We start from the raw sequence: 72,089 nt of genomic DNA on the forward strand, positions 1-72,089 counted from the left end.
TGTGGTTTTTTTTTTTTTTTTTGTTTGTTTTGTTTTTTTGGGTTTTTTGTTTTTTTTTTTTTTTTTTTGCCATATCTAAATCTTACATGCAAGCACTATTTTTTTTTCAACGTGAGGCACAGGCATCAGCTCTAATTGACAAAGCAAATGAAAATTCTCAATTAAAAACTTTCCATAGTATTGATTTCCAGAAGATGGAGAGTACACTTTGTAAAGGGCCATTTGTTATGTTGAATATTTTTTGTGCATTTCCCAGGAGAATTGACAACCAGCAACTCTTACAGATATGAGGCTATTAAAGGTAGCTTGAAACTGGTACTTAGCAGTCTTCTCCCACTCAAAAAATAATCAATCTTTTTAATGAACTGCAATGTTAATTGGCTGAACCTTCAGCTGAAATAGCATTTGTAAAACATACTGTGACTTTATACCAAATGAAAAGTTAGCTTTTTGACTTATTTATATTTCATCATCAAATTCAAAATGTCCCAAAATCACTGTTTATTTAACTCCACTTGAATCTCATAGTAAAAAAGCAACTTGCAGTGGCACTGTCCCACATGTCATCCTTCTCTGTAGGGAGACATGGATTTGAAGAATGGACCTCTCAGTGGATAAGGAACTGACTGGATGATCACACTCAAAGAGTTGCAGTCAATGGCTTGATGTCCAAGTGAAGGCCAGTGAGGAGTGGTGTTCCTTGGACTGCCACTTTTCAACACCTTTGTTGGTGACATGGACAGTGCACCCTCAGCAAGTTTGCTGACAACACTCAGCTGTATGGTGCAGTCGAAACACACCAGCCAATACCTAAAGGGTACAAGAAATGCAGAGAGGTACTTTTTACAAAGCACGTAGTGATAGGACAAGGAGAGATGGTTTTAAACCAAAAGAGGATAGGTTTAGATAAGGTATCAGGAGGAAACTCTTTACTGTGAGGGAGGTAAGAAGCAGGTTTTCTGGAGAAGCAGGAGATGCCCCATCCCTTGAAGTGTCCCTGGCCAGGTTGGATGGGGCTTTGAGACACCTCAAAAGCGAAAGCTGTTCCTGCCCAATGCAGTGGGGGTTGAAACTAGATGATCCGTAAAGTCCCTGCCAACCCAAAGTATTCTATGACTGTATGATTTCTGTGAGATGAAAACATGGGAAAACTGATCAAGAAAGAGTTGCAAAGTGATTGGGACCGACAACTGAACTTGATTTGAACAGCACCAGTGCTCTACCTGTATAGCTGCCTGCAATTTAGACATTGCTATTTTGTACAGGAAGGCAAATGATGGTTGCTAATATGTTTTTTCCTCTGCTCAGTGGATGCTTGCAGATCAATGTGGTCTGACAGATTTTTCTTCTCACACTGGTATTTTAGTTTAGACCCCACCACCATCAAAATGAAGTTACCATCAAACCTCCAGATTCCTGCAATCAGATACTTTGTGCTCTAAAAGTATCCAGCCACCATATCTTTTCCCCATAGGAAGAGATTGGTCAATGTATTTTGACTGCATCTTTCATTAACAGTTACTGCTCTGTCTATTCCATTTCAAAACCTACACATAATGTTTAGATTCTGTTCCTGGTACCCTACTTATTTGACAAAAACTCAGAAAAGTAATGAAGTCTTTTTAGACTAAGCTCCAGGTATCAACAGTTCACTTTTCAGTTTTCTATCTTGGGCCTGGAAGCAGTCACTTGTACTCTCCAGCAGAAGTTTTTCCTCATTTTAATGTGTCATAATAAGGGACACATTTCAGCAGCTTCTATACAATGCTATTTTCATCTGATTAAATTTGTATTTAAGCAAAAAATTACAGCTGTTCCATATGTAATTACAGTTTCTTCTATTAGATTTTCCAGTATTAAGGTTCAGGCCCATTAGCCAAAGAAGTAAAGTGAATTACAATACTTTTAAATAGTAGCAAACACTGAAATCTTTTGGTCATTCATACTACCTAAACAAAACAGAGGTCCTCATGCCCAGACATTCAGATAGCAGGTTTACTGAGCAATCAGCCAGGCAATTATCTGTACTAATTCATGTGAAGCTACATCAAGGTCTGCAGGTCATCATCAACATAAATACTTTAGGCTGAAATAAATATTTACAGGCAGTTCCAGGTAGAAGTGGCCTAAAAGCATGAACTAGCAAGACAGACCAGGGAGTGCCTGGAAACTCATTAATTCATACTGAGCTATAATTTCTGGCCAGATAATAGCTTCTTAACAAATTGCCATATCCCACACCACCAGCAGTTGGTTTACCATCACTCACTCCCAATGCACTAGTAAGATATTGAGGGCATCTTTCAGAGTGTAACAATAACTTGTGTATAGATAAGCAACATTCAACATCTGAATGCAGAGCATGACACTTCACACAGCTCATGGTGCTGGTTTTCTGGAGTTGCTGACAGCTACCTTTCATTCGTGTAGTGGAATAGACCCATGACAAGGAGCCAGCTGGTGACTGACATGCTGTCATTGCTTGTGTCCACTCCCCCATAGCTGTGCATAAGCCCCTGCTGTCTCCTTACCCAGCTGCCTCTTGAGAACATAGCTTCTGCAGCATTTCTTTTATCAGTTTCAAATCAGCTATGTTTTATCCATGGCTAAAGGAAGGATTATGCAGAGAGAAAAATTAATTAGTTTATGGCCTTAATCTACCTCTCTCCAGAGAGTCATCACAGACAGTCAAATTTGTATCCCCATATATATCATGTGAGCTAGTTTATCAGATTACACATTCTTTTATATCTAAATACCATGAAACAATATTTATGGTCAATTTTTAGTAGAAGGAAGTCCTTCTAGTGCAGCACCTCTGTGTTTGGAGCAGCATACGTTTCAGTTTGAAATAAGACGATATGTCTTAAGTAGCAGAGAAAGCTAGAACATACTGGAGAAGACCTGAAAGAATAAATATTAGCATTTCTTCAATGTTATGCTCAATAAAGACACAGAGCCTCAACTGTGATATAAAAAAAAAAAAAAACAAAACAAACAAACAAAAAAAAAAAAAACAAAAAAAAACACCAAGAAAATCTGAACTGACTATGATGTTGTTGCTATGCATTAATCAAACATGTCCTAAATTGTTGCAATTCCAAACATGTAAAGAATGTAGAAGTCCCTTAATGTGTCCTGTTACTCCCTACTTTACTTACAAGTTTATTAGAGAATGAAAATTAATGCTCCATCATTGTCATATGATTCCTGGGGCTGCAGTCCCCAAAGTAGTGTGGATCTTTCATAAAACTGGGGAAACTGTCAGTATACTGGGGAAAAGAATCAGTCTGATGTGAAGGAGGTGGGGGTTGTCATGTCGCCCATGGCTGGTTGCCCAAGGAAAAGAGCAGGACGTTTTGTTACAATAAAGAAAACCAGAGATTTTTCTTCATCAAGCCCCAAATTTCTGCTAACAGATACACCTACTAACCCCTACCAGAACCGCTGTGTGTCACTGAGCACACTGAACATGCCAGCCTGCCTGAATTCAGCTGTCAGATGATTCTACTTATTTTCCTTCTGCATTTTCTTCTTGCAGCCTTTGTCATCCACATGATACTAGTGTAAACCTGCTCTTGACAGATTATTTTCCCCTTCAGTTAAATCTGAAAAGAAAGTGGGAATTATATGACCCCAACACAGTTATTAAACCAGGATGAGAGAGAGGAGCAACATCAATCTTCAAAAGAAGTTTTGATAGGGAATACAGGACTGCTGCATAAGAATAATTCCTGCTGATAAAAGACCTAGAGAGTTTGTGCATAGCCAAAAGCTGTTTGTAGCTGCTTTTTAAGCACATCTAGAGCCAATATTTAGCAGGACATATGCTCATGGCAATCATAATAGCCCACATTAAGTCCATCAACCAGCCTGACTAGCATTGGGCATGAGAGGGAGAGACGATTGCTCTTCAGAAATGCAGGGGTCTCCCTTGTGGTAGCAGCTCTGCAGCAAAGCACAGAGAGCAACTGTTACTTTCATAATGGTTGCAAATTCTTCCCAAGACTTATTATGCCTTTAGGCAAGTCCAAATCCAAAAATACATTCAGCCCAGAACAAAATACATATGACAAAAATGACAGGTATGTTTCTAACACTCAGTCAAGTTTATAACATTTTAAATGTGCCCTGATTGTTTGGTATTTGTAAAAAAGATGAAATTAAAGTCTTCATTAACCTGTGTTTACAAGCTTCATATAGGCTTGTAAACAGGCTGCTTGATATAAATATAAAAAGTCAATTTGAACATTTCATTTTCCTGGTTTTATATCCTGTGAATGACTTCTATTCTTGGTCACTGATATTTTAACATTTTTATGGTACTTGATTCAAAATGGCATTATATTATCTTTCTCTACAAACTTATAAGGAAACAGATAAAATGAAATAATTTTTTATATTTAAATCATATTCTGCATATATTTTTTTTTTTTTTAGCTCAGAGTAATAATTCTATAAGTGGATCTTGGAAAAATTTATAGAGAAATTAATTACTATTTTTTAATAAAGATGTTGCAAAGTTTGAAACTTGTCTCAACAGAGATGATAATAATACTATCTGTCCTCTGGTTTGTGAGAGACAATAAAAAGCTAATTTTTTAAAGTTGGACCACAGATTTATACAGCAGAAGTAATTTCAGAAGGAATTAGACCTAGCAGGTTCCTCTTTTCAGGGGAAAACATTAATTTCATCAGAAAATATCACTTTATGAAAACAGTTCTTGTAACGAGAAAAAACCCATTGCATACTTTTCACATCAATATTTTGACAGGGCTTCATCTTTCTAAACCATCTGTTTTGTATTTCAACTCAAAGTATTTTATTTAAATGTAAACTAATTATGCTTTATTAATATTTAATTGTAGTGGAAATCTTTAAAAGCAAAAATCAAAATAATGGTTTAAAATTGCCTGAAAAAAAATATTTTAATATAATTTCTCTTTAATTTTGTTTTGACCTAGAATCATTTTTATTATGAAGAGATAAAAGATAAATGTTGTATCCAATGAACTATCATAAGCTTTTGGAGAACACTCTCCAAAAAATAATGAATGTTCTGCTATATTAAAATGGATGATTACATAAGGAATCAGAATGAAATACTAACTGCTTTCTTCTTTGTTAATAAAAGTGTACCTTCATGACATTAATTTCTTATTGTCAAATGAAGATGCCTATGTGAAGTATAAAATAAAAATGTCTGTTTAAATGTTATTTCTCTTTGCTGAGAATCCAGGGCAACTGCACATAAAATGATTTACTGGGTAAAGACAAAATTGAGGAAAATCAGAGTATGCCTTAGATAATTTTTAATAATCTTCAGTAGACATCATAAAGGCAACTCAGTAATCTACTTACTCCTTAGCATCTCTGATTTAATTTCCCTCTGAAGCAAGGTTCTGGGCAGTGAAGACTAAAGACCAGCTGCATGATTCTGTGGAACTGAGGATACCTTTCCCAATAAATCTATTTAAAACATTATGAAAAATAAAATTCTCTTTAAAATTTCTCTCTAATGTCTTTGGAAGGTAGATGTGAAAGGTGTGCATAGAGTGTGAGATATTACTGAAATTAATTTCTCAAAGGGCTTACAAAAGGGTTAATATAATGTTAGATTCTTTCTTATTTACTGTCAGTGTAAAAGGCAGCAGAAGAGAACTGCTGCCAGTATTTACCTTTAGAAAAGGCCTCATGTAAGTGCCTAGAAGGACATCTGTCTTAGAAATCAACTCATCTTTATCTTGAACAAAGTTGAATATTCACCAGCACACTCTTTGACCAACAATTCTGTGACTCCATCCTATTCTCATAGGATCCTGTTCAAAGGAAACCTTGAAGCAAATTACTTGAGAAGGGTTAAGAGAGGAAGCCCTTCAGTTTGTAGTTGGGCAAACAAAACAAGAGCTCTTCCATGGTACCATGGGTATGTGTGTTTCAGTGTATGTGCACACACCCACACACACCCCCCCCCCCCCCATATATATATATATATATATATATATATATATATATATATATATGTGCACACAGAGAAAAGACACTTTTGAAACCTGCTCATATACTTTTCTCCAACTCAAGACCATTAGAAAATCATACACCACAGAACATTTCTAAGAATAATAATTGTGTAGCTCAGCCTTTCAGGAAATTAAGTTCTTCAAGAGGCTGCAGAATGGGACTTGGAAACATTCTCCTAATTTCTAACTATATGGTATGTTACTAAGGGAACTATGTTAGAAGCTTACTGGTGTAAGCTCCAGTTTGCCTCCAGATAATTCTCCCCTGTTTCTAATCCTCCATTTGTATCTATAATGTATCCAAAACCTAAATCTCACTCTCATATCTGATATTCCTTATGTATTTTGTGAGAAAATAACTTCCAGCAGTAGACTGCATGAGTAGGTTTACTCTCTGGCACAGATATCCATAGGATTGCTTGAAAATTCTTGAAAACAAGGTTTTTCTTTTCAAGAAACATTGAAAATTCTGAGTTTCTGGTCTGTATCTGCTCTGAACCACATGCAATTCACTGTTTATTGTACAGAAGGAAAATGCAAAGCATTTAGCATCTTCAGAAAAAAAGTAGAAAATAATACTATTAGTATAATTCATAGCCTTCCATCTCAACTGACCTCCACTGAATTAAAATTCTTGTTTTGGCTGCTTTTATCCCAGTCATTTTTTTTTTCTCTCCCATTTACTGTGTCCTTGAGTTACTTTCCTGTCTGTGACATATTGGGCTAAATGAGTTGTTCTGCGCAAAAAAAAAAAAAAATAGATTTTCTTGCAGCAAGTGCTGCTGTGACTTACAGTGCATAGTAAAGAATAAAGCAGGCAGAAAATTTTTATTGAAGAGGAATCTAGTTTTATCACAGTAAATTAATTTTTTGTGTTTCACTGATTACTCAAAAATAAAAGAGATGGGAAAATGTCTGAATTATACAATGACATCACTTAAAATAATGAACACAACTGAAAAATACCCTTCTTTTTTCCATTCATATATGGTAAATGCAAAAAATGAGAGGCTCAACTTTTGTCTGAACTCTTAGAAATATCACCACATTCATAGGAATTGTTAAATTGAGCTTCATGATCACCTTGGATTCACTCTGGATGTATAAATTACTGCCCTCATACAGAGTGACTCCTGATTTCATCACACATATCACTTTTCTTAATTCAAAAGCTGTCACTGCAGAAGTACTCACTGTGATTTTTGCATTTTATCTGGCTTTATAATACAGACTGAAAGCCTTTCCTGAAGTAATTTCTAGCTGATTGCTAGACGAGTAATTATTAAAGGAAGAATATTGTCATTATTGATATGTAGCCAAGAGGAGCCTTACCTTATGAAGGAAAACAGCATATGAGAGATGTCACCTTTCTTGTAAAGGTGTTTCAACAGATAAATAGTATTTTAAGTTCTAAATGTATTTTTGGCAGCTTCTGTCATCAGAGATTATTTAAAAAATCAAGATACTGTAGGAGAACATCATAATTTTGGTGGAGTCATAATTTATGAAATGATGGGAAGGAACATCATAAAGGTCAAGTTTATCAATAAAAAGATGTTAGAAGAACTTTAAAGAGATCTATGTTTTTCAATGCATATGTAGCGGATTAAAAGAATGTAGATAGAGAAAGAAATATTTGAGAATATTACAGATAAATCTGTCTTTGAAGAAGAGAAGATCCTGCTGAGTAAGCTGACTCTGGAATTATATAAACCATCAAGTACACTAGAAAATACTGTAAATGAGAAAAATCAGTCCTAACTGAACATTAAACACTAATAGCACTAAAATAATTGTTCTACTAAGGAAGGGCTGGTCAAGGCAGGTAGTTAAGTAACAATGTCAAAAGAACCCTGAGTTAATGCTAAAGAAAAAGTAGAAAAAGTAATTATTAGAAACTAGTTAACACTTTCCACAGCAGAAAGCTTTGCTTCCTACTAGTCTTCAATCTTACACTTTCTACAGCATCTGTTTTGCTGTTGACAATAATGAGATACAGCCTATGACTGACTTCTTGTTTGGGGCAGGAGTTTTTCTACTCCTGAATGTTCTCATCAAAGGCAACAAAAATTGAAATCAGAAAAGTGGCCCAGCAGAAAAGGACCTGGGGGCGCTGGTCAACAGCAGCTGAGCATGAGCCAGCTGTGCCCAGGTGGCCAAGAAGGCCAGGGGCATCCTGGCCTGGATCAGCAACAGTGTGGCCAGCAGGAGCAGGGCAGGGATTGTCCCCCTGTACCTGGCACTCTTGAGGCCACACCCCAAGTGCTGTCTCCAGTTTTGGGCCCCTCACTCCAAGAATGACATTGAGGTGCTGGAACAAGTCCAGAGAAGGGCAACAGAGCTGGTGAAGGTTTTAGAGAGTAAGTCCTGTGGGAAGCAGCCAAGGGAGTTGGAGTTGCTTGGCCTGGAGAAAAGGAGGCTCACGGGAGACCTTATCACTCTCTACAACAACCTGGAAGGAGGTTGTAGCCAGGTGGGGCTCAGCCTCTTTTCCCAGGCAACAAGTGACAGAACAAGAGGAAATAGCCTCAAGCTGTGCTAGGAGAGGTTCAGCCTAGACATCAGAAGTAATTTCTTCACTAAAAGGGTTTTCAGACATTAGATTAAGATGTGCAGGAGGATGGTAAAGTCACCATCCCTGGAAGTGTTCAAGAAAAAACTGGATGTAACACTTAGTGCCATGCTCAAGGTTCAACTCAAAGGATGATCCCAGAAGTCTTTTCCAAACTAAATGATTCTGTGATTCTGTATTATTATGGGATGTGTCTTAGCCAGTAAAGTTTTCCTAGTTAAACAGTCTCAGAAATAGAATTGTAAAGCTCACTCTCCATTAATTAGCACATAGTTTAAGAAATTATTTAATATTTAAATTCCATCATCTGACCTTCACTGTCCTTATCTTAGCATGACTTGTCTTCAATGTCGTATACTAAAGACAAATTTTTGCAAGAACAGAATATCTACCCAGATAGTTTGTAATACAATAAAAAATATATATTACAACGTGACCCAAAGATCTGGGCTCACTAACTAGGAAGCTGCTCAGGGTTGGCTGACAAGAACTGATACTTTTACTAACTTACTGCTTAGTAGAGCAAGTATCATAATAGGCAATTGAACAATCATCTAGGGGAAGTATTCAGAAGCCAGAAAATAATAGATTTTAGAATATCCTGTCAACAGTAGTTGAAAAACACTGGAATTTCCCATAGTACCAGGAATAAATTTGGACTGGTACATTGAAAGTCAGACTGCTCTGCATTTAGGACTCAATCAGTTTGTTAAATCACATTTTAGATACAGGTCTCCATATGCCAGTCAGTTGTCACTAATAATTTGGCCAGCATGAAACATCTTGATTGTATTGCAGAAGGGAGACTGGAAACTAATTGAAGTGGAAAAAGATATTCCTTTCACTGGGGAAATAAAGAAGAAAGGAAATATTACATTTTGTGATGTCATTCTCTGGGCTTCCTATTCCAATAAAACAGATGGTTTATAAACAATCAGATTTGAAATGTAGCTCAAAGACTAGACTTCTGCCATGTTCTCAAAAAATTAAGGTTAAAAACAATGTTAAATTAGCCACACTCTGAAACCTTACCATAAACCAGAAATATATTATATTATGGAAAGTAGTAAAGTAGAAGTAAAATAAATTAGAGAAGTAAGAACTGATACTTCTCATGTGGAAAAACTATTTTTGAGAAGCAGTTCCTAACATCCTATGAAACTCACTGTCCTTAAAAATAACAATAAAGATTCAGCTTTATATGTGCATAAGGCATCAGCCTGTAATTTTCTGCTGGATGCCTGAGAGCATGTGTGCTATTCCAGAAGCACAGAAGATTTCTGCCAAAATGTCAAGGTTTGAGCTCAGCATGCTTTAAGGTGTGCCATTATAGCAGGGAAATGACACTGGTTCCCAAGAGAGCAGGGGCTGGACTTGGCGGCAGAAGCCACTAAAAACTGCTACAGAAGTGCTGCCACAAGGAAAAAAGGCCTTCCAGCTTTTAGACAACTTTGAAAGAAAGTTTGGGCTGACATGCATTGACCCGTAACTTAATAGGATTTAAAGGCTGAGGTAGAATAAAATTGATCTACTGTGCAAAGTCCTAAACCCCACTGAAATCACTGCCTTGTGCAATTGATGTGAGCATGTATTACACTCAAAATATTGTTTATGGGCAAAGTAGAAATACACATGTGTATACACAAAGTCTATAATGTACTTCTACTATAGTAACCCAACCGCAATGGAAATCTTTAGAATCTAGTAAATATTAGTCCAGATTCTGAATAGTAGAGAAAAAAACTCAATAATAATACAGCTACAATTTTTATACACACTCAGGTTGCCAGCAACCGGAGTCATTTTCTGGGAGGAATGTAATGTTCATTTTGTTAGTTTCTTTACTTTTCTGATATTTTACTTTTACTTTTCTTTAATCTTCCTTGATTCATCTTTATGTGTTTAAGTGTTTACTACCACACTTTTAAGCCTTTTTTTCTTTCTTGTTTGACCTGCTCTCTATGTTATAGCTGAATGGTCTATATATGATGCATTATATACATGCTAGATACTACTTATTTTTTATCTTTGTGACATTTGAAACTAGTTTTGTACAACTCTATCTTTTTTTTTTTTAACAGATTATAGGTGATATATTTATAACTATGGGATTTCCATTACCAAGCATGTCTCCCGTGTCTGTGCCACATCCTGTAGCTTCACTACTCAATAATCCTGCTGTGTCAGACATATATTTCTCTACATCATTATGTCAGAGTCATAAAGATCTCATTCTACTTACTGCTACCTATGTAAAACTGTGATTGTGACACACAAAGATGATAAAACCAAAATAAATTAGACATATACATGATGTTTATTACAGAAATTATTGTCACGGCTAGAACAAGTATGACAAAGCTGCAACAGGTGAAGAAAAGTTTGAACTGAGCACGGCTCTCAAGCCTTAGTCCTGAGACCTTGGAAATTCATTACAAAGCTTGTGGCCAGTTACTGGTAATGGCAGTATCCTGTTACAGGGCTGCATGGTTTCACAGGGCTGAGATACAACCCACTTCGTAGAAATCACAGTCTAAGCAGAGTGAGATTTGTTTGCATGCAACTTTAGTGGGAGCTGGCATTTGATATGGTTTTATTTCATGGTTTAATTAGCTATATAAACTACTGCATAGAGAAGAGGTTTTGCATACAAATTAAATTTCTCTTTGGGAACTGTAAGAGCTCTGCAGGACTCAACAGGTAGCAGACTTTGTGCAGCATTAGTACAGAGGGAATAAAGGAATGGACAGGTCTCTTTCAATGCTATCACTTGCATATGACCAGTGAGAGAGCCTAAACTCTGCAATGGCAAGCCCTGATGATAAAGCATTTGCCCTTAATCTGTAGCACCGTGGAGTTAGCACTGGTTATCACTGCGTTATCACATCAGGCACAAAGAAAGAGTTGTCAACCTCAGTCTGAAATGAGCCAAATTAATTTACTCTGTCAGTGCTCAGACCATATCTTGATCAATTTAACAGGAAGACTTGTATTAGCTTCAGGTGAATTGGGACAACTCCCTATTTGACAATTGTAGAGATTTGGCAGCAATATTTACAATATTTACATTTTGCACTAGCACAAAGAAAAAATATTAACAGTTATTAATTTTCCACAGTTGTAAAACTAAATCACAGAATAAGTAGATATTAAAGGATTTTTAGGAGTAAGTGGTGTGTGGAACAAGCCTGAAATATTTTTTAACATTGAAAATAAAAATCTGACTGAAAAAAAGGACTTACTTATAAGCCCACAAGATCCTAAGATACTGGCAGAGATTTAGGAAGAAGTATTTTTATTTTAACAAAAAAGAAATAATAAAGGACCACACCACCACCTGCTTCATGTCTTTATTGCTCAGTTAATGCCAAGAAGTAACATGACTCAAGAGATGTTCTAAAAGTACAAGTACCAAAGAAACCTTATATACAAATATTCTATATTATTCCCTGATTATTTCTATTCCTTTATAAGTAGTCTGAAAATTCCTTTCTATCATAGTAAATGTTCAAATATTTTTTTTTAATTTCATACTTTCATCTTAAAAAACTTCTCTTTTTCCTGTGGATCAGAATTCCTATGCAACTATAAATCATAATTACAATATGATGCAGTAAACAAAATCAGTCCAGCAGGGGGTTCCAGTTCTAACTCTTTCAGATATACAGCAAATTTATCTTTGATTGTCTTTTATCACTTCATTGACATTGAGATGATATTTATTATTTTCTGAGTTGTTTCCTAGTATGTATTCTATTCGTTGCTGGATGAAAGTTTGGTGAAGTTAGTAGAAATACAAACCTCATTCCTGCTCTCTGACTAACACTGACATGAGTGATGAAAGTTGCTTATGGAATTAATATGGCTGAAATAGTAATGCATCCAAGCAGAACTACACCTATACATAAGATTGTGCCATGTTTACATTAGTTTCTACCAGAAGAATTATGTGAAGGAAGCCCTGGAGTTTAAAACTTTCCCTGTTGAAGTGGGAGTAGAAAATAACTGGAGTTTCTGATCTGCTGGGTGTCCTGGTTCCAGCCAGGGCAGGGTCAATTTTTACAGCAGCCAGGATGATCTTGGCCAGGCCCTGGAGCTTATTCTATACCAGCTCAGGTCATTGTCAAGGGCAGAAGGAAGGGACTCTTCTCCAGGGAGAATGGAATACTTCCATTCATGGTTGGGTAATGTGGGTTCTGAGCAATCACAAGTGAATTGTTTGCCTATCTTGTACATTTGGAATTGATATTGTAGCTGTTACTGTTCATTTTCTGATATCATTGCTCTTTCCAGTAAATGGTGCTTATCTCAACCTGTGATCTTTACCTTTTGCACCTCCAATTCTCTTCTTCATCCAGCTGCTGGGTGGGAATGAAGAGAGAGCAAGCAAGCAGTGCATTGTTTCAGTGGGAACGCTAAATAGAGGAATACCATTCCTAAACCATAACACTGGGGTATGTGGTTGTCCTGCCTCTCTCAGATGTTGCCTAGAAATCTTTGAATTGCAGAGATACCTGAGGCTCCTTGGCTGCTGTATTTCTGTCAGAGAAGTATTTTGAACCTTACCAAGGAAAGACTTGAGGTACCTTCAGACAACAACCTATTTTTTTTTTTTTTCTCTTGAAGTTATCTCTTCAATGACAGATGGGACCAAGTGGCAAGGATGATGAAAATAGGAAGCCCTGGGAGACTGAAGATACAGAAATGCTCAGCACAGCAGACATTCAATCTCTGAACAGTTACACAGAGCAGCACAGTTTGGGTTTAAAGTACACAGGACCTACTTCTGGCAGAAAAACAAATCACATTGGCCAGAAGCAAGATCATTCTTCATTTTGTGGAAGAATGGTGATATTAATTTTTGAAAGAGACAAAGGGAACTAGCTGTCCTGTCAGCAATGGTATGGAACCAAAACCCAGCTAAGATAATCTTCTCAGCATGTCTCATAAACTAAGCACTCATAAATAAAGCACTAACTTTTGAGTACTCAAAAAATTAAAGAAAGAAAATTTAATTTGGTCTTTTTGCCCTTTGCTTCAGGAATCTGACCATTTGCTCTGAGAGCAGATGGATTGTTGAGATGCCTCTGTATACCAGTCTCCACTGTCTGTTTAAGAGAGATGTGAACCTGAGATGAGATTATGTGGTACACTTTTATTCACATCTCTGAGTTTGACATGCTCTTAACCTCTGGTCCCTCAAATTTTAATCTATCTTCAGAAGACATTTCTCATTCCTTGCCACTTACATTAGGAAAAAAAAAATCTACCTGAAATGCAAGAAAAAGTGCTTTAGAGTATTTTAAGCATTTTCCCAAACATTTCAAATTGACTAAAAACCAGCCTAATCAAAGCCTATCCTGCCAGGAAAAGTAGTCCAATCAATTCACTATGTTTTCCAGCTAGGTTTTAGGTCTCAAAACAGTGATATGAAAAACGATTTTTAAATCATGGGTTTCTCTTTTCAGAGTCACTTGAAGCTGTGGCACAAAGCAATTCAAAAGTGCACAGCCCATTATTAAAAAAAAAAAAAAAAAAAAAAAAAGCACCAAAGTGCTGTGCCCCAAATGGAAATTATTTGGCCATTTTTAAAGCTCTACTTTTAGTGCAAGGAATGGAACAAGGGGTTGGGTTTGCTTCATATGCCACAAACTATTCTGTTTGATTATAAGTCCTGACTAATTTCTCCTATTTTTTTCCAAAAGAGGAAGGATGTAGAAGTTAAATCCCAGATTAACCCCACCAGTGCAAAAATCTTCAATACCATCCTGCAGCCCTTTGTTTCTAAAAATAAGTTATGTTGCTGGAAAAGAACAGGAAGCTTCACTTTTAGGCTGACACTTTTAAATCTTACCCTTTGGGATGCAACTATATTCTGTCTAGAATAAGGAAGAATCTTATTTTCTCCTGTATATATGTGGTCTGTGGCACTTGTAGTGACTTTTAGTCCATGTCTTTCTAAACTGATAGAGTGAGACTAACTGGCCAGGGCTTTGATGTGAATCTGCCTCTTCTACCATGGTTTCTAGAGAAAGTCTAAAGGCCTTCATCTACAAATAGCCAAATTATATTACCTGAGCAACAGTACACTTTTCACATAGCAAAACCTCAAAGTAAGGAAGGTAAAATTAAAATTAAAGTTTTTAAACTTCATGCCATGGAAAATACTGTTAAACACCTCCATCCCAGAACACAGTGCATGTCCTTGCCTCCAGGGAGTTACACATAAGCTCCCACATGGCAGAAAACTTCTACCTAGAGAATTTCTTTCACACTGTCATCCTTTCCAGTCCCTGAGATTGAGCTTACATAGACATATCAAACAACTCTTGGAAATATTCCTGACCCCTGTAAGTCACCGATTAGCATAGCCAAACTTCCAGAAAAGTCACTGACTCTGCTTGGTGTCAATTAAGGCCATCCCTGAAAAACCCTGCGTGTACTTCCAGAGCCAACACAACTGAAGACCTTTCCCAAAAGATGACTGGACCCAGTCACCACATTTCAGAAGGTCAGAGGGTCTCATAGTGCAGACAAGGGCTGCTTCATGCCAGCTGAATGCAGTGCCAGAGAATGGTATGGCAAACATCAGCAAAGGCTTAATCTCTCCAGAGACTGAAGTCTCTACAGAGTCTCTAAGCCTTAGCCACCACACAGTTGCTGATGGATCTGCCCATCACACTTTGTGGCTCCCTCCCCTAATAAGCAGCATCCAGGGCAATCTCTATCTCCAGTCACAGTGCTTCCAGCACAATCAGTATTATTTTTGAATTGACCTGTCAAAGTAGTGAACAAAAATAAGCAATTGCTGTTTTTTTTTCATTTATATACAAAATCAAAGTGGATAATGAGTAGTGTGGGTCAATTCTGTAACAGAGAATCTCTGTGATGCATAGTTCACTTACCCAGACTAAAACTGTATGTTGATTATGCATTAATGAGCATTTTCTCTCAGGTTTGGTAAGCATTTTGTGAAGAAGGAGAAAAGGAAGAAACATTGCTGTGCCAGACATGATTTGCCTACTGGGATCATCTCTCCATAACAATGAAGAAGCCTAAGGCATTCATTGTGTTTAGGTCTGCCATTACCTCTATCTTCAGCAATTTGAGAACTGAGATATCTGGCTTAAATAAATCTTTAGATATTATGAAATATTTGTGTGAAACTTACTGACCTGTGGTGTATAGAAGGTCAGACTAGATGATATGATGTTCTCATCTGTCTCTTCTTTCAGCAAAGCTGACATTTCCAATAATGCATTGTTCGAAATATGTTAGAAGCACTGGTAAAATTCCTTGTGATGTAACTTTTAAAGGAACTCTCCAGGACAACCCACAGTTATATGATTGTCATAAATCAAGCATCTACTTCTAAAAAATATTCAGTTATGTGAGAGCCACAAACAAACGAAAACACCAATCTACCTCACTTCTCAAATCAGCTACCCACTGAGAAAGTGAGACAACTCTTTTTCAGGGCTCTGGAAATCTAAATAAGTTAAAAGAGAGAAAACCCCATAATAAAGAATTCAGTATAAGAGATGGAATCTTAACATGACTTTATAACCTATGTATAGGTATTTTATATTAATTTGTTTCTTCCTTTTCCTTTTTTACTGAATCTGCTCTGATTCTGTTCAATGAACATGAACAAGTTTTCATCAAAAAGGAACATTTAGAAAAAATGAAACCTTTTAACAAAAAATTTAAAAATGGGAAATTGTGCGGCCACTATAGCAGAGCATGGGTATACACTGCACTTTAAAGAAGAGGGATTATGTAGCTATAAGGAGAAAACAAGATCAAATGCTGACAGAACTGACTAGAAAGAAATCTCTTTCAAAGGCGATGTATCCATTCTTCATAGCAATGGATATCAATCCTATTTTGAAGTGGTCTCACTTCTTTCTTTTGCCTGTACTCTTGTTCCAGGTTAATGGTTCTCTCTTGCTCAACAAAGTACAGCCTGTTTTCTTGCATTTAGTCTAGGTTAGAGAGGAAGATAAGAAATTCATTAGTGACATGAAAGAATAAATTTTTCAGGTCTTTGGTATACTGAAACTGCAGAATTTGAAACAATGAATATATTTTCTTCACCTACATCAAATCTTGAAACCTTGAAACCAGCTGAAAAACATATGAAAAACATTTGGACAGGTCTGCAAATAGGGCTAGAGAAGTCATATGAATTCTGATTGAGGGACTAGGTTGCAAGTGAGAACATGTTTTACAGGAGTTATTTTTTAAAGCTTTTGAAAAGGAAAAAGAATGATTGTGAAAAAAAATAGCAAGCTTTAAAGCCCTTGGTAAAGAAGATCCTGTGTTTTGGAGAGAAGCCAGAACAAACTTTCGGAAAGGTAAAAATTGGTGAGAGAAAGAAATACCCACACCAAATGTGGGAGCTGCACAACAGGAGCAGATATCTGTAGCATCCTCTCTGCTGCTTCTGCTTACAGCATGTCTGGAGAGGGAATAGCAATAGTGGGGAGTGGGATACATGGCTCATGTATCCACATGATAAATGCTCATATGTCCTGACCAATGGTGCTAGGAAAGGAGGAACTGTGCCGTAAGGAAGATTTTCAGGTCTGCTCTAGGAAGGCTGCAGGCAAATTATCAGTCAATTCTTTTTGTGCTCCTGCCTGGAAAAGGGCCTTGCAGGAGCACTAAGGTGAAAGAAGCCTCTTTGAACAGAAACACTGAGCTTTTTGGGAGAATAAAATAAAGAGGGAAATTAACTAGGTGACAGGAAGAGTAGGCTGAGTCATATAGTACTTAGAGACTTATATGCACACAGTTATCCATACACCCACTGAGGCTGGCTTGATAAAACTCCTACAACTCTTGACTAGTTTTATAATCACCAGGGATCAAATCTTCCCTGACTTTAAGTGTCTTCCCTTAAATGAATTCTAGGGGGTTTCTTTTGTTATGAATTTCTCATTAGGAACTCTGTGAGGTACTTAATCTTTGATACTTCAGAATGGAGGAAAAAACCCAAGAAAACAACAAGATTTTATTGCAACACAGAAGAGAAGACATAACCTTTGTACTACCTAAATATAAGGAATAATTTCAGAGTTTGTGGAATAAGATGCAGAGAAAAAGCCACGAAGCAGGAGATAGAATAAAAGTAGAAAGGAAGTGAACCCAATCTAGAATTAATCTAATTTTATAGAGGGGACATGACTATACCAGTTACTTTAGAAAACTAGTTATAGATTTATATCTAGTTTATAGATGCATATCTGTTTAATACCCATAAAATTAGAATACATAACTAGGAATAAAAAGGCCTAAGGTTAAAGACTTTGCTGGTTGACTCATGGTTTATAACTGAACTTGAGATCTGAAACCCAGGACTACAAACTATTTGTCAGTTACAGCAGCTACAAGACCTAATCAAGTCTAAGCAGAAAGAAATTGCTGTATTAGCTAGTTATGATGTGTAAGGTGTCTCTATTCTTAAAATTAGTGAAATTATGCCTATCTCACAGAAGAGTTGGCACTGTATATTGTCTCCTGAGGATGCTTGTCAAATACCAGCACTACTGCTAAAACAGAAAGTTCTGGCTAGTCCTGGTAATATCCCCTAAAGGAAAACAACAGTGGCTTAAAGTAACACTGATAAGAAAAGTGAAATAACTTTCTTAAGCAGTGAGTAGCATACTCAGAGACATTTAACTTTTTTTCTTCCTTTGCTACTGTTACTGGTTTCTTAAAATGTGTATGTCTGTGTGTGTATTCTTCCATAATGAGAACTTTTCTGCCTGTATTTCCATGCCTACTTAAATTTAACAATATACACTGTCATTCCTCTGAAATTGTAAAGATGAACTGATTTTGATCTCACTGCAGAGATTCCTCACAAATGGCTTTTCAGCACTCTGTACATAAAAAGCACCTTGATTTTGATCAGCCTGGTGGGGTTATTTGTACTTATTTAAACTGAAATGTGCTACTGAATAAGAATATCAGAATAATGTAGGAAGCTAAAAAATGTACAAGGCTGTGGAGGATCAAGCATATTTTTTGATATTTCATTGACTTTTGTAATCAAGAAAGATACAGGTTTTATTCCATCATGTCTATAGAAGTATCAGAGCTTTTCCTGCAGAGTATTGACTAAAGTATACTTACCCAGTGAAACAAAATTTAGCAACTGCATATCATCTGATTGACTTTTACCACTTGAATTCTGATTCTTAGGACTAAAATAGCAGACTAGAAAGTAGTCTAAGTAGTGTAAAACTGTATTTTCTGAATCATTCTGATTTACCATAACCAGAACCAAGGACTTTTCCGAAGTCTTTTACATAATTTTGCTTTAAATTCCATACTCCTTCAACATACTTGGAGCAAACAACATGAGAAAATAATATATGACTCCTTTGATATAAAAACTCATTAATCATGTAAATAAAAGTAGTTTACTGTATTTTACAAATGTTATTTAAAATATTGAAATGTTGATACCAAGTAGTCCTAAAAAGAAAATCTAGTTATACGAAATGTTGTTGCTACCATTCTTCTCACATGAACCGATATAGGAAACATCCACCAAGTCTTTTGAAAGCCAAAAAGGAAAACAGTGAAACTGGAAGAGTCATTATCCATCTGTGGAATTTTAAACTTTTATTTTGTGGCAAATTTATTTAGAAATTAGTGCTGCTCAATGTCCAATGGTCTGATTTTCTTGTCAACTTTCTGATTTATGAAGTGAGTTGTATTATGCAATTAATTTTGGTAACTCAAAGCTGTCACTCAAGACAAAGCATTGTTACTTTTATTATTAACTATTTTTCCCCTTACTTTATATAGCTCTCTTTCAGTTATGAATATGCTTACCTTTCCTGGTAATTTCACAAGCCAAAATAACCTGCACAAAATCTGTGATTTAGTCAATTATTGAATGTACTGAACTAAAGCCACATTCCAAGCTTGCTACATTCGCTGAACATCGTCATGAAAGGTATCATGTACAGCCTTTTGACAGTGTAACTCACAAGATTCTGGTGAAATTATGGTAATCAGATCGATACATATAATTTATACTGGTCTTCAACACAGAAAATAAATAAAGACCCCAGGTTTTATTGCCCTGCCATTGTTAAAAAATAATATAAATAACCAATAAGAATACCTTTGTTATACTGAAATTGTACCTCTTCAGTCTAACTCTGTCTAATACTACACTTCATTTACACTAACTCAAAATAAAAGGACAGAGAAAGTTCTGATGGTTAGGGCAGACTAACAGGATATCCTTTTTCTTGTTTCTCTTTCTGACTCTCTCATCCTCTGATCCTGGTTGCACTGCTTAATATTTCTAGTACAGATTTTACTGTCAGAACTGGAAAGGAGAACTATTAATGCACTCAGTTTACTTTGCTGGAGTTTGAGTGAGAGAAATACAATGCATGTTGTCTACATGTGACTTTACGGCTTTGAAAATCCAATACGAATATCCCAGAACCTATCAATGTGCTATTCAGAAAGCATATATTAAATGCTTTTAGAGAAGGAAATGGATATGGAACGATGTCTAGTTATTGATTTTCTTTCTAATTTCTTGCTAGCAAATGATACAGAATGATTTTTTTTTTTTAATTTAGTCTCTATTGTGATGACTTTAACTGTGTTTTCATTATTATGGTATTTTAAGATTTGGAATGATCCATTTATAAAAAGAAGAAAAGAAAAAACATAAGCAGAAAGATTATCTTTGGTACAAAGAATTTATAAACTATATCAAGATGATGAACAAGGCAAATAATGAGTGATTGGAAATACTGAGAAACAGTGACTAGTTAACTCTTTAAAGTATAAGGATGCTGCTAGGTCGATGCATGATTTATAAAAATATATTGCTCAAGTTTCATGACAGATGATAGAAGAGAGAATCTGTCTTCTGCTAGTTACAAATAAGCATTTCCCTGCTAATACTGTAGTGAAATTAAGAAACACTTGCTGTCATTGTCCAGGTAATTTTGCTAATTCAGTTTGGACAAAATATGTAAATGTGTCTTTGTTGGATTATTCATTATGGTGCGACATTCCAGGCATTACTTTTCCCACAAGGTAGTCAGCCAGTGAGAAGTCACCGTGGACTCTGCCATCAATAATTTCTGCTTTTATTAGTTTTCATATAATTAGATGGTTAATTCTGAGCATAATAATCAGAAATTTGTGATGTGATTAGAATCCTTCTGATTCTGAAGGATACCTTGATCCCAGAATTATTTTCTTAGTACCTTTCCTTTCAAACTTTCCTGATGTTCTAAATATGGTCTGTAAGGTACAACCAAAAATCCATCAAATGTTAATTTTAAAGAGAATTATGTGAGTTAGCTCTTTAGAAAGCAGTCTTTTTTTGTTTTGCTATTCTTCACTGGCTATAATATTCTTTATCACTTCGTAGCATTTTACTAGATAAAACCAAGACCAGACACTTGCTCCCCTGCTAAGATAGTCCTGGGGCTGAAGTGCAAATGCAAAACAAAATGGTGTCTTTGAGTGTTTTCTGAAGATGTAAAGATTTTGATCATATTCCTATTTTGAGAACATTATTCCAATCTTATTTTAGGTGCAATGAAGATTCAAGATTTTGGTTGCTATTGAAAAGATGTACAGTCCAGGACATATCCTCAAGGGTCTTCTCAAGAATTCTGTTCACAAGGAGTAATTTATGATCTGGAGGTTGTCTTCTATTTGTCTGTCTGAACAAGTAAAGATAAGAAGTCAGCCTTACCAAGCATTTGCTTTTTACTCTTGCTTTTGTTGTCACAAAATATAGAATCATAGAATCATTAAAAGACAATTGAGTCCAACCATTGACCCAGCACTTCCAGGTCTACACCTAAATCGTGTCTCTACTACATGTTTACTGAACACTTCCAGGGATGGTGATTCCACCACTTCTTGAGCCTCTTCCAATTCTTGACCTCCCTTTCAGTGAAAAAATTTTTCTTAATATCCAATTTAAATCTCTCCTGATGCAACTTGAGGATGCTTCCTCTTGTCCTATCAGTTCTTACACGGGAGAAGAGGCTGATCCCCACCTGGCTACCTTTCAGATAGCTTTAGAGAGTGGTAAGTTTTCCTCTGAGCCTCCTTTTGCTCCAGAATAAACAACCCCATCTTCCTCAGCTTCTCAACGTGGGACTTGTTCTCTAAAGTCTTCACCAGATCCGTTGTCCTGCTCCAGCACCTTGATGTCCTTCTTGCAGTGAGGGACCCAAAAGCAAGCACAGGATTCAAGGTGCAGCCTCACCAGTGCCAAGCAGAGGGAAAGGATCACTGCCCTGGTCCTGCTGGCCACATTATTTCTAATGCAGGCCAGGATACCATTCACCTTATTGGCCACCTGGGCACACTGCTGGATCAGTCCAACATCCTTTTCTGCTGAGCAGCTTCCCAGCCATTCTGCTCCAAGCCTGTAGTATTTTACATCTTCAGTTCTTTCAACCATGTTGTACTATGGCCAAAAAGGATGCTCCTTATGAGTTATTTTAGATGAGTGACCATTGTAATGTCCAAAATGATGGTACCACAGACAGCATAGAAATGGCTGAGGTGGAAGGGATCCTGGAGATTGTCCAGACCAAATGTGGCACCAACCACAGCTGCCTGCAGCAGGTTGGTCACCTCTGTTGTATTCAATTTATCTTATGGCTCTCTTGAGAAAACCCAGTTTTAATCTCAAGCCAAAACTAAAATATTAATGGAGGAATAAATTGGCACCTTTCTTATATGCTAGAGCTACCCTCCGATGAAATAATTTGTCTCTTTTAATTAAAGAAATTGCTTAAATTAATTAAACAACTGTCTTAAACTAATTTCCTTGTTCTTTCTCATAGGGAAGTCTATTTTTCCTGTGAGAAACGGATGACAGAAAAAGCTGTGAGCTCTCTACAGAAAAAAAGTTGAATCCATACATTTTATTAAATACACTCAGTTTTTCTTACTCATATGCAAGTATTAATTGTGTCTGTGCTGAAGATTGCCCTGATTACTGTGAGAATCTTGTCTTTTGATTCTAGGATTAATTATTAGTGAAGATAATTGGTTTTTACCATGTGGTTGTTTGACGATGTGAATGGATGGATTAAACTTCAAAGCCAGGTTATATTCTCTGTTCTGCTTGATATGAATCCAATTTCAGTCAGAAAAGATAAGCAGTGAAGTAATTTGGTGCCTTGTCACTCCCATAGACATGGGTCTGTTGCAGAAGCAGTAATAATCTGTTACTTGCTGAGGAAAACATAAAGAGCTGTATTCAAGAGAAATGATCTTTTTGTTTTGTAGGTAACTGATACCTGGCAATATGTGAATGCCTTGAACAACATTAATATTCAAGAAAAAATATTAAAAGAAGAATAAAATTCAGGAAATATTTTCAATTCTGAAACTAATGGATATGCAAAATATTTAAAAGATTATATTGTTCAGAAACGAGAACACTGTTCTTTCATTATCAAATTTTTACTCTCTTGACAGCTGCAGGAGTCAAGGTTGACAACACAGAGATGGTGTAACTCTTCAAAATGCATCTTACATGGTTCCACCTGGAGCATCCTCCTCTCAGTAACATCTGCTGCACTCCCAGACGGATCCCCATGTGCAGAGTGTGCATCCACCTAGGAGAGCATGAGGCACTGGTGACTGGCAACATTCCTGCAGGCTCAAACGTTGAAAATTACTTCACAAGATGGGTATGCAGCAATTTCTGTACTTGCTATGTCATGTTTCTAAATAAAAAAAAAACCCAAAACCAAACCAAACAAAATAACCCCAAAAAAACCCAAACCAAACCAAACCAAACAAAAAACCCCAACCAATTAAACAAAAAAACCCCAAGCCCACAAGACCAGAAAGAGACAGAAATGGGGAAAAGATCGTGTAGATTTTTTTAAACAAAATATTACTTAATTTGTATAAAGCAGCAGTTTATGTACTGAAATCTGAAGAGTTGGGTTTGAGAGCAGAACAGTTTGTGGAGAGAATGATAAGAAAGATGAATCTGTCTTTTCTCCCTGAGTGGAAGCTCAGAGAAGTAAGAAAAGATAGAGAATTCCAGCAGATGCTAATTGCTACCTCAGGAAAACAAAGTGAGAACCCTCAGCTCCCTGAAGATGCCTGAAGTACCTCTTTGCTTCCAGAAGAAAAGTGTGCCATGCTGAGCTGAGACATATCCATTTCTCATCTGTACAAATATTGAGGCAGTAGGAAATGGAATTTTCTCCTCTTTTAGGGGAATTTAGACACAGAAAAGCCATGGTGGAATTAACCTCCCCCAGTTTTAACCAACTAATGGATATCTAGACTAAGCTGTATTTAAATCCTCATTTTTTTTATTCTCAGTGATGAATAGAGAAGGGATGCTTTACCCCAGTACAGAAATGTCATTACCCATAGAGCGTAACTATACAATTAATCTGATTTTCAGTGATTTGCCATCTTTTTACTTTGATAGTTTTGTTTTCATGTAGGTTTTTTGAATTTTTCTTTGTTGTTATGCATATTCTAAAGGGTACAAGTGGTAGGATTAGGAAAAATACATACCATTTCAAAAAGTCTATTAAAATAAAAAAATATTAGTTTAATCAAGCAATCTCAATGATGTTCATTGTGTAGGACTCTCATTCAAATCAATGAAAATGTATGTTCATAAACCTGTAAAAAATCGATGCGATCTAATTATAGGCAGTTTAATTGCTACTAGTAACAGCACTGAAAAAAAATTCACAGCTTTACCTATGACTGCAGGAATTGATTAAAAAATTCCATTACGATTTGTTAAAACAGAAAAGAAAACTTTCAGTATTTCTTGTATTAGGAGGCATTTATAATTAGCGGCATGTTTTATTTCATGGACATAAATTTCATAAGCATAAATTCATAGCACTTTTCAGATATGTTCCTCTCTCTGAAAATAAAATGTAGCTTTCTCTAAGTGAGTTATAAAATGAAATGTGTGTGCAATGTCTTATTTATCATCATATTTTTACATATTTTTATGTACTATGTATTATGTACTAGTCACTGTAATGATTTTTTAAAGATTTATAGAACCAATCTGTTGTGAAGAGCGCATAGTTTTCAGAGCTATATTTTTCAGGACCACGTGAAGTTTACCTGTTGCTTGTATGGATACAACTTATCTTCAATAATAATGATGATGATGATGATATTAATAACAATCCATGAGAAGCAGAACTTCCTGAAAGCTTGTCTGTTTTAACTAGATAAATTAGAGAGCTTAATAGATCATATTACTTTGTATAGAAACCTTGTTCTTCTTGTATATTGAGGCCATTAAATCACCAGGGTAATACACAATTTTCTCAAATGTTAGTTGATGTAGCTAAAGTGGACCCAGAACTTTGACCACGTAAAGGTTTTCTGTTAGTCAACAGAAAATATTTTATTTTGGAAGCACAAATACAAGATGTCTCATGAAAGGTTAATACTGTTTTTTATGAAAAAAAACACTGTTATGGATTAATTAAAGGATTAAGCCCTCACTCCTCATTCCCCCTCTACCCTATAAAGGAAAAAATACATTTTGTCAGCAAGAAACAAATAGGCTAAAAGGGAGAGACTAACACAGGAGAAACAAGTATTCATGCAGAATTTTGTTCTCTACATTGCTGAAGGATAGAATATTTAAGTTTGAAAATTTTACTTGGCTCCTTTATTCTTCTGTGTTTAATTCTATATGCCATGCTAAATAGAATTTAAAATCTATTTATTTTTAAGAACCAAGACATATCTGTAAGAGTCCTGAATACATGTTCATGCCCTTAGTTATCTAAATATTTACACGAACATCCCTAAGATAAATTTTGACTTTATAAGTGGTTTTGAATCTACTAATTCTGTTTTCACAGGTTTTGGAAGATCTCTGTTGTTAAGTAAATAAAATCAATTTAATCAAAAAGTTATTTTCGTGAGATGCTCTGTAAATCAGGCAGGTGATATATGTAATCTGACTTTGGTTACACTTGTGAGACTGTTGGCAAAATACATACAACTATATGAAGACACAGTCTCGAGGTCCACATTCAGTTTAATGCTCCTTCTTAGAGTAAATAGAGGAAAAAAATCTTGAAAGCAACACACATCATCTTAAGTTATTCAGAACTTATCAAAGGAGTTGTGCATTTAAAATACCTGCTCTCTGCCAACAATAAAGGCAACATGAAGCGAATAAATATCTGCACTGAAGATGTTGAAATTGGAACATGATGAATTGTACTATGCTTCAAATTATATTCTTGTAAGGGAAGGAGAGCAACTCAGCCCAAGCTGAAGAACTGTTAATGTGTAGTAACTGGGTAGAGAAAAAGGAGTAGAGAAGTTACTGAATTGTGCTGTAATTATTAATAGTTTTTTGTTGAATTTGATTTATTGATGTTCTGTGTATATTTATCTTCAAGAGACTTTTTCATCAAAGCATTTTCCCTGCTTAATGTGTGATGAGCTAATGGATGTTCATTATATTTGCAAGAGGCACCAAGTTGGGAGAAAGGCACTACCAAGACACTGACAGAATTCAAAGTTGACTTAGGAAATTCAAAAGTGGGCTGAAAAAACATAGGGTATTCAAAAAGGAGAAATGTGAAGTTCTACACTTAGGTGACAAAGCATAAAGCAACATGAACTGGAGAAGAAGTTGGGCAGCTCCTCTTTATAATTAGAGCTGTTTGGCAACATGAATTAGAAGCTCAAGATGAATCTAAAAAGGTGATGCTCTTTCACTACAAGCACAATTCTGCAATGCTTCAAAAAACCTCTTGTTTAATTTAGGGAAATAACCTCTCCACTTCATTGGGATCGGTTTATCTAGGGTACCGTGCAGTCTGGGCATAGACTGACTGAAGACAGTGTGGGAGAGATAAAAAGATCACAAACTGGAAAATATGGTCCATGAAGGCAGAATGAATGGACTCCATGTTTCGGCACTTATTTATGGAAATTCACCTATCTCCCTTGAGTTCTTAGGACACCTGCTAAAGGCATAAATGGTAAAGGCAGCATTTTCTGTGTTCCAGAGACACTTCCTCTTTTAATAACAAACTTCCCTCCTATGGAAGTTTCCTATTGAAGCAACTTGTGCTTTTCCTGCAATTTGCAGATTATTTTTGAGCAAAATATCTAGCAAATAACATAAATGGGGGGTCCGGGTCTTGACAAATTCTATGTGATGGATAAACTGTGCTGGTATTAACTTACTTTTAGCCACAAAATTTTGAGCTTACTCTTAAACCAAAGAATTTTCTCCAGACTCCATTAATTTTTTTTTAGAGGTAAACAGAAAGTCTCCTTATGGCCACCATGTTTCTGTGATTTGAAGACTGAAAAGTAAAAACCAACATGAACTATAGCTTTGAAAATTGACAGAAAAATGATGAGGTGATAAAGCATGTCAGCATGTACCAATATTCACTCCATAGGTCCAGCTACTACCTCTACTTGCTTTTATGATGAAAAATATTTCAGCTTGCAAAATATCACATGGTCATAATCGGACACCCTAAGTCACATTCCCTGCTGTTGGTGCACAGCTAGGTGCTAAGAGAAAAACAGATTTTTTTCTGTAGCAGTTGTTTCATTTTACTCCACCCTATAAAATTGAAGTACTTCAGAGAATTTAGAAACAGAGGTAGTCAATATGATTCTGATTTTGAAAATGCACCATAGAATATGGGATACCTTTTGGTGAAAATTATTGTAAAAAACTTTTTTTGTTGTTTATTTGGGGGTTTTATTTTCTTTTGATTTTGGTTTGGTTTGATTTGGTTTTACTGGCTCTAGACTGCAGGGGATCGATAATGACATGATTATTCATGTTTAAACAAGGACTTTTTTTCCTTAAATTATTTTATTTTTTCATGAGTTGCAAGATTTTTTCTTAAGAGTAATTTAAGGAATTTTCAAAAAGCCAAAGGGAATAATTGGAATACATAATTTAAGAACTATTTTATTAAAAATCAGAAGGTAATGTTACTTTATTCTGCTATAATTGTATTTACAGCTATTAAAATTATAAAGTGCTTAAAGGGAAAATAGTTAAGATAACAGCAATTAGTTTGTTCCAAATGGAAATGGATACAGGGAATTTTGATTGGTTTATGCTGGTCAGCTTGTCTTCCAGTAAACCAAACCACCTATTTTACTCCCAGTTCTCCAGGTAATATGAAGAAATTAAAAAGTCCAGCACATTGAAGTTCTGGCCTCTGCAACTTCTCTGTGGAAAAGTAGCCCAATGAGGATATGGTAAAATTCTCTTTGCCTCATTTTGTTGGAGAATCTTGAATGGCTTTAAAGAGCATTCCTCAACCTGAAAAGTCCTTTTCATCTATTCTCTTAGCTTTATATTTCTCTTCCATTCCTATATGACAGGGGTCCAAACAATACTTCTATTGCTGGAGCAAATAAGAAATTCTGAGGTCTGGTGGCAGCTTCCATTAAGAAGAAGAAAGCCATAGCATCTCACCATGGGAAGCATTTCTAGAGTGGTGGGCACAGCTGTTTCCCCAGAAAAATCACATTTAGATACCCAGCTGTATCTGGCTGGTGCTAGAAAAGGCATTTCTAGGCACACATCTTTCTCACAGCCCAATAACTACACAAACCAACACAGTCATACAAGTGACCCTTAGGTCAGAGCCAGATCCCTGAAGATTTTCCTGGTAAGGAATGAAATGAAGTGGAACACTGGCAGGACACATCCCAGGGATATCCATCCCTGGATAGCAGGGATATTTCCTTCACCCACTTCACCTATTGCATACTGAATTCCTTTTGTCCTTTCACTCCTCCCTCATTCAACAAACTTAGATCCTTGCTCAGTTTTGTATTTCCAAAAAAAAAAAAAAAAAAAAAAAAAAGAAAATACTTGACACCAACAAATTCCTTCAATTTTAAAGCAACTTGCTTTCCACAGAATGGCATCACTCTGAATGTCCTCTTTTTCTTCCCCCAGCTTCCCCCAGCTGATGCCATATTGTGTGGGGTATCCCTTTGGTCAGTTGAGGTCAGATGTCCTAGCTGTGTCCTCTCTCAGCCTCTTGGGCACCCCCAGCCTGTTTGCTGGTTGGGGTGAGATGGGAAGCAAAACAGGCCTTCACATTCTAAGTGCTGCTCGGCAATAATGAAAATATCCTTGTGTTATCAACACTATTTTCAGCACAAAAATCCAAAACACAGCCTCATGCCAGCTACTATGAAGAAAATTTACTCTATCCTAGCCACAACCAGCACAGACAAGCGAAAGAATACATTTAAAAATTTTCTCTTAAAACAAGACATTGAGACTATTTTATCGAAGTAAAGGAAGCCTAATTAACCTAATCACAAAACATTTCATGATGCCATTTTCATGAATTTAGGCACATGATACCTGTTATTCTAAGGTATTTTTATTTTAATGTGCACATCGCCCTTAGAGTTGACACTCCAGGGAATAAAACTCTAATATTCTAGTCATTAAAAACCAAGATATTGAATGCTTAACATCCATTGATTTTAAAGCAATCTACAGGTGTTAAAAATTTATTGAAAGGGAGTTAGTCACTACAGGATCTGTCTCTTATGGAAGCAGAAAAGGAGAAAAGTGGCAGTTAAGGGAGAAGAGGAATGTTCAATTTGAACATTTCATCAAGAAATACATACATAATTATGCTGCATAAAATTCAGAGTAGATGCAGAATAACACTAATTTTCATGTCAGGTACAGCAGAAATCTCAGTGTGATTAATAAAAGAGAGTGATTGAAAAGGAGAATAAAATTGCTTGGCAGCATCATATGTAGGAAAGAGATTATTTTTCATATATTTTAAAAATCTTAATTTAAAACACCATAAAAAGGAAATGGAGAAAGACTGATAATATAAGCAGTTGCCTCAATGAAAATAAGGTTTTCAAGAAAGAGCACCAAGTTTGAGTCATCTGAATTTTAAGCCTTTGAAAACTACACTTTGCGGCAATTTTCACACCAATAATTTTAACAATTACACATTAGCATTTTGAAAGAATGGAAAATATAAGTGAGACACATACAATGTGGTGATTGAGACATCTGAAGGTGAGAAGCAGCAGGGTTCATTCTAGGATTAACCTCAGCAAGGCAGCAAACAGCAGAAGACCTCTGCCTTATGCTCTGCTTCTAGTGATTCTTGTAGACCAGATAATATCAAGGCCCACAGCTGTGCTGCCCCTGGACACACTGCAGCAAACAGAGCAGGGCTCATTCTTTCTCTGAGAGCTTTAGAGGAGGAGACAGGTCTGCAAGCCACTTTTTCCTTTGGATGGCACTCTCTCCCCACCTTGTAGATGTTTTTGGGACTATGGATTGTCACAACTACCCAAAGACAGTCCTTCAGTCTCCAGCAATAGCCTTTTCTGCACTAAAATATTTTAGAATATTGTTGTAATATTTTCTCCATGAATAATTAAGATCACAATTCGGTTCATTTCTACTAAATTTGCCACTCTCACTTTTTTTTTGAGAATTAAGATCCAGTAGTCTTGGCATTCCTCCCAGGTTGGAGAGCACTTGGAAAGGTCATCCCCTGGATGAGAAGGCAAGTCTTATCTACTAACCATAGTATTTTTTGAGTTTTTCCTGATATAAGTGAATAACTGTGGGGGAAATAAGAAAAAAAAATTGAAAATTATTATTGGAAAGAATCAGTTTTTTTAAAGCAGAAAGATATAATTTACAAAACAAGGAGTTACATTTAAAACATGAAGGAGGTCAGATGATAATTTCAATGATCCCTTGTGAAAATAACATTTGTGAATGCATTTCTTTTTCCTTGAGGACAAAGCACACTGATTGATTCTAAATATTGTTATACTGTCATTCTTTTTCTGTACAACCGTATTAACTGAACATCTTTTTTTCTGACACCCATGTTTTTCTTGGTTTTCTGGGGGTTTTGTTTTGTTTTGCTTTTGATGTCAGGGCTTAGAAATTGGATAAGTCAACTATAATATATTTAAACATTGCAAGAAAAACATAAGACTGATATTTTGATATTTCATGAGCCACCAAAGATATTTTTTTCAAATAATGTCCTTTTTATTGTACTGTGTGTACCCTTGTGTGTGAATTCTCAAAACTGCAGACTACACACACATAAGTAAGGCACCTTCAAAGATTTCCCTTCCAGTTTCTTTTCTCCATTAAATCTATTACTTGTCCCAGATCTTCTGTTTGTGACATTCATATTCTCTGGACAGAGAAACATAATTCTGTCTCTCAGGAGAAGCACAGAGAGAAGAAGAGAAAACAATTTTTATCTCTGCTCCTTTGTTTTTCCCATGTGGAATGTGGTATGGAGATTGTTTACCTGAAGTGATTGCTTGATTGGATTATGGTGAAGGTTGTTTAAATTCAATGACCAATCAGATCCAGCTGTGTCTCAGACTCTCAGCAGAGTCACAAGTTAGTTAGTTAGATAGGTAAGTAAGTAAGTAAGTATGATATAGTAAGTATCTCTTTAAAGAGTATATTAATATAATATAGTATAGTTTGAATAAAGCAGATCCTTCAACCTTCTGATCTAGAGCAAATCATCATCATTTCTTCCCTGCATCTGAGGTCTGCTGCATTTTCTTACAATGTCTGTTCTTTAATATTTTCTGCCTGAACTCTCTTATGGATAACTATGGTATTAACTCAAAACAGAGATTTGTTTTCTGAACTATTTCAAGCCAATTTTGGCTTGTTGGTGTCTTCAACCATTATAGACTGTTTCTTTTAGCTTTCTGTACATTTTTTTTCCCCCAAGGGTAATTTGGAGCATGTTCCCTCTTGGGTTCCACAATGGATTACACTGAATTTGGAGCTGCCTCCTCCTGGAAAGACTTAATCCAGAAAGGAAGATCTATGCTTTCCAACCATAGAATATCATGAACTCAAGCAACAAAAGTCAGAGGCTGAATTTCCAGCAGCGTCCTCCAAGAGTCTCAGCCTTTGTTACCTTTCAGTCTTATGCTACTGTATCAGTCTTGCTGCCTTCCAGATTGTCAGTCCACAGAACAACTTTTCTGTTTATCCCTGCTGATTTTAGGGAACTCTTAAATTCTTTCTAAATCTCCTATTTACCCAAGTGGGTAAATAAATGAAAAAGAATTATTAACTCTAGCACATCCTAAATTTTCTTTAGATGCTTTTTTGACCACTCTAAGATATTCAGCAAGCTTCTGCAAACAGACTGGGACATCCCTGTTGAATGTTCACCTGTTTCAGGACATCTTGGAGATAATTGTTTTCTAAAAGACAAATATGCCAGATTGTATAATTTTCTCCAAATATCTCGAGATACAAAGGCTTTTGTGTGTCTGACAGGGTTCTTCTAGACATTAATCATTGTTCTAATCAGACTGTCCAACATTTCCCAGCCCACAGACAGCTGTGGCAAATGGCACAGCTAGTGCCTAGGCAAATCTCTCCAAACCATTTTAATGCAACAGAAGTAATTAACTCTATTAGCATGGCTGGATCTTTCTACACTTAGAACTAATCAACCTAATTGTCATGCTAAGAGAATTAAACCCTTTAGATGAAAAAAAATGCATCTGGGCTGGTAATTTGGGGAAAAAAAAACCCTAACCTGTTAGGTAAAGAATACATTGGGACAGAGTTGAATAAAGCTTGTAATAAACCCCAAAAGAATTTAAAGCAAAAATTTTCCTAGTTGTTTTAAATCATAAAGCAAATTTTCAAAAGATATTATAATTATCCTATTAATGCCATTTAAATGGCAAGAAAATGTTTATTTCAAATTTATGAGTCCACATCTCTTCATTTAAAACAATTCATAAAGTGTTCAGTATCAAATGAGCAAAGATTCAAATTCCATCTAAAGGCAGTGCCCAGTGAATAGTCCTTGCAAATGAAACAATACCTGAGAGCTCAGTTCTGAGGTATGTAGCATTCCCTCAAAGCCATCATTAGATTTTGGTACAGCCATATGCAGTGATGAAAGCTGAGCAGCCCCAGAAGATGGGAAAGTGGATTTTTAACTGAAGAATCCCTTCCTGGGACTGTTCAGCAGATCACTAAGACATTCAGCACTGTGTTTTTGCTATCAGACAGGTCAAAATTTTATCCCAGCACATTCACATAGATCTTGGGAGGAAGTATTTTTAGACTGTCTTACAGTCTACACAACTGCTGAATAAAAAGGGAAGGACAGCAGGCTCAAGCACTATCTTGCTGATTGTTCAAGCTCTCTACACAGTTTTGGACCAACTCCCACTGTCTTGGTGCACAGGTCTGAGTCAGAGCAAATACCCTACACAGCTATCCACTACCAAGACATAACCTAAACAGGCTCTTTCCACACTCTTTCAACATCAGAATTTAGACCCATTAATACCCAGATTCATCTACATGCCAAGCATCAATGAAACTCATGTCCCAGGTTCATGTTAGAAATCACAAGCTATTTACATTACTTCAGAAGTTCTAAATTGACAAAACTGCTCTCAGAAAATGACAGTATATTGGGCCTAGGTGGGTGATATGTAGAACCCATGGGAGGCTCAGTGTTGGCCAGTTTGTGCCTCTTGGCTTCAAGGCCAAAGAGTGATCCCTGGCTCCATTTTATTTAGTAAAATAGATGCAGCCATGGTTATTTTACTTCTTTTTCAAAAGTTTGCACATCTGATACCTTCTTCTGTTCAGAACCACTTTTAAAAACCTCACTCTTTTTACTTATCTTTCATAGAAGGGTGAATGTAAGGAAAAGACACACACCTGAGAATCTTGCTGCACTAAAATGAGATGTTACAAATTCTGGTAAAATATTGCACTTGACAGCTTTATGTTTCCATGCTTATTAAACTTTGTATTCAAAATTCCACTATCAGGTTTCTGGCAGTTCTGCCCCACCAATTCACCTGCCACAAATCATCTGAAAGCTAAAAAACTTTTCAGGAGGATTCCAGGAAAATGGATATTGGGGAACAAACAAAATTACAACCATGGATAAGGACCACTGTAGAGTCCACAAATCCAAGAATACAATGGTCACATAGAAGAATAAAGAGAAAGTATTTTTTTAACGGAACACTGAAAGGCATTAAAATTTTTGAAATGTTTTCTTTTTCATTATAAACCACTAGAAAAGCAATTTAAAGTATTTTTGATGTAACATTCTTTCCCCCTTAATTTTGTATCACTGTCCTTCATTTGTAAAAGAGTATTGAAAGTTGAAAAATAAAGTGAAGATAAGAGAAAAGATAAAAGAGATAAATGAAGAAAATCAGTCAAATACCCTAAGAATAAAATTTAAGAATCGCTGCAGGAATTTCATGCTCTTTCAAACCTCACAGTTTAGACATGTCCTTTTATTTCCTTCTTCTGAGCAATTCACAGCACCAATTCAGACCACAGACTTGGGAAAAAAAGAAAAGCCTACTTGGTAATAGAGCAAAGATTTCAAAAATCCCATCTCTAAACTCAACTCAAACACATATATCAGACAAGAGAAAGAATTTTTTTTTGTTGTCTCCTCACTAACATTACACCACTTTCATCCTATTTAAAAGTTCTTCATGTCAGAGACACCATCAGTAATATATCAACATATTAAGACTTCACTGACTATGAGGCAAGAAGGTAAAATGAGGTGCTAGAAAAAACATAAAGCTGAAGGAACATCCATGGTATGCTATTAACTCCAGTCTTCATCTCTTTGGGCTACGATATGCTTAATTACCCTGATGTCAGGAAGCATTATTTTTCTCCTTTCCCTTTGCATTTCAAATCATCTCTGTCTGGTACATCTCATTATTTCCTTTAATTACAATTACAGTTTTTAGAAACCTTGTTTGCATACCTTCCTGTTTGCTGACTTTATTAGTTTGAGATTTCATAAATTGGAGAGAAAGAGAAAAAGCATGTAGGTAATATATATGAATATATATGTCTAATGAAAGGGAAATAATTATGATCACTTAAATAGGATTTAGTAAGATGTGATTTAGATGGAGCAAATGATACAAGAATGCACTACATTCATTTTGAAGTAGTAATCATCCAAACTCACTATGCCATAATAGACAAGTCACACAGAATAAGTGAACAAACATCAAATACAGCTCTCCTCACATCAAAAATCATTGGCTGAATTAACATCAGGCTACTGCAGGAAGGACAAGAATCATCCAGCTGGCTCTTGAATTATACGAAGACACATTATCACCTCATTATGACTGTGAAGTAATAACTGAGAAGAGCTAATTTCGAGTAACAATACACAAATATTCAAGTTTCATTTGTATGTCCCTAAAATAGTGATGAGTAAGAAGTAGGAGAGATTGGACTCTATTAAAAAATATTAAAATGAAGAAAATTTAAATTTACCTCTTGAAATTGTCTTGAAGTAATTAGCACATGTTCCATAAAAACAAAAATATTTTCACCTCCATAGAGTAGTGTTTTAGCTAAAATTCTGTGAAGAGAGAACAGAGAGAAACTACTCATGAACATCTGCTCCAGCAAAACAATCTTTGTTCTCATATTCTTTAGGATTAAATTTATTCATACAATATGAATCATGATTTTTGATCAGGAGACTCTTGTAAGAGAAAATGTCAGAAATGTTTGTTCTAGCCTCAGTTTGCATTGGTATTTGTGTTTCTAGTCTTAATCTTTTCCCAATGTAATGAAGCGGAGAGCAGAAATAAGACAATGTAAATTAAGTACCACACAGCATAAATAACAAATTACTATGTACACATTTAAAAAATTATCTGTGAGAGAGGCACTACATGAATGAATGCCAGGCTAAGCTCTACAGGCACAAACCATACCTTGAATCAAGATGATAAACAAATGTATCACCAAAGCTTAATCACTAATTATTCGTGACTGCAAAATGTGATTTTGTTTGTCAAGCTAACTGCTGTGAGTCATTTGCTTGCTCTGAGTGGAAGAACATGATCAAGGCATTGATACTTAACTTAAGCCAATACTTTCTTAAGACCATGGAATCACCAAAGAATGTGAGGAGTTGGTCCATGTGACAGTTTGCTGCAATTTTACCATAATTTCTGAATTTGTGTCCTCAATTTGTGCAAATTGATTGAATCTTTAGGACTGTGTTGCAGCACAAGGCTATATGTTGTTTTTCTCATAGAAATTCAAACTTATCAAGGAAAAGAAAATCAAATCCATACACAGGCCATGAATCAAGCTATAGCTAAAATGCAGAGATCTATAGTGGTGTGTGTGCCTGTCCATTTGAAGGCAACAAAAAACCCTGATGGTTCACTCTCATGGCATTGTCTTGAGTCAGAGATGTAGCTGAACTCTGAATATTCTGATATTTACCCAGGGTTATCACAGTAGGGTTCCTTTTAAAGGCAGAGAAGAAATCAAGCACAGACAAGGACCATTATTTGTGAGGTCTATCTGACAAAATCTTCATATCCACTGGTGGAGCTCTGCAGACTATGGTGGTGTACCAGAACTGGGCAGGTACAAGTGTACCATGACTTTTTCATACAGCAGAGTGTGTAGCACAGGGCAGCAGTGATGCAGCAGTGCTGAGTGTTCATCCCTAGCTTAGGGACACTGCAGAGTGGGGTAAGTGCTGTCACAATTAGCTACTAAGCCATCGGAAGATGACTTCTGATGTCAGAAGATGTTGCCTTCCTATTTCTAATGGCAAAATGCCAAGAGGGCATGATATATAGAACTGCAGCCCCTTCAGGGACTAGACCAAAATACACTGCCATGTCCCAGCATGTGATGAGGTTGGAAGGCAGTGTTATTTCCTGCCAGACCAAAAGTTTTTATATGACTCTGGTTGATGACATAGTGCTTAGACAAATTTCTGTGGGAAACTCAAATATTTTGTTTTTACTTGCTCTCTTTCTGATGCACCTTTGGACATGAAGAGTGGGTTTAGCACAAATCCTACTTATAGTAAATGATGTAGATCAGAAATAAAGTTATTGCATCTTTCAGTTTTGCTGGTACTCTGGGAACAGCCCCAGCTTTCTTTCTCTAACTTATTTTTCAGTCACGTGAGAGAAATAGAGCAGTTGAAGTGAGTGCTGAGATGTTTTAACCCACCATGCTCCTCAAAGGAGTTGAAGAAAGGCACTGAAACACACAGAACAGTCCAGCTCTCAATTTGTTGAAACACTGCAGGCTAAGTCTGTCTGAAGTGGCATGTCATTCCACTTGACTCATCAGATGATACTGTCAATCTTTGGTAGAAACAAAGGGAGTTAAAGCATAGTATGTGTTAAGAGCAAACAGGCCAGCTTCACAATTAACATGAAGCCTAGTTGAGTCTGTCATTGGTAAAATGGTATAATGATTAAAAATGGAAAAAGGTTTGAGTCAAACTTCTGAATTTAAAATTAAAATTTGAGTTAATTTTTCATGTCAAGATATTTTCCTTCAAAAAGTGCAATAAAAATGCCTGTTGAAACATAATAACACATGAAAGCTCATCTGTTCATTGATTACACCTTTCTTATGAAGGGCAGATAGTTGTACTGATTTGTTTTGGGGCAGCCCTAGACATAAAATATCCTACTGCAAATGATCTTAACATCTGTTTTTATAATTTTTACCCCACAATTCCTGCAGTCAGCGATGTGTAGAATTGCCTAAAAGTTTTGTATGGAAATGTTTTCTAAGTATGCGTTTTGCATAATGCAAGACTCCTCTTTCATACAATATGGATAGAGGGCCTTACATTTAATAATAATACAGAACATGAATGGGCTTATTAATTGAATTTATTGTGGAGCTATTTTCTTATATAAATGTACTTCATTTCAAAATGTGTAATCCAAGCTGTGTTATTATATGTTTGTTGACTCACTTTATTTTCATTAATTTACTGGATTGAAAAATCTCTGAGGCATCCAATGGAAGAGATGAGAATAAAAAAAATAATTAAACTCTTGTCATTTATAGCAATGTACTGAGCTGTTTTATAATGATAAAAGCACCATAGTTTTTCTCAGAACAAAAATTAATATTTATTTATGATAACTTTTATGAGAGCAGTACATAATATTTTTTCCTCTGAAAAGGCCTCTTGAAAATTCCATAAGTAACTTTGGTGTCAAATTTCTTTTTACTTTTGGACTTTTCCCTCCACGTTATGTTTTCCTGACCTTATCAATCTGTCTGCTATTTGTAACTTCCAGATTTTCTATTTACAAATATGTTTCCTAACTATATAAAAGAAATGGAAGAATTTTCTACGAAATGCTTGTTTATTTCTCAAGATCATTCAAAGTCTATTTATGAATTGGATCAAGTTCATGTTTTGGAGCTGTTCCCTGTATTTATAAAGGCACTTGTATTCATTCATTCAAAATACTATGAGTGTATGTGAATCCCAGTATGTAAAACTGTCCAACTGAACAAAAACAATTCTGAAAGACAATTGGAAATTTTCATTGGATATTCTAAGGCTTGTATCTTCCTGCACATATAATATATTTATATACAATGCTTTCCCTTTTTAAAAAGGGGGCTCTTTATTTCAGCTCATTTTTATTCCACATTAAATATAAATACTGACTGGTTTAATGACATTTGGAGATGATGTGCATCAACAACTTGCAGCCCAGAAGAAAAAATGTGCCCTGGCCTGCACCAAAAGCAGTGTGGCAGCAAGCAGCAGCTTGAGAAAGGTGATTCTCCCCCTTTGCTCTCATGAGACCCCATTTGGAGTACTTCATCCAACGCTGGGATAAGAGAGATGTGCACCTGTTAGAATGAGTCCAGAGGAGGATTACTAAGTTAATCAGAGGGTTGGAGCACCTCTCCTATGAAGACAAGCTGAGACAGTTGAAGTTGTTCAGCCTGGAAAATAAAAGGTTCTGGGCAGGCTTTACAGCAAAAAAAAAAAAAAAAAAAAACCCCAAACTACTGAAATTTTAAAATACAGATAAACTTTTTCCATCTCCCTTCTGAAGAATATTGGTTGAAATTACTGTCATCAACACTACTTTATGATAATTACCAATTCATCCTGAGACAGTCTTCTGGCATAGAACATTTCAGTACAAATTGTTAAATTTTAGAAAAGACCTGTCCTACTGAAAACAGGATCTTTCTCAAGTAATGAGTGAGAAATGAGACTAGGCAGTGCTAGCTGCTCTGCCAATAATATGATCAAGAGTATTATAACTAAAAGAATCTAGAAAAGCAGATTTGCTTTACTGAGGTAAACTACATAAACTCACAATTCTGTTGCTGTATTGCAATGGTGTGTTATAATGTTTCTCAGAACTTGTTGTAGTGGCTTCCTCCAATAAAAAGGGTTTAAGAAATAATTTGGTTTGAAATACCTTTAAAATAGTTAGTTACTCTTTTGAGGAAATGTTGGGACCAGGAAGAACAGATAAACAAATTATTCTACTGCTTTAATTTGAAGTAATTCCATGTGTGTTCAGGTTTACTGCCTGCTATTAGACACTTGACACAACTCAGACAATGTACTCCTTCCAACCAGGTTTTTTGTAGGAGCAGTTCTAATAATATACCATGATCTTCATAAAGAAATATATGATTTTTCACAGTAAAAAGTAAGATTTGAAATTTAGATATCAAGAACATAAGACAAAAACTTCCGAAACATAAACGCTTGGACAGAATTTTTTTTACTACTTAGTACACTTCCACATATTGAAATGCTATCAGAGGGCTAATGGCAGGGTGAAGGTTGACACTTGGATTCCCTGGTCTGCTTTGCTACCAGGCCTCTTGTGCCAACTCTGAGCCCAATTTAGAGCAGAAAAAAAAATTTTAAAAATTAGGAAAGTGGTCTTTTGTCACAGTAGTGGAGCAGTAGTAAAGAATATAAAGAACTAAAGAGGCATAATCCTGGGATTTAACAAAAGACTCTTTTGCACTCTTCAGTGTACTATAGTGGAATGTGGTCAGTCTTTCAGCAACTCATGACCAGAGAAGTGGAGGTTATTTGCTAATTTGAATTATTCAGTGTGTCACAGGAAAATGCAATTATTAGCTTCCCTCATCTCTCCCTGTGGCATACTCAGGTCAGTCTCTTTGTCTCTGTCATTTACAAACATGCCCCAGTGGTGCTGGTCTCTGCTTTTATGTAAAGCAGCAGTTGACTGAGAGGACAGGACTCCTCATGTTTTTTCCTTCAGTAGCAGCCCTACTTAATTTTGGCTGAAATCGGTGGAAAAACTCCTGCTTACTTCAACAGGATCAGGGTTCATCCTGGTTGAAACATTAAAACTTATTTCAGAGCACAAAGGAGCTGAAGAGATAGTGGCAGATGGTGGGGATGAGCCTGCCTAATCCCAGTTTGGTGCATTTATCAGGTATATTGCATAATGTAAGAGTTTCACATAATCAAAACAGGAATTCATATTAAATACATGAAGGAAACTTGCTACTGCTGTTATTTTGATGCTAGTGGACATCTTGCCATCTGTGAAGCATCTGTGCATGATTTTTGCCCAAAATATTAACTTACTTATAAGGAATGACATTTCATAAAACTTCTCAGTAGTGAAGGCAAAATTAGGGCTGGGCTTCTTTTACTGTACAGCAAATTTCTTAAGTGCCTGGAATTAGATAGCTATAAAAATGATACAGGTATAAGTCTCACAGGCAGGACTTTGTACATGCTTGTGAGCTGTGGGGGAAGATCATCTTTCAAGATGTGTAGTCCCGTTTCTCTCAGCTGTTCTATTTTACTAGCAATCCTGGTCCAGGGCAACAGGAAAAAAAAAAATCCATGAATCTAAGGAAGTTAATGGATGAGAAAGAAAAGGTTCAAGCAGACTGTAAAAGGTTTTTCCTTTTTTTTCTAGGAAGAGTCCTTCCTTCCTGAGTCTGGCTGGAGAAGTCTCCTGCAGCACTGGTGTGGTGAGTGCTGTATACCTTAGAGGTGTCCAAAGGAGCTTCCCACAAAAAAAGAGGATTATCCAAAGAATTTAAATGAGATCAAGGTGCCTTCTGGAATGCCCTCTGAGCAGGCAGTGGGTGGGGAGATGCAGAACATATGGTTTGCAGCTGACCAAGCTGGCACAGGCAGTTTCTGAGGCTGCCCACTGCTGGAGATGGGTGTGCAAGAAAGAGCAGCGATGTGGGCTTGGGGGCTCTCACAGCTCCTGAGACATTTTTAGGGATTTGGTTCAAGTCATTCTAATCTAGTACAGTGTCATGACATCTATGCTGCTTTTAAGAACAGAGTTTGAATCTGATACAGGCCGTGCCCTGTGTTTAAGTGTCTTTGATGGCCAAGGCCACTGGGGCGTTTCAGAAAAATCAAGAGAACAGCATTTAGGAAGAATGGGATCCTGGGACTGGTTACATGCTTTTTCCTCAGGTAATACAGTGTCTCAGGCACTCCTTGGGAGACCGTGGCAGCTGGACTCATACAGATAAGCTTACAACCATTTTAAGGATATTTTTGAAGAATCCATGTGATCATCAAAACAGTATTTAAAACTAATAGTTCGTAGGCTATGTCTGAACTATTTCGCATAGAATTAGCATAACCAGGCATTCAGCCAATATGAAAATATATTAAAATTTCCATTGTGCCATTTTCCAGCTGAAGATTAGCAAGATTAGTCGCAAAATTTGCACTTCTCACTGTTGTTTGCTGATGCCTGTGAATGTTGGGCAATACAGCAACACATCTGCTAAAGAAATGGAAAACATTCAAGTGCTATCAACTTTGTGAGCAATGCCATATGGGTTATATTTACTCAACTGGCTTATACTCAGCTTGTCATTACTGTTAAGCATTTTGCACAGAACATGATATAAAGGTCACTGAGACTAGCTGGATTTAAAAGGTAATAAGGAAAACAACCTTGTATTAATAAATTATAATAATTCAGTGTGTGCAAACAGATACATTTTTTCTAGTTACCAGTAATAGTATTTTGTAAGCACCAATAAAGACACTGATACCACTCACTTCATGCAGAGGACATGTAGAGATTTCCAGCACCTAATGCTCCTGAGCGTATTGTGAGATGGAGACTATTTGTGCCTGCAAGTGCTTACTCAGGCATTAGCCCAAAGGAAGTGACATTTCATTGTTCTGCATGCTAAACACAACAGTCATTATTCACACTTCTTCAAAGGAATAAACATAAAATTGCTCCTGGAAAAAAAAAAGTCTTTGAGATTACTTGTGAATTCTGTTAGTAACTTGTGGTATAGACACTGCTCATCATTCTGATAATCGGTTTTGACAAGACTTTCTGAATTAGGAAAAAAGAGATAAACATGCAATTTAGTAAATGATGGGAATTTACTTAATAAACTTTGAAAAAAACCTGACTAGTTCATTTAAGATGTGCAGAAAAAAAACTCACAAGAAGTCTGCGAAACATTATGTCTAAAAGACAGAAATAAATCACTTAAATGTATGTTACATTGCAGCAAAATACATAATCAAAGTAAGGCATTATTTAGTGATTTTTTAAGACTACATTTCTGAAAAAATAAATACAAGGAGCTATTTGGGGTTTTTTTGTTTCTTTTGGGGTTGGAAAGTCTTGCATTTAGAACATACAAACATGCTTCGTAACAACATGCAGAAAAGAATTACAGGTAAAATGAATTTAACAACCCCCATCTCAACCATAAACATTCAAAGGTAAAATCTACTGCAAATTACACAGAAATTTGTTAGAAATATATATATATATTTGGTGAGAGTTGTTTTGTGGGTTTTTTTTCTGAAGAAAGAAAGAGAAGGATTTTATACTTGAAGAGAACAGTCCAAGACTTGCTTCATTTCTCCCAGACACTCTGAAAGTGTTTTGGTTTTATAAAGAAACACCCGGCATATGAATCAATTGACCATGTATCCCGTGCCTTTTGAATGCCCTGGAATATCTCTGTTGCTTAGCATCATATAGCAGTCTCTAACTCCTCTTACAGATTTCTCCCCTCCTCTCCAAGGATGGATCTGATGCCCAGGTCTCACACAGCAACCTGGATTGCAAAAGAGCTGTAGGAAGGTAACAGCTGTAATAGGAGGATAGAATCATTGAGATGGAAGTATCCATAGCTTGAGCAGGTAGATGCATTCATCTACTGAGCACTGATAGGAAGTAAACAAGGTGAAAAATGGAAAGCCCAAAATTCTGTTTGTTTACCTGAATATAGTCCTGGCAATATTAATAAAAGAACCCATAAGGAAAGTCATCTCAGTCTAAAAACTGTAATGGATTCTGTGATGACAAGAACCAAATCTGCTGTTTTAAGATAAAAACATGAGCTTGGAAAATGCAGCAGGGGAACAGAGTTTGCAGTCCTCTGGAGCGTACACATAAAGGTCTGGTTCATGACTCAAAACCCATGCACATTCTTCACAGCAGCTCATTTATTTATGAAAAAAATGCACCATACAATGTATCCAAAGAGGCTTTCCTAAATACCACTCTTCACAGATTTCACTTGGGTAAAACCAGTGCCAAACGTGGGACATTTTGTTCATTTAACCTTTACAGCAGAAAATTTTAAGGTATTGTCCCTGATTTAACTGCAATAGCAGAAACATTCAGAATTTTACAGAAATTTCTAAAACCAACTGTAACATGTAGCCCACATACACAACTAATATGAAGGACAAGTTTACAAAGCTTTGGAATCATTGTGCAATCTTATTAAATCAGTATGACTGGGACATATGCAGCATAGCCATCCTGTGTCTTGAGATGCCTGCTGATTGGTGCAGACCCTGCAGAGCCCTCAGTGGACAGTCTTGAGAGAATTGCCTGCCAGGTGCGAGCAATGACTTGAAGTTTTGCTGCTTGGGGTTCACCTAAACTGAAAATTTAAGAGAAGAATAGTAAAGGTAAGAAAGAAAAATGGAAAATTATTAATATAGCAGCTTTTAGGTAGCTAAACAGAAGCAATTATTTCTATAAAAGACCATAACTACAGATTAGAAGACATATTGTGAGACATATAATTGCCATTCAGAATAGAACAGCTACTTTAAAATTAGGAATTCTACATCAGATTTTGTTGCTGCACCTTTGGGGGCTACATAGTTGTCAGGATTTCTAACACAATAAAAGTGCTTTGAGAACTGTTTTCATCAGTAAAACAGAAAAAGTGCATTGAAAGAAAGCCCACATAAATAGGTTAAGAGCCCTAATAAGCCTATATCTGTTAGAAATCACATTGCATTTTATTTATCCTATTTAAAATTCCAAGTGCTTTTGTATTCCATTAACTGCCAACATTATTATAAATTTGGCTGAATACTCTAGGCAGTAGACAAATTTTCTTAAGGTGGAAAAGACATGTTCAGGTTTTCTTCTACTGCTGTTCTCATTAATTGGCAATCATGGTCTTTCAACCTAATTATTTGGAGTAATTATCTGCATTTCTATGTTTTCTTATCTCGGAAATCCTTTACATGGTTGCCTTCCATACAGTCCACTAGAGTTTTATGTTTGATGACAAGAAAAGCACGCTCTGCCAAATGTATTTGATGTGGATGTTACCATTTCTGTTGCTGCAGGATTTTTAGTTGAGAATCTTTTCTGCCTTTGCACTCCATCCATAAGATAAGTAAGGCTAAGAGATCTAGACACCTGAATAAAAATAAAATATACATGATCATCCTGGACATAACAGCACTTCATTGACCAGTCCTATCTTCATTTCTTGTGTATTCAGCTATTTGTGGATCACCATGGTACCTCTTCATGTGCTTTGTCTCTGGGCATTTCAATGGAACTGTCCTTTCCTGTGTCCTGACTTCATTTTAGCTTCAAGTGCTGCTCCGCTTTCAGCATGCGTTTATGAATTTGTAACTACCAACAGGGTCCAAACCCCTCACTGCCCTTTCTACACGCTCTCATTTTGCCTTTAGCAAGCCCAGAAGCTTTCTTCCTCAAAGCTAGTTTCTTCATAAAGGATAGCTACGTTCTCTTCCCCTTCATTTTCAGTTGCACAGATAAATTTTGGGTTAGTAATCTAATTAAATAAATAGGCAAAAATTCACAACACATGTTTGTGATTTTCGTATCTTTTTAGCATTTCTTTTTAAAGTATCTACAGTTGTGGAAAGCTAACAATTATAGGAAATGTATATCCTCACCCCTTTCCTCTTGTTTTTTTTTTTTTTTTCCTTCCTCCATGGAAAGAAGACAATCAGTTCTATAGGTTTTCTGGTGCACTTCGGTAGAGTGCTAGTGGAAGCAAATAGAGAGGAATGATTTGGAGCTTCCAGTGCAGGAACACCTCATTGGAAATTCTAACAGGACATAGGGATGAAAAAGATTTCTACACCAAAGATAACTGTGTAACTAAATAGAGTAACTAAAGTGGAAGAGTTATTATCACCATCTTCATTCTCAGAAAAATTTGAAGAGCTGCTGTGCAATTGTTTCTGAGACCACAACACTGAAAAAATACCACAGACAATGTTAAATACCCATTACTGCTCAGTCAGCATCATATATCAGATTAGTAAAAAATACTTAATTTATATGATCATGATGTCCCTCACTCAGAAATCAATCTGTATCTACTGTTAAAAAGAGAGACCTTAACACCAGCCCCAGAACAGCTGCTGCATTTCAGAGCACCAGCAGAGAAGCACAGCTGAGTATCTCATCAAGATAAGTATGAGCATATTTCATGAAGCACAATTCAGTGGGTAGCCTGGTCACACAGTACTCAGGAAATTTGAGTACAAAGCAAATAATAAAAGTTCAGAGGCTGTCAATTTCAGTGTTGCTTAAGAATATAAACTGAATATTTCATGAAAAAGCAAAGCTAAACCAGAAAACCTCTAATCAATTTCTTCCACAAATGCTGTGGCATCATATCAATTATATAAATGTTCATCTAGTGACATTTTAATCTGCCAAAATAAATCTATTTAATCAACCTTGAATAAATAACCCCATGGAGGTTTTGTGTTGGTTTGGTTTTTGTTTTTTAATAGTTCCTTCCTTATCCTAAACTGTGTTATCAAAATGACTTTGAGTGCCTAATCAGACACATCAGTCAAGCACCTTCAAGCACGGTGCCACCCCAAGTATGGATACCCCTCACTCAACAGCCAGCTGCAGTCAATTGTAAGTCCTTCAAAAGAAAAGATGCATGTGTAGAGGAAGAGGAGAATTTAAAAGTCAAATTATGGCCCTGACTCCTACAGCTGATCAGCTGAAGCCCTGAAGAATGAGATCTGATTATAATCACAGTCCTAATGTAAAGCTGAAGTGTAATGAGGGTATGCTGAGGGCAATGAAATCTATCCTGCTCTATTTGGGCTTAACAGATGAAAAAAGAAACAGGATGACTCAGTCTCCATGTCTTTTTTGGATGCAGGCAGAAGAATGCCTCCCCAAAGCAAGGTTACATAATAACTCAACAAAATGTGGGCTTGCTTTATTTAAAGTACTTGTTTTAAAATACACAACTTTTTGGATATGGAAAAAGAGATAGGGATTTAATGCTAATTACATGAATATTTCTTTTGCTTTTTACCCTCTCCTTTAACTGGGAATGGGGACAGAGTAACGGAGGGTGAAAGGAGGAGGTATATTCAGAAAAATTCTCTGTACTTGAGTTTGAAATACTTGATATTTAAAAACAGGCTTGTCCATTCAATTCTGGTTTTTATTGTTGCATTAACACTGCATATTGAGTTACTACTTCTCTGTGACTCTTCTGACTTTGTTTTTACTTTTATAGAGATGCATCTCTCCCAGTGGCACAAGAAAAATGAAGATTTTCTTTGATTATTTCTTAATTATTAATTAGACAATTACTATTTATGTTAGTCCAGCAAACTAGAGACATTAGGTCTAGGCCAGCAACAGAAATTGTTAGCATTAAATTGAGGCACAACATATAAATTAGCCCTGCTCCAGAAAGTTTGCAGTCCAGTCACAAGACAAGAAACAGGCAACAGCAGATGAATAACTGAGGCAGTTATTGCTCATGCAGTCCAGTGTGCAGAGAGCACTGCTTATCTGTTATCAACAGTTTTTTTAGGTATCCTGGCAGAAGGCATTTTTCATGGGTTTCAAGGCTATTTGCCATTGGAACTTATGAGTCTTCAGAAAAACTTAATGGAGGAAAGATTTAAACAGAAGGAAGGGTTTTCCTTTTTCTCCCCTTAAAAGTATTTTTATAAAATGTTGCTCTTTTTTTACCCCCCTCCTTTGAACAATATTTGTGCCAGTATTTATAATGTAATTTTAGAAAACCCTGACCAGAGATACATATGTTCTTCCTACTATTCATCTCACTGATGGCATATTTTTTTTATCAGCATTTTCCCAGTCTGTTGTTCAGAATGTGCCAGGTGGATTTTAGTGTCAGCTGAAAGCCATCTTTTGAAATTATTTATCCAGGAAAATGTACTGTTTAACACAGTGAGGCATAACAGCAGTCAATCAGCCACCTTCAGGGCTAAATTTATATCCAAAGCATTAGGAACCTTATAGCCTTTCCACTCTGCTATGTGTCTACAGGTGAGGGAAAACTGAGGATAGACACAAATTTGTAAATGTACAAGTAGTATTAGGCCAAAAGTTGTGTCTGAACTGCATTGTCTTCCTTCAAGAAATGTCTTAATGCAGCCCAGATATCCCAGATATCAGCATGTTGTTAAAAGAGTGATCAAATCCTGTAACCTGTCTGAATACTTCACCATTCATGACTTGTTTGTTTAGGCTTCAAAGACACACCTTAGGGGAAACTCTTTCAAAAGAAGGGTTAAAAACATGAAATAAAGACATAGAATTTGCTGCTAATCTGCCAGTAGCTTAATTAAAAAAGTTTTCCTATTACTTGTAACTTCTTGAAAATAGTAAAATAATTCTACTGCAAAGTTTGGGGAAGGTCTCTCTACACAATAATTGCAGCATATTTTTGAAATCATGACACCCACTGTAAAACAAAATCAATACACTTATTTGATCATTTGGGTTCTATCAACCCATCCAGAGAGGTCCTATTTCCTATGTTTATTTTTGAAACCAAATTGAAGCAAATGATCTATATAGGTTTTACTGCACAAATTACTAGCAGGTATTAATAGTTAGTCTGACTTTTCCCTCAGGTAATGAGGCCATTGATTTGGAGTAAAAAAGGTACTTATGCAGAAGTTCTAGATGTCCTGCAGCAAAGCTTAACCCACAGAAAGCCATCATTTGGATAGGAGCAATCAGTAACTCACCTTGGATAAATCCGGTTCACAAAGCCTTTTTTCACTGCTCAGGGGCATGAGGCAATATATATGTGGTCTACAAAAGCTCTAGAAAATGTGGATAATGGGGTTGCTGTAAGAACTGGTGAATCACTGACAGAGAAAAGATATTTCTCATTTGTTTTCCCACTCCCAGTGCCAAGGAAATCTAATAGAGAAATGGACATAAAAAGCACTCATTTTCACTAAACCACTGGATTGCTTTTGAAATTTTTCTCTTTTATAAGTTTCACCATGATATTGCAGATGTGGATCTGACTAGATTTGGCCTGTCTTTGCTGCTTTAGGGAAGGTGCAGAGTGGGTTTTGCTGCTCTCTTTATCTGTGTCTGCTCCTCAGACTGAAGATTTTTGTAAATAATTTGTCAGTCCCTTTACTGTCAGAAAAGAGAAGGTTTGCTATCTCAAGCTTTTAAAACCTTCATGCATACTCATTATGTCATGGTCTTTGCCTATCTTTGGTGTGCTGCTTGAGGAAGTGCAGTTGGTCTGGTACATTAATTTTTAGAAATATTTTCTTAAGAAACAGGACCATGAAGGTTAGTAGAGACTGCTGTGCGCTCATGATGCTTCATTCAAGAAATCTTTTTTAACAGATGCCTCACAGATAAGCCCTCAAATTTACTAGGCCACTGTACTACCAAATAACATTCTTGGCTGGGAAAAACATGCGAAAGTCCTTTTCCTTTGTATTGTGTTTTTAAAAGTGAAAGTTGTCTGGAGCATAAAAAGATTCTTAATCAAAATAATATATAAAGTATAGGATCACTATCAGTGCAGCACACTTTTTGAGAAGAGTTTCCTTTCAGAACAGTGAAGTACAAGGAATGTGATTTATTCTTTCCTGATTTAGTTTTTAAATCTTCGACTGCAGAGATTTGCTGCATTGTAACATTTAATCAATAGGAGTTGTTTCTATTTGGGGTAAGTAAGAACAAAGCACATTCAGTAATAAAATAGATTCAGGTGATTTCACTAGTATCTGTCAAATTTGAGCATCATTTATATTTGGGGACTCAATAAAAATAATAGTGCTTTGGTTCAGTTCCTTTGCAGAAAGTATAATGTCATTAAGGTGACCTTTCCAGTGAATAACTGAGTATTGTATCAGATATGTTGTATCACATTAAAATATTACATAAAATATTAATATTGTGAAATGTAAGATGTCAAATGACAAACGTCTGCAAAATGTTTAGTTTAAGCCTTTGTGCACATCTCAAATAAGCAGTTCAGTATCAACAGGTTGATAAGCTGACTTCCCACAGGCATGTAGCAGAGCACACCTGCAGATGAGCTGCCTCATCTGTAGGAAAGTTGTTGCTTGTGATATCCTCACCTAATGATAGGAGAGAATTATTTAGAAAACGAAACCATTTTTCTAGGAAGATTAATTTCATCTCAGGATGAAATACTTCAATTCTACCCTAGACTGTATAGCTTGTATAGTTCTGCAGCTATTGCACATTTGCAGATTTTGGGACCAGAATAGGTTTTAGTGATTCTTCATAAGTCCATTCTTCATAAGTCCATATAAAATTTGCTCTTTTATATTTAGGTGTTTAAAATGGAAAGGCTTTATAGTTTGAAAAATATCAATGGAGAGAAAAAGACAATAAGAGCAAGAGAAGAATTGAATTGCTGTAGTAAATAAGGCATAAGAACACAAGGTGATGACAGGATAAAGCAGAACAATGAATGGCGGTTTTGTCACTCATAGCCTGTAGTCCTGAATATGCAAACTTGAGCATGGTGAAGCCTAATTTATAATTCTGGTAATTCATTTTATTAAATATAACCATTTTAGATGTTGCTGCTTCAGAGTCAATATTATGAGAAAGTGAAAAGTGTCAGGTTTCTAAGATATAATCAGATAAATTTAGAAAAGACATGGAACCATTTCAAACTTGCCTCCTAATATCTTTGAAATTGCAGAGATGCACTATTCTTCCACCTAATTTTTAAACAGAGAATAAGAAAACAAATAAACAAAAACCCCCAAACAATTATTCATTTAAATATTGATTTCTTATTACTTTTTGAGGTTTTTTTCATGTCTCAGAGTGCATTCAACTCATCAACAAAAATCTGTCACTGTGGTGCAAAACAGTTCTTGGATTATTAATTTGATAGAAAGATGAGGAAAATACTTTTATTGAAAAATCCTTTAAAAAAATATCTAGAAAAGGAGGTAATACTTGTTCCATTTAATATGTTTCTGTATTTCCAGGAAAGCTGACAATTATGAGGGTTCAAAATTTGTCTGAGCACTTCCTTCCAAGTGTGGCTGTCCTGTTAGTATCATTACAAAATGTGGCAATTGCAAAAATTGTATTACAAAGTTACAAAAATTTTCTCTTCAATTCTCAAATACAGAATTAAATTTAATCTAACCCCACAATCACAGCTCCTTTTTACAGCACTAAGTTGCTGCCAATAAAATAATAGTCATCAGCATCATCTGATGAAAACTTCAGAGGTGACCTCCTAGTAAATATTTTTAACCTTAGAAAATATCCTGATAGTATAGCCTCTTGTATCAGACACTCAAAGTTATCACTGCTGCTATTCAGATTATGAAATCAGTGTACCAGAGGCATACTATCCATTACTCAGAGATGGTAATAGTTTTCCATGGTGCTTAGAATTGATTCAGTTATTTCTCTTTGTAATACTGTAGGTTTTACATCTTGACATCTTGGTGGGTGTGGCAGTCTCACTGTCCATTAAACTTCTTTTGCATCAGTCTTGAATGTGAAGCCCACAGATCTGGCTTTCTTGGAATGTGAAGAGCCTGGGAGTCCTGAGATTTTTGTGGGTTTTTTTTGGTTTTTTTTTTTTTTTCTCTTTTTGTTTTTGTCAGTTGTTTGAGTTTATTTTTTTTTTTTTGTTGTGGTGGGGTTTTTTTGTTTTATTGTTCTTGTTGTTTGTTTGGTGATTTTAAAAAATTTTAATACAGACAGCAGATGTTCTCCTGTGAAAAATAATTGATGTTTAAGTGATAACAGAGTGCCTGAGAGTAGAAAAACAATCATTTAGCAAAATATATCTGTGGCAGCAACCAGCACACTATTTATCACCATCTAGTCTAATGAGGCATTTACTTTTGAGCAACTTCAACAGTATAATACGTCAAGACACTGGTCAGGCAAAATTATATTCTTCTATGATTTTCCTACTACCATTCAGGTGACTACAGTTATAAACTCCACATAAATTCTGCTTTAGAGTGATTCCACATGAAACTGTAGCCTCTAATCCTTAAACTGAGACACACCTTAAACATCATAAATGCTGCTGTACTTCCTTGAAAAACTATTGCACTTTCTTGACAATAGATTGAGATTGTCATTGAACTGTCTTTTTCACCTCAAAATAACTGCTCTATCCAAAAAGTTTCTTTCAGTTTCTTCTAGCCAAGTTGTGCTCAAATATCAAATGCACAGACAAGCAATTAATCATACCTTCTCTTATTACATACACATATGTGCAAAACAAGTTCAAAAATTACATTCAGTCCTTGATACTCTATCTTTAAATGTGTCTCTTATAACTTCCAAACAAAAAGGCAGCCATTAGAAGTGTAGGCTTCTAATCTACTCAAAAGCACATATATCTGCCACCCAACCAGAAAAACATTTATGGGTGAACTCCCCAACTTGAATTTAGCCGTTGGCCAGATGAAGGTATGCACTATCATTAGAGTGTGTATCATCATCTGCTGCTAACCACTTAAAACAGATTCTTGTAAGTAAATCACTATTAGATAAAATAGAATACAAACAAAGACAGAAGTTTATAATTAAAGCCAAAGATAAATTTTGGCATGTATATGAGAGGAGAAAAGGGAAGACAGTGGGACACTGTGCAGATTCACAATAGTGTACAGATTCTAAAAACAAGTATACAGCTTTGGTATCAGATCCGGTCCCAGGTTCTTTAATAAAGAAATTTAAGTCTGCAATTATTCTGCTCTGCAGTACAGCACAGTCAGTAAAGGTTAATACACATAAACTTTACAGATATATAAGCTCAATACAACCCTACTAAAAAGTTGAAAATTCAGTAGAACAATTTGGCCCTCTGTGTTTTCCTTTTAATTTATGTTTACCTAATCTATCTTCAACTAGTGAAATATATGAAGGGTTTGCCTATTAAACAAAAAGAACCTCTAGTGCTTGAAAACTTTTATCTTGTGGGGTTTTCCTTTTTTTCTTCAGTCAATGTCAAATTTTGTAATTTGAAAAATAATCCTGTCAGCCATTTTAGTCAATTTAAAAAAGCAATAAGACAGAAGAAAAATGTAGGTATACGCTGAGAAAATATACTGCATCTTATTAAGAAACAAAAAAAAAATTACTCAGTAAGAAGTTCATGTTAATCTTTTATTTTTATTAAATTATTAGTTTTAAATGACTAAACCATTATCTTATAATAAAATAATTAAAATAAATTAATTTGTGAACCTAAATATGAATTATTTTCTGTTAATTTTTAATTTTAAAAAATGGAGGAAGAGTGAATTTTCTTTCCATCTAATATATCCATTAGAATTCCTTTCAGCAGATTTTATCAAATTACTTTTGAAAATCCTGAAAACACAGGCAAATGCAAAACTAATTAGACTGATGTATGATGCAATGGTCCTGCACCCATGGAGGAAGTACAAAACATCTGGAGTTAAAAGGGTAAGATCACATGAGTAACTCTGGCCAGTTCAATTACCATGATAAAAAAATACTTAGCATTTTCATATGGAAATGAAAATAGAAAGTTAAAAGCAATGTAAAAATCATATTATGACAGATTGAAAAAGGGTAATCAGCCTAGCTGAAAGAAAAGTCTTCAAATTTTAAAGTGGAAACAAAGTAACAGATTAAAAAACCTATTTGTTTTCACAGATACAAAAGGAGATTTTGTCAATATATTTAGCTGAGCTTTTGGAAGTCTAATGCTGATGGACAACACTGGTAATTTCATGCCTATGAAACAAAGGTATACTTGCTGGAAAGCTGATCAACTAAGTACATGGTACCCAAATTGCAAACATTTGGGCCTATTTGAACTGCCAAGACTTCAGTGCAAGGAATTCAGTTTTGTTCCCTAGCCCCAAAGCTTAAATGGCAGCACACAATTTCATTTGAAAAGAGATTTTATCTGATGATGAGAAAAAGCTCTGGTATGGAAAGAAACCACTTTGTGCAGTTGTTGAAATGAAGATTAAGCAGTCCACACATGAGCAGCTTAAAAATCCTTGTTATTGAGAAAGGGGATTTTCATGTTAGGTTCTAGTATCAAATTAAATTTATTTTCATAAAGCTTATAAAAAGTTTTCCAGACACTGCAGGCATCTCTACTGAAAGTGACATGAGCTACAAGCAATTAATGTTGCAATCTATATTTGAAAAGGGATCTTGACAAACAAATTACTCTTTAAAACTTTTAATTGATTTTTAGTACTTTAGTAACAAGCTGAGTGCAAATCACTGAAAGAATATTTTCCAGTCATGTAAATAGTTGTGTGATTCATTCTGCAAAAAAAAAAGTGGTAAATGGGAAATTACTATTCAAGTAATTAAGTAATTCTATACAGTTAAATACGACAAACACTTGGAAAATATTTTATAGACGGTCAACAGAAGCATAAAATAATTTCTAGAAATCTGTAACTTTGCATTTCCCTTAAACCCCTAAAGTTAACACAGCTGTAAATAATGAAAAAAAATTGTTCTCATAACATTTAATTTAAAAGAATACAGAAAAAACATAGTGGCAGTTCAAAACCTTTTTGATGACCACTAAATTAAATAGAAATATTCCATGTGATTTGAATACATTTGGATCAATCCATGGCATTGTTTTCTCTTCCCTTTTGTCTGTGTTTGCTATGTCATAACTCAAATGGAACTACATCTACATCTTACTATTTGCCTCAATGTTGTACAATAAGCCTGCAGTGCAGATAGACTCTGTTCCAGCTGTTTTCAGGCCATGATGTCAAACCATGGACCTGATTTTAGAGATGTCCACATGCTTGTGTAACTTTATGAGTAAAGCTTTCTTCTGGGTAATATGGTTGTTTAGGAAAATTTCTCTTCACAGTGAGGAAATCATAAGAGAACTGGGTGAGCAATGTTCAGTTTACAATTGGTTATATTCAAAATCCAGTGGGACACACTATGAGCATTCTGCTGTAGGTGATGACCCTGGTTTGTGCAGGAGGTTGGATTAGATAACCTTCAGAATCTTCTTCCCACTACAGTTATTTTTCAATTCCAAATTTATCACCACAGGTTTCTAAGTGTGCTATGATTAGTAACCACAAAAATACAGTAAAGGTTAAAGAAAGCTTCTCTTGGACATTAAGGAGAGTCTTTTGTCCTTATGCAATATAGGACCTTTTTGCAAAGATGCTTCAGGGCTTGCAGTTAAAATAATGAATGGACTTAAACTGATTAAGTTTCTTTAGTTGGAGCATTCAACACTTTAAAAATTGTTAGAGATCTTGACCATTTTTGAATAGACTTCTGAATATCATATAGTCCAGCATCCCTGAGTCTGTCAGCTCTGCCTTGGTTTAAGGATTATTTATGTAAAAAGTACTTCTGTATGCAGTAGGAGTTATCTTAACAATTAAAATTACAGTCACCATCAGCCATCAAGCTCTGCATCAGGTACTAAATAAACAATAGCAAGGTCCAGATGAACAATTAAAAAAATACATTTTGCTTTGATAGTCACAAGAATCTTGAGGAATGTCTCTATCTCTTCATCTGTGACCAAGCAAAAAATCAACATTCTTTTAGAAATTACATTTTAGGAATAAACCATTTTCTTATATGGACATTCCTACAGTTGTTTTTATTTGGTGTGCAAATGGCCTATATGATCTGTGGTGAGTTCTGGGACCCAGCAAATGAGTCCATATCTTGTCAGGTGTGGCAAGCTGGGTTCATAAATGAAAAAAAAAAATAGGGGATAGAGAGGGAGAAGAATAGGCAAGACAGATTTAGAATGATATAAAATAATTGTAAAAGAATTGTGGAGAAAATGGAAAGAAGAAAACAGAGGGCAGAAGACAGGAAATGGAGTGGATTTAAATAGGACAGAGATGGAGAAGGATCATTATTTCCAATGTGGTGCTAAAAGGAAGTTTAAAAAAGTCTGTCAGTAAGCACATGATGAAGTATTTTTCTGACAAGATATTCTTCTGTCAGTAGTTAATAAAAATGCAGAATATCTCACTTGTGAGAAGGTCACTTTGATATTCATAATAGCACAAGAAAATCTGTGCATGGCAAAATGCTCTGTGATTAACAATGCTTTTTCTAAAGGATTCTGTAGACAGTTATGTATCTGCAAAACTCTTAGCTGTAATAAGGGAGTAGCTGTATTCAAAGAACACAGCTTGACATTTATCTTCTCTGAAAAATAAAAAGATTGAAAGCAAGTAGGGTTTCTGTTTGTTTTTTTTTTTTTTCTTTTGACAACATTGAAAGTCCTTCGTGATTAGTTAGTGAAAGAAATTAAAGATTATTAAAAGGTCATAAGAACTTGGATGGTCTGAAAACTAGGGGGAGCACAAATTGATGAAGAGCCTTGGAGGAAAAAATTTTACAATTAATGTACTAACAAATAACTTTTTACTTGGATCAAAGGCACTGCTAGATGAGGAAGCATAAATTGCCTTTCATTTTATTTTGAAAAAATCTCTGTATAGAAAAGAAAAAAAGATCTGTCATGAATCCTCAAGTAATTTTACAGTAATGTAAATAGGTGATAAGAATAGAATCTCAGCCTTCATTTTGTTACAAAAAGTTGCATTTCTCAAATAATAGATCAAAACACCATAAAACCTCCATCCCCTTTAGTCACTCACAAATTACAGAATGTAAATAAATATTTTAAAGCGTCTAATGATAATTTTATAGATTTTTCACTGCATAAACCTTCTTTGTATAAATAGAAGCTCAATGACTTCATATTTAGATTGTAGATACAAATATGTTTTGACATTTTATTGTCTACAATTTACTTCAGGTTCATCTAATATAAAAGGGAATTTTTATGTTTTTTTAGAGATTCACAATCTTTTCTGCTTTATCGAAGCATTCTTCTTCCAGAGCCAAGGGAAATATATTTCTGATTTTGAACTTAGGAGTTTTAACTCTAAGCACTGGGAGTTGCTGAAAGTTTAAAATCCTTTAAATTAAATATTGTTAACAGAGAGAATAAGTTTAACTCGATTCAGGTTGGTTGAGTTATTGTATTGCAATAAATATGTAGTAAGTCCAAATTTATAAAAATGTTAGATCAAGAATGCATTAAAAGCCTACAATATAACTTTTTAAACATTTTTTGCCAGTGGATTTCCCAAGAAAGTGTGAGGCATGAAGAAATTTTTCAAAGTCAGTAACGAGTTAGAGAGCATGATTTCCTCATGGTAAGAGTTTTAAACTTTGAACTCAAGACCTTCTGAAACGTTTTCCTTTCATTTTTCTTTAACAAAAATCTCAGCACTTCTCCATAAGTGTCAGCTCATATCTTCATAAAAACAAAAAGCAAAGAAGATCAGAAGAGCAAATGATAGAATTACTAGATTCTTTGCTGTCCATAAATTTATGTAGCTCCTTTTTGAACCTGAAAATATTTCCTCTTTCCCTGAACTCCCGTGGCAGCATGCTTCAGATGTTCAAGACCTGCTCTGTAAAATCATAATTTTGTTTCAGAATGACTGCCTAACAGTTTTTAGCAATTGTCCCCAAGTTCCAGAACTGAAAGAATAACAGTTCCACTGTCATTTTATACAGTACCTTCATGGGTCTGTAAATCTCTTATCATATATCTCTTCAGGGTTTTCTCCTGTAAACTACAAAACCTCAGGGTCTCTCCTCATAAGGGACATTCTCATGCTCTATTCCCTTCATCTAATTGTACTTCCCTGCAGCATCTCGAGCTCTTAAATATGTTTCCTGACTAGACATAGACTAGAACTGAATATGACACCAAGATGAAGATGCAAGAAAATTTTATGTAGCAAAAAAAATTAATTCTCCATCTGTTTTTCAGCAGCCTACCTGAAGATGGGTAGCATTGTCACCAATTTTTTCAGATTCTGATGCATGTTGACTTGTTAATTTCTGAAAACTGTTGATGGCTTGAAGACCTGAGCTGTAATTATTAGCTCCAAGTTAGACTTTACTATTATTATTTTTTCTTAGATATATTGATTTCATTTTTCAATACTGAAATTGTTGTTTCACCTTTTGTCCACTCAGCTTTCTGAGGTTCTTCTGAATTTCTTCTGCAGCAGAGAAGCAATGGCCTACCAAATATAGTTAAGAATATTCTGAAGGAGATGGATCTATTAGTGCTTTCCCTCTTCCAGCTAATTGTGGAAGAAGATATATAACCCAGCTCCTTGTGAACATGCAGCTCTAGCTGATCCTTAGTGGACAAGGGACCTTTATAGACAGGTTAATAATGACTAAGGAAGGAAAAATAAAGAATGGGCTAAAACAGGACTTTAGAAAATTGGTGAAATAACCTTTCTCTGACTATGTTCAATACAGTAGTCCAGTGCTGTGAAAAATCATGAAGTATCTCAGTCTTTATGGATTCAATTTTTCAAGGAATCGTGAAATAGTCTTCCACTTCTATGCAGTTTTTTTATTGGAAAACACTACATAAAGAGTGACAAAAAAGCACCCCAACAGCTAATCCATACAAATTGATTTTCTCATTCATTTACAGGAAAGGGAAAGGGAAAGGGAAAGGGAAAGGGAAAGGGAAAGGGAAAGGGAAAGGGAAAGGGAAAGGGAAAGGGAAAGGGAAAGAAAGGGAAAGAAAGGGAAAGAAAGGGAAAGAAAGGGAAAGAAAGGGAAAGAAAGGGAAAGAAAGGGAAAGAAAGGGAAAGAAAGGGAAAGAAAGGGAAAGGGAATTTCAAGTCAGAAAAGATTACTGGAAGAAACTCATTTTCATCATCCCTCTTCCTTCAAAGCCTTCACTGACTTTTGTCTCCGATATAATTCACTACAACTCTTGTTTCTACAGAAGAGTCTACTATTACTCTGTAATTCCAGGTACTCAATTTGAAAGAGTGTTTAATATTAGTTTACTGTTACATGTGTTTATCATCATATCTAAGAGCCATTTCATTTTTTGGTGTTATATTTAGGCTATCAGATTTTCTGCTAGCTGAAATGCTCTTGATCTCTGTAAATAAACTGTTGGTTTTATTCATGCACCACTAGTGAAAATTTCTTCAAAGTGTGCTAAACTGACCATGACTTGAAAATACCAATCCCTGATGGTCTGAAACTGATCTCTCCAGAGACTAAAACCCATTTTGCTAAATCTTTTTTTGTGGAAATTATGGACTCCTATAAAATGCTTTGCTTCTGCATAACGTTGATAAGACATAAATTAATTCAAAGGACTCCTGCTACCTAGATAGGAAAATGTTATCTCTGTTTTGCAGATGGAGAAACTGAAAAGGTGAAGAGGCTTCCTAAGGCCACAGAGTAAGGTAAGGATAGACCTGCTTCAACTCACCAGTGTCTGGCTTCTAGTCTAAAACCATAAATGTCAAATATACTTCATAGTTAACACATACTTAATGGTTAATATAAAAGTAGATACATTTTGCTTGTAGAGAAATAATAAAATAAATACAAAATTCTATACTTGTCAGTTACTGTCCAACATTTTAAGCAGATATTCAAAGTATGGAAGAAGTAGCAGAAGGGTAATTTTTATTTTCCTGAGAGTATATAGTAAAACAGACCTTTTTCACTGACTGCAGGCTTAGTTCCATTACAGAGTCCAGCTTTGAAGGAAATTTTCTTCTTGACTTCTTCTCATTCATATTAAAAGATTTTCTTTCTTGTGTCTCTCAAGTGTGAATTTACATGTTATTAAGAAGTATCAGACTAACAACCATGATGAGTAAAGTTTCATATTTATATCTAGACTAGATACTGTGCAGCTTTTTCAAAGGGCGGTTGATTATAGATGTAAAAATGACCCAGATCAAGAAGTAAGGTGGTCATGAAAATACTGACTGTGTCTTGCACATCCCAAGGGTACTAGCAAACATTCAGACTTCCTTCTCAGTGTCAAAGTGTCAAATACTAAGAATTATTTCCCTCACAATAATAATCTTTAAAATTTATTTATTTTTTCAGGAAACATGTGAAAGATCAGAATTTAACTGAATTACCCAGAACCTACTCTGTGTAGAACATGATGAGTTGCAAGAGCCTTTTATCCAATACTGCTTTCACAGAAGCAAGGCCTACTGTCACACCAGAGCCAACCCAAATACCCCTCAGGAAGATCCTTAATAATTGGAAATCTTTATAAAAATTATCAATTATTACATTACATTACATTACATTACATTACATTACATTACATTACATTACATTACATTACATTACATTACATATTATGACTACTATAACACGGTAACCTGAGCACTATTGTTTGTTTAGATCCAATTAGTTCCAACATTCTGAGAATGAAACAGAGGGAATAAACATGACCCATAGAAAAAGAGTACTTTCAAAATGAGTGCAAAGTGGCAATATTTGCCATCACTGGAATGAGACAAAAATTGGAGGACTGTGTTTTAAGAAGAATGTTAAAGCCAGCTATAAGAACAGAGCAAAGAACTTGGAGAAATTAATTTGTTCCTGATCAATGCAAAATGAATACCTGGTTGTAACACTTTTTGCAAAAGTGGGAGTTGAATTTTGGTATATGCAGGAAAATAGACAATGGTAAAACTTGTCATTCATAGATGCAGACTATTAAAAGACCATATTGAAAGAGAGAAAAACAATTCCATGCAAGGATGCTCATGCTTTGGCAGAAATATTGTAAATATTGAAGTGCTGCATACAATTTAACAAGTATTGAAACAGAGGCTGAATGGTTTTTTTTCCTTTCTGTTGGCCACTGTGAGAAGAGTTTATCATTTGAAGAATGTAAAAGATCTGACTTCACAGAAAAGCATGTTCATATTTTAATTAGGGAGTCTAAAAACCCAGGACTTTTCTTAAACAACCTTTTGTAGCTGGTACAAAATATGCCAGCATTGGTCTTTGCAGAGTATTCGACAAGCTCTCTGCATGCACAGCACTTCACAAATGCAGGCTGACACATCTCCAGAGCCACAGATTACTGTTTTCCTCTAAAAAAATGGAGGATGAAGTCGTTATGGTCAAAGTCCAGACACTGAACTGCACCAACACTTTCCAGAGAGGCAAGTCAGAGACAGAAGAATCATCTGCTTTAGTGGCCCTACTGCAGCCTCGTTGTGCCCTGGTTCCAGGTGGACAGCACAGCCTCCCCAGGCATGCTCTGTGACCTGCCTTGCTGGATGCTTGTAGAGGTGCATGGGGGCTGACACTCTGGACCACTTCTCAGCATCCAGAGATGTTGTGCAAGAGTTTGGAAGAATCCAAAATCAAGGCTAGTAATGAAAGAGTATATACAGTGCAAGTGTGCAGGAGATAATAATTCAGATTCCAAAAACTGCACCACAGGAAATTGTCCCTGTTGCTGAGTTATAGCCATATTTTATGAGTTTCTCATTATGGAATTTTCTGTGACCATGAGTGAGACTTGATCTTGTCTAGTCTGTAGTAGTTAATGAGATACTCATTTATTGCACCAGAGTCTATTAAAAAAGAAAAATAAAGTTTTCTTATCTAGTCTGTAGTAGTTAATGAGATACTAATTTATTGCACCAGAGTCTATTAAGAAAGAAAAATAAAGTGCTGAAAGTCTAAACTGCAGTGACCTACATAGGGAACCCCAGGCACCTACAGACAGAGTGGATTTATGGCTTCTGACAACAGCTTTCTCCTGGTTGTCAATATGTGACATATTGTTCCTGAATAAAGCATACAGTCTTACGGTTCATGCCCTATAAGTGTACTAAGTTTTTTTCCCATTATTGAATAAACCCATTTATTTTGTCTTTTTCCAAGCCACAGCATATATGTACATTCACATCCTGTATTTAAGGACATTTCCTCTTCCTGATGAAAATTACTATTGTGTTCTTGCAGCATTATTCTCAGCAGATAGAAATAGCAATTCAGTCACGCTTCATAGATGCCGTTTAGAACAGAATTTAGCATGAGCAGAATTGCTTTTGTTTTAAGCAGATGCTGTTACATGATGCACATGGTGTTCTCCATAGGGTATTCCACACAATTCTTGAGGATATTATAAAACAAACTGACAGCGATTAATGATAATAAAAAGAGCTACAAAATTACCTGCATGCAATCACTGCATATTTCTTTATTAAATCTGTCATGCTGTTGGCACACCATTTCTGTTCAGGTCACTGACAGAGGAAGGCTTTTGCACACCATGAACATTTAGTTAATGCTATCTAGGTCAGTTCAAAGCAATAGTTGATCTTTGATTGAGATATAAATTGTGAAAGACAAAATTCATATCAAGGTCAATTAGAATCTTTTCAGTACACAGTACATAACATGTTCTAATAACATTAGCATTTCATCTACTTCATGAGAGGCATGAAACTCAGACTTAATTATTCTACTTAACGGTGTAAAGGACCTTAAGATCAGAGACTACAGCAAAAATCAGAATTATACTTTATATCAATAGCAAATATCAGGCTGTGTTTGATGCATATCTTTTGGGGTTTTAGTACTTAAATTCCAAATACTTTGGTATTACCATAGGCAGATAATTAGTCTTCTCTTATCATTGAATTTGGTTCTTAGGAAAATGAGTCAAGAAACAATAAAAAAAAAATAAAAAAAACCAAAACCAAAAGAAAACTGCATAATAATGCTAATGGGATGATGATAATGATAATGATTATAATGATGATGATAATAATAATAAAAATAATAATAGTACCAACATGATAAAGGATTCATTTTTATGCATTGTCTGATTTAACTGGTGTGAAAAACTGTTGAATTATTGTGTTAACACTACTATAACTTCACCAATTCTAAAATTTTGTGTTACATAAGTAAATGGTCCTGTAACCTCAAACATCAGTTTTAGGTGACATACTCATATGTTGTGTAAACTAGAGATGTGTTGGGTTAACTTTTGCATCCTTTGCTACTGCAATGACCTTAAAGAAGTACAACAGCTTGTTCAACATCTCATAACCTCCAAGAATTACTTACTTTAATATATATGAAAAAATAATACTTGGTACTATTTGAATATGTTTCCTTTTTTATTTAAAAGTAGTGTTACTGCTTTCCTGGTTTGGTCTTACATAAATTTATTAAAATCTTCCTGTGTTTGCTTCCTTTGTTGCTCTTTATTTTCATGGTGACACTAATTTTTTTTAATGAAAGCTGTAAGAGACCATCATAAATATTTTCTGCTGACATAATGCCAACAAACACAGAATCTCACTGGGGATTTATCAAATATCTTCCAATAAAATGGAACATTACAAATGTTAGGATGGTTTTCTTTTGGCCATGCAACTGAATTATTTGGGGTTTATTCATTATTTACAAAGAATAAAATACCTCTAGTAGACATGGGCTAATATGTCCTGTGACTATGCTATAAGCTGGGCTATACAGATAAGCTCTAGGATAGACTAAAAAAATAAATTCAGCCCAAATAGTTTTTGCTCTGTCACTCTGTTTTGCATTGTCACTCTCTGAATGTCAGCACAATTGCTACTACCTTATCAGTAATTAACTTATACGCTGTTCATCTTTGTTATCTGCTCTCATCCTTATTTTCCATTTATTAGAAATTCATTAGTCTCATTTTAGTAGTAAAGGAATCATTCACTGGTAAGTTCAGCTAAGAAAATCTTCCTTTCTTAAAACAAAACTTGAAATTGCCTCAGAACAATTTACTGTTATAGTATTCCCACAGAATAAACATCATCAAATCATCTTCATGATCATCAGATTTTGGCTAGACAGTAATCCTTAATCCTCTCTAGACATTCAGAGGATGTCTGCTGAACTAAAGGGTTTTCTGTTGTCATTTCACATGAGTACATAGTGTGTGGATTTTGTAGCATACCAAGGATGTGCACTTTCAATCATCTTGACCCAGTCCAGGGGCAATTATATGCGGAGTTGGAGCTTTCTCATGACTTGAGCATGTTCTGTGATTAAGAGGTTTTTTATGGCTGCTCATCCTGGTTTGATGCTACAGGAACTACATTAATTAGAAACAGAAGGCTGTAGTACATCACAAATGGAACAGAAGATAAAATTTCCTTGAACCTTAGATTCTCACGCCCAGAATTAAGCATCTGTCAAAGGATTTGGAGTAGGTCGGGGGACATTTTCTGCATGAAGCACTGCAGAACTGATGACAAGAAACCTGCATTCTGTCCTACAAAAAAGGAGGTAGAAACTACCAAAATCACATTTATCTTGCCACAGGGCTGTTTCCCCACTTCTGCAGAAGCAGTCAGCTGGGCAGAAAAACATATACTAGTATTTTTTGCTTTCAATTGGATTATATCTGAAGAAATGAAGTAGTAAAGGCTAGTATAGAGAAAATGCAGATCAGGGTAAGTCAAGCTGGGGAAGGAAACCTCAAGCCAATTAATTAAATTAAACAGCTTTAATTAAAGCTCTTGAGATCAGTTATGCCAGGTTTCCAATATATTTATTAATTGGATTTACCTCCAAACCAATAACTTTCATGATATTCTTGTATCGAGGTGAACCACTCAGTATAAAAATTAGATAAGGAAGATTCTCAAGAAGATCAAACAAAAAAAGTTAACAGATTACATATCTTTCTAGTCTTACGTTATATAGTATTGTCTAGGAAAGACAAAGCTGTGATGTGGAAATACACTTTCTCTACTTTGTTACTTTCCAGACCATTTACTCTGAATAGCCAGTGCCAAAAGTATAATTAGCCTTACTTGAAATGTGGAAGCTACAATGGCAGCTGTCCAGGTGTATAATCAGAATGCTTCTTAGGGGAAAATAAAAGACTGATAAAATAGTTCAAAAGTGTTTTCGGAAAATAATAGAGTGCTTATATATTATATACCACCAGTAAACTCAAAGAACGGAAAATACAGGTTTAGGACTTTGAGGAACTGTATACTCTTAAGTACATAAATATAAAATACTTATAAATACCACATAATACCACATAAATACTTATATAAAATACCACACTATCTTGTGGTCATTGGATTTAGGATTTCTATTATTTAAGAGTTTCTAAGATTTACTTCAGTGGAGATCTCAGATCAATGGGCAATTCAGTTCTTTTAATATATTTCTCTTTGTATTTAACATATGGTTTTAACTATTTTATTGCCTAAGGATTTTTTAAACCCTCAAATTATACGACATAGTGTGCAGTATAAAAATAATGGACCTCTTTGCAATACTTTGATACTGATTCATCAAATACCAGTTCAAATTAAAACAAAACAAAACAAAACAAAACAAAACCAAAACAACCCAACCTGTAGATTTTTGTTATTAGAACACCAAATTGCACAGACTCATATCACTTACTTCGAGGAGATTTTTCTTAGTCTCCCTTCTTTGTCCCAAATGTGTGACTAGCAATATAATTGGATACATATTAAACATGATTGCAGGAGGAAGAGATGTTAACTAGCCAAATTAAAACTATGAGTTTACTAAAATGTTCATAGAATGATTCAGAATTAATGTGACAAAATGGGTACAGTCTACATATTGGGCTGAAGTAAGATAGGGTCATAAGTAGTTCTAAGAGATAAAAATGCACAGCATTTGCTCATTTGACATTCAGTACAAATGACACAGTTTGGCAGTGCAATAAAGCAGGTTTTGGGACTCCTTCTGCCAAATCAAATACATTGCAGTACAACAGCTGGTGCTGGTTCAAAGTCACTCAAGGGCCAGCAGATTAGTTCTTATGCTCAAGCTTTTTGAAATGTCAGTAATATCTGTCCAAAACAATGAATCTTCATCAGATCAGGTTTCATATGTCCTCCTACTCCTACAAAAAACCATCAAAAATTTTGATTTGTGTCCTTTAATATGCACCAGTGCAGTCACACATCCACCACTGGTTTGAATCTCATTGGCTCTATGGTATCTGTGACTACCCACGTGCCATTTTAAAGTTGTAGCACATGAGGATTTGATAATTTAGAAAATTAACCCACTGCAATCAAGAAGACAAAAAAATGATGCTAGTTTTCCAGTATTGTTTCCTGATTTCACAGTCAGTCCTTTCAGAGTGTTACTTCTTTCTTTCTTATATGACTCCATTGCTTGTCCTGACTTGTATAAATCCTGTACAGTAGAATGAAACTAGAAACAGTTCAAGATCTAAATAAACACATTCTCTGCAGTTATATCTCATCATTCTGAACTTGAATTTTGTCCAAAAGGTTGTATAATCTATGTATAATAAATAACCAGTGTTGTTTGCAGATTTATTTTTATAGAAAAAAAAAATAAAAGCAGTAGAAGGAAGTAAAAGATCTTGCACCTCTTGGTCTTGTAATTATAAATGCCCAACTAAGCCTTTTTACAGACTTGTCACTTGTCCTTGAACCTAGAAGATAGACAAAAAATTGAACCATTCTAATCTATTCTTTCACTTCAACTACCTATTTGAACTGATAGAGAGAGAAAAAAATATATTTCAGATTGGGAACTCCGTAACTGTAGAAATGATTAACAGATACCTTGAAACATTAAAGTTCAGCGAGTAGTATGACATCCACCTTTTGGGTCAGGTGACGGACAGATTAATTTGGCTGCTGTCCTAATCTATGTTCTTCTTTCTCAGACTAATCTTGATAAATCTACCAGAGGAAATATTTTAGAGTGCATCTTTAATAATGACAGAAATATCCACATCTGAATGCTTAAACAGCAGATCTTCACAAAGCAGATTGCACAATGTGCCATAGTTGCCCTTCATTTACTGGTGTCATTTCTGTCTGTGACCAATATACCAACTGTGCTACCAAAAGTTCATATGCTCTAAATTAGCACTGAAGTACCATGGTAAGCACAATGCTCTGTCTACTATTTCCCTGGTCACAGAATCTAACAGCCCTAAAAATATTATTTTTCTTTTGTACCTCATTATCTTTTTGTCCTTTCCAAATTAATTTATTTCATGAGTGTTTTTTTTCTTCAGGGGACAATGCTTTCCCTGCTTAAGCTTATATAGTCAGCAGGAATATTATTGGTTTATTGTGTGCTGTGTTTATACTAAGTCCATTTCAGAGACACTTCAATAATTTTCATTGTCCCCTTCAGTATGAACTTTAATTCTTTTAAAAACCTTAAAAGAAAGAAAAAATCCTCAGTTTTTTAGCTATAGGCTATCTTGTATCAGCAATCTAATATGCTGGTAGTCTGTTTTAATGAGAAATTTCAGGAGAAAAAGAAGAGTTGAAGTTTCCCGACACATAACAAGTTGTACTTGTACCTATACAAAGCGTGAAAAGTTACACAAAAAAGGATGTAAATAATCCCCAAAAAGCAAGATTTAGATTAACTCTTGGTCTTCTTTACTGTTTCATACTGCATGTTTTTTCCCATTAGCTCTTCTGGTTTTTTCTTTTCCTGGAAAATGGTGTTTTTGTCATTTAGACAGGCTTAATGAAAGAAACCCAGAGACAAGGCTACTGAGACAGAAAAAGGGGTGACAAAATTCATTGCCTAAGTGGAACAAAAGTAAACAACCTTTGTTTCCGAAATTCTTGTTTGTTTTTTTTTTTTTTTTACTTATTTCTTTTTTTCAGGCTTTGTATAGAACAAGTACCACTCTGAATTCTGGCTAAGTCATAGTAGAATGGCAGAGAAAAGGGATCATGGGGATAGCCAGAGCTGAAGGATGCCTCTAAATAACAGGATAATTATAACTAATGCAGAGCAGAAAGAGAAGTGTGTTATGAAGCATAAAGCCAGGAAATGCCGAAGAAGAAGATACAGAGAAAGCCCATAATTTTTTACCTGGTGAGATGAGAACATTATGCTAGTGAAAAATCAGTCTTGAATTAGATATTGAACCGTGATCTCCTGTGGCCACATGCTTTACTCTGCTCTTTCCAATCCGATCTTGCCATCATCCCAATGATATTTTGGAAAAGATCTCTGAGATCGAGTTAAACATTTGACCAAACACCATCTTGTCAACTAGACCATGTGACTAAGCACCACATCCAGTCTTACTTTAAACATATCCAGTGATGGTGCCTCCACCAGCTCCCTGGGCAGCTGTTCCAATGCCTAATCACCCCTTCTGTGAAGAAGGGGTGAAAAATTTCTTTTTAAGGTCTAACCTGAAGCTCTCCTCTCACAGCTTATGACTGTGTTCTCTTGTCCTGTCACTGGTTGCCTGGGAGAAGAGACCGATCCCCACTGGGCTACACCCTTCTTTCAGGGAGTTGTAGAAAGTGATAGCGTCTCCCCTGAGACTCCTCCAGATTAAACATCCCCAGCTCCATCAGCTGCTTCTCATAAGCCTTATTTCCAGACCCTTCCACAGCTCTGCAAATATGCTAATGGTAGAATCAATCTTATCCACATTATCAAAATATCAAACAGGACTGGGTCCACACTGATCCTTGGGGAACATCAATAGTGACTGGATGCCAACACAGACAGGAAAAAGTTGCAATGTCTGCATAGAACAGGCAGATGCTCTTTTACTTTTGCTGGAAAAGAAATAGATTCTGTCCCATTTATTTATCTGTGTGGGAGCTCAAAAAAAAGAAATCTATGTGACTTCATTAACTCAAGCTTATACGGTCTCATTCTTCAGGCTATTTATATTCCTCAAACTCTCAAGTCCTCAAACCTTAAGACACAGTGTAGAATTAGAGAAAATGTAAATACAAATGAGAAGACAGAGGCTATTCTCACCTATATTAGCATTTCCTTTGGCTCACTGTACAGGGCTTGAGCCTATTTGCAATTGTAGCTTGACAGGACTTGGGACTGAAATTAGGAAGAGAGAGGAATCTAAACTGAACACAATGTGGAAAAAGATATCAGAAATTACAAATGTAGTTAAAGGACCGATGAAGAGCAGGGGAGCAAGAGATGGAAAACAAGTGCAATGTGGCATCTCTTGGTAATAGACAGAGAGACATTCTTCTTCAAGATTATGTTGGGACTATTATACTATCAGAAATTTTTCTTTCTCCTGAAAATAAAGCCAAACAAGAAATTTTAATCAGTACCTTCAGCCTACATCAGTTTAAATCATACTTCAGAAAGTACTTAAGGCACAATTCAGGTGAAAACTTTGCTATTTAATCATGGGCATTTGAACAACAAATAGTTTGTAATTACCTTAGTAGATGCTGAATCAACTTAGCAACAAATGATGAATTATTAACTATTCTCACCTAGCCTTTTACTAAATTAGACAGATGGACACAAGGACAACACCAATAATATCAAATATTACAAATGCAGGATAATAACACTTCAAGTATTTATTCTTATTTTTTTCTGAGGTGCTTCTCTTTAACACAATCACATCATTTCCATGCCCAATGCAGGTTGCTGAAAGAAATGTTCTCTGCTGAGTTAACAGCATTTTTCTGAAGGCAAGAATTACTTTGTCCTCCGCATACAATTTAATCTGTGTCTAACAGACCTATTCTGCTTCATTTCTACCAGTGTAAATTTTCAGAATTAAATCACCAGCAAACAGTTTATCACACATATATTAATTCCACACAACTGGATCCATAATCTTCCTTATAATTCAGTGGGTAAATCCATGGTGCTGGGAAGACCCTTGACAAACTGCTCCTTTTCCAAGCTCTCAGACACAGTCCTAAAGGCTGCATGATTGTTTCTGTTGAAATTCCACTTCAGTTAGTGCAAGGCTTTTCTGAATCCTCCTTTTTCAATCATTAGAAATATTCTTGCCAGTTTGTTTCAGGACCTACTGGATTTTTGTGTCTGTGTTGTCTCTCAGTTCTTGTCTTCCTCCTTTGGAAGCCCGAATCAATCTTAGTGTCCTTTCCGTCAGGTTACACAGGCCACATTATTAGTCTTTTTCATCCCCTGAGCACTTAAGTAAATCTTCTCTGCACCAGTGTCCATTCAAATTGTTTTATGTCAACATAGCTAATTAGCACTGTAAAGAGTGTTTATGGTTATATTTTCCCAGCAGCCTACATGACAGTAAATATCTTTCACTACAGTTTTAGTGTAAGCAGCCATAAAGATGGCCTGCTTAAAAAAGGAAAATTAAAGAACAGAAGAAAATGGGTCCTGAAAAATAATGTCAGAGAAATTGCCTGCCAAAGTCGGGGCTGGATGGGCCTGTGAACCAGAAATGTCCTTTAAAATTGCATCTGGAAACTTTGAAGTATAGATGAAGTATGAAGAATCCAGAGACATCCTGAGGTATCAGGAATAAACTCAAGAAATTCTAATGGCAATTTGTCATCTGAAAAGGTAGAAGCAGCCTGGGAAAATAAAATTAGTTTGGAAGAACTGTAAGCACAATTTAATCATTTAATTATTGGCTGTTACAAATAAAAAATTGAAATTAGCAACATGTTGACTGCTTGAAGTGGAGTTGTCCTACATACCACTCTTATGACTCTAGGTTATAAAAATAACTGATTTTTTAGCCAAAATAGAGGTTTTTTTCTCTGAGTTTTCTCTGGTTTTCTGTGTCACACATACTTTTATTTTTCTAAGCCAGTTGAATTTCACATGAATTTTCTGCCAGATCTTAGACTCTCACCGAAAGCACCCAGATGACTCTGAACACTGTGACATAGACCCTCTTTGATGACGATGGACTCTGCGATATAGACCCTCTTTGAAGATAGACTCTATCTGTTATCTCATTGTGTTCCCTGTGATCCCACTTTGGTGTCAGTTTGATCTGTCCTCACACCTCTGGGATGGTTGGATCAAACTTTGTGACTGATTTGTCCCCTTCTTTGGGATGGTTTCACTCCTAAAATCTGTCTAATTTAATTGATACCTGTACTATATATATATATCCATATAAGTAACCTATCATAAGCATATCTCCTCTTAGATTGTTATGCCAAAATTGGTCTTTGCATTGCCATTATGATAAGTTGCTTATCTAATAAGTTTATTGTAACCTGTAATACACCTACTGTAGTTATATTGGTTGTTAATCTAAGATTGGTTGTTGCTGTTATTTACCACTGTAATGCTATTGATTGCTATTGATTAATCATTAATTGCTGATAGTATTTTGTAATAGCTTGATATATTTAGATATATTTACTTTATTCATCTGAGGTATAATTTCTAGTTATGATTTCTGTGGTTTTGTGATAATTTGCAGCAAAATAGAGAAATTTAGATAATGAAAGCTTCCAAGTCTTTTTGTATTATGAAATTCAATGAACCCAAGATTGCAATCTCTATACACCCACAGTTCTGGGCAACATTTTTGGTCATAACAGGTCCACATCATATATCCATACATACAATATGATTTTTTTCCCTCTGTGTATTGTGTCTTTAGCTGCTGTAGATAAAAAGAGAAATAAATGTTTCAATAGAAGCTCACAAATCTATGTGGTGAAGCTATATCAGTGAAGCTCCTCTTTAAACTACAGATTTGAATTTTGCAGCATAAAACTTTGATTCAACCTGTAATTGGCAAGCTGTGCATTTCAGAGCTAGAGTTTGATAAGTGTCTCCATTCTATTCTGTTTGCTCTTCCAAACAGTAATTAAGTGTAATTATGTGGAAAAAAATGTTGATTGAAAAATATGTATTTGCAAACCTGAGTTTGAATGGACCTACATTGCATTTAAAATATAGGTTCTCCAACCCCTATTTTCTGAACTCACCTCAAAATTGCAGTGCATACTATTTTGTACAGTGTAACAAACCCCAGGGTAGCTGTAAGAAAGAAGTGTTCTGTTCTCCTCTGCAGTCATATTCATCTTTGAAGCATATTTTTAATAGGGGGTTCAAAAATGACTGCATTCATTGCATAGAGAAATTGGTGTGCAGGTTGAAGGGATAAAATGATGCAACTATGAAGTTATAATTTGCCATGTGGATTCTTTGTCTCACCTTAGTTATTCTGTTTCAAAAGTCACTTACTCAGAAATTTTTCTGTGCCAGAGAGACAAAATTTGTTCTACAGCAGATTTCTCTGTGTAGAAAATTACCTGTGCTTTATCTTTTCAGTAATAATACAAACTTTTGGTATGGGCTTAAGTATCTATGTCAATATCTTACAAAACAAACAAACAAACAACAAAACCCCAAAACAACAACAACCCCCCCCCCCCCAAAAAAAAAAACCAAAACCACCAACCCCCCCCCCACCCAAAAAACCCCACGAGCAACCTCCCATCTAAACCATAGAATATTTAAGAAAACATCTTATGGTGTTTACAAAGTTTATGTTTTTTTGCTACAGCAGAAACAACTCAGAAGATAAAATGACAGTAATCTTATCTTAAGATGAAATAGGAAATCCATAGAGGGCTTTCTTCTACTCCCTTGATGTCACCTTTGAGATCTTGATAAAGTAGCTATGGACAAAAGTGCAAATATTCAGAACTGATTTTTTGTAGCTTCTCTGTACTTTTCAGCCCCTTAAGGAATTGAAAAATAAAAAGAAAACTTTCATAAATCTTTTCTGTTATATACCAAAAATAAGAAATAACCATGAACCATCTCTTTCCATTGTGAAATTAAATCCATTTCAAGAAAGACATAATAAGTTTGGTTTTCCTCTAGGGGAGCATTTTTTTAATATTTCCAGCTCAAATGTTTGTTTCACAGACTTAAAAAGGCAGTTTACTCTGTTTGAGGAAAGAGAAACTTATTACAACTGAACTGAAACATCTTACAGATTCTAAATATAATCCTACATATACTGAATACTGTAGCTTTATATATAATAAATGAAATTAATTCTGATTAAAGATATGTCAGTAGAGGAAAAAATCCCAAAACACTGTGAAGTTAATAGCAATAGCATATTTATTCATGTTTGTATAACATTTCAACAAGTTATTGTTTGTTGCTGTAAGCTGTCTCTACTGTGCCAATAGCAGTGGCTATAGACCCCAACACGGTTAAATATTTCAGTTGAAAATAGCTTGTGATCAGAGTTTTCAAATGCCTCTAGTTTCTTTTATTTTTGCAGAGAAAAGGTTTCTGGTTTTCATTCAGCTTATACCATGCTGCTTTCTTGACTCTATTACCCTTCTCTTCAGTTGCAAGTAACCCAATACGGGAAAAAACT

Source organism: Vidua chalybeata, chromosome 3 (genome assembly GCF_026979565.1).
Source record: "Vidua chalybeata isolate OUT-0048 chromosome 3, bVidCha1 merged haplotype, whole genome shotgun sequence".
Classification (NCBI taxonomy): domain Eukaryota; kingdom Metazoa; phylum Chordata; class Aves; order Passeriformes; family Viduidae; genus Vidua; species Vidua chalybeata.